Consider the following 72089-nt stretch of genomic DNA (forward strand, 5'->3'; position numbering starts at 1 on the left):
AGCCCAAAAACCCTAATCTAAAAAAAAAGCCACCCCAAAAAATAAAAAAAGCCTAAGACTAAGCCCCAAATAGGTACTCACCGTTCTTCTTCCAGGCGGCTCCATCATATTCTATCTTTATCCGGAGCTATGGCGGCACGGAGGGGAGGTGCGGAGCAGTCTTCCCTGATGCGCAGATCCGGAGCGGCAATCCTCAGCGCTGGTCTTCAGAGGCGGCGATCCTCAGTGGCCTGGAGACTCCTCTTCATCCAATCTCTGTTGTGCACTAAAAATTGAATGGAAGGTACAGCATTCAATTTGGGGTACCTTGCATTCCTATTGACATTTTGAAATCTATCCACTTTCATGAAATCACTGAGTTCTATGCAGTATAAGGTCGCCGTGTGGTAACATGAGCAGGATTATAAAAGTGGCAATTTAAAAATACAGTGTTCCCAGTGACTCCTCACCAAGTCCCTAAAATGTTTCTCGGTTTAAACGGCTTTCTCAAAGGTATCCCAAGCGTCGCGATATTGGCCTCTTTTTATGATGTTTGGATCTTGACCCCCACCTACATCCGTGACTTCGCCTTGTATTGTACTGATTGTGTATCAGGATTATATCACTGGCATCTTGCTAATTAGATGCGGTCTGAGGGTATAAATCTCTTATTCATTATGAGGATAATTTCTTCACATAGATATCGGCAATGTTTTGTTACTTGTTAGGTTATACTGAATAATATTTTCTACAATCTCTTTAATTATAGATATGAAAATAAAAGGACAGTAAAAGTGAAAAAATATATCAATTGAAAGCAATCCTTGGTATCAAGATTTGGAAGTTGATATTATTGATCAAATGATAGTTAATTATGTTTCATTTTTTAAAAGATATAAACATGTTATTGATTGAGTCTACTGAATAAAAGTTTTTAAACTTGATGGTGTTATTATTATGGTTTATCTATTAATTAGTGTATATAAATGTCCAATAGACATCAAAATATGTAGGTATTCCCAAAGATTGCAGGTAGGGGATGTCTGAGCCTATTGTCGTGAGGACTTGTTTAGTCTGGTGCCTTTTGTAATCGGGAGCTGGAAGTGTGGAGGTTAAATTTCACTGTCATTTGCACCTTACATAAGAATAAAGGAGTGCAGTCCATAGGGGTTAAGCACTTTACATTGGCTTAACAAATAGTTAGGTTGAAAAGTTGTTAGAGAGATGTAAGAGTCAAATGGGCTCTGCCGCAGGAGTTCGTTGTGGAGTCTGGCCACTCTGCGTTATTAGCGGGTTTGTGTGGGTGCTTCTATACAGTGTGTTGATATAATATGCAGGGGAGAGCCCCATGCACACCCGCTGTTACCTGTATGCCCCTGAATATGCTCTTGGGATCCCTGCATTTCACTGGCGTCCTCCAGGGGAAACTAGCAAACTCAAAGGTGCTTAGAATAAAATATTTATTTTTTTATATACATTTTTGTATTGAATTTATTCACTTGATCCAAGTTTTTATTCACTTGTTCGAAATTTAGCTTCAATCCTATTGGCTGATCCAATCAGCCAATAGGATTGAGCTTGCATTCTATTGGCTGTTCCAATTAGCCAATAGGATTTTTTCACCTTTAATTCCAACTGGCTGATAGAATTCTATCAGCCAATCGGAATTCAAGGGATGCCAGCTTGGATGACGTCACTTAAAGGAACCTTCATTCTGCAAAAAGACTTCGATTGAAGAGGATGCTCCGCGCCAGATGTCTTGAAGATGGAGCAACTCCGCGCCAGATGGATGAAGTTAGAAGATGCCGTCTGGATGAAGACTTCTGCGGGCTTGGATGAAGACTTCGGCCGGCTTCTATGAGGACTTCTGCCGCTTCTTGAGGATGGATGTCGGGTCTTCAAAAACTGTAAGTGGATCTTCGGGGGTTAGTGTTAGGCTTTTTTAAGGGTTTATTGGATGGGTTTTATTTTTAGATTATGGCTTTTTTGGCGGAAAAAGAGCTAAATGCCCTTTTAAGGGCAATGACCATCCAAATGCCCTTTTCAGGGCAATGGGGAGCTTAGGTTTTTTTAGTTAGGATTTTATTTGGGGGTTTGGTTGTGTGGGTGGTGGGTTTTACTGTTAGGGGGTAATTCATATTTTTTTTACAGGTAAAAGAGCTGATTTCTTTGGGGCAATGCCCCACAAAAGGCCCTTTTAAGGGCTATTGGTAGTTTAGTTTAGGCTAGGGTTTTTTTTATTTTGGGGGGGCTTTTTTATTTTGATAGGGCTATTAGATTAGGTGTAATTAGTTTAAATATCTGATAATTTCTTTTTTATTTTGTGTAATTTAGTTTTTGTTTGTTTTTTGTAATTTAGTTAATTTTATTTAATTTATGTAATGTATTCAATTGTAGTGTAAGGTTAGGTGTTAGTGTAAGACAGGTTAGGTTTTATTTTACAGGTACATTTGTATTTATTTTAGCTAGGTAGTTAGTAAATAGTTAATAACTATTTAGTAACTATTCTACCTAGTAAAAATAAATACAAACTTGCATGTGAAATAAAAATAAAACCTAAGCTAGCTACAATGTAACTATTAGTTATAGTGTAGCTAGCTTAGGGTTTATTTTATAGGTAAGTATTTAGTTTTAAATAGGAATTATTTAGGTAATGATAGTAATGATAGTAATTTTATTTAGATTTATTTTAATTATATTTAAGTTAGGGGGTGTTAGGGTTAGGGTTAGATTTAGGTTTAGGGGTTAATAAATTTAGTATAGTGGTGGCAACGTTGGGGGCGGCAGATAAGGGGTTAATAAATGTAGGTAGGTGGCGGCGATGTTAGGGTCGGCAGATTAGGGGTTAATAATATTTAACTAGTGTTTGCGATGCGGGAGTATGGCAGTTTAGGGATTAATTTGTTTATTATAGTGGCGGTGACGTTGGGGGCGGCAGATTAGTGGTTAATAAGTGTAGGTAGGTTGTGGCGACATTGGGGGCGGGAGATTAGGGGTTAATAAATATACTGTAGGTGTCGGCGATGTTGGGGGCAGCAGATTAGGGGTTAATAAGTATAATGTAGGTGTCAGCGATGTTGGGGGTGGCAGATAAGGGGTTAATAAATATAATGTAGGTGTCAGTGATGTCGGGGGCGGTAGATTAGGGGTTAATAAGTGTAAGATTAGGGGTGTTTAGACTCGGGGTTCATGTTAGGGTGTTAGGTGTAAACATAAATTTTATTTCCCCATAGGAATCAATGGGGCTGCGTTACGGAGCTTTACGCTGCTTTTTTGCAGGTGTTAGCCTTTTTTTCAGCCGGCTCTCCCCATTGATGTCTATGGGGAAATCGTGCACAAGCATGTAAAACCTGCTCACCGCAGCTTTCAGCAGTGCTGGTATCAGTGACGTGCAGTGAAATCAAAGGCTAGTGAGGCACTGGCTATGATAATCCTTAGAAACACACGAGAGAAAGAGATAGATAGATAGATATACAGTATATATATATATATATATATATATATATATATATATATATATATATATATATATATATATATATAGTGAAGCAGAGTGCATAGAGCTAATTTAAATAAAAGCTATTGCAATTTCTTTTTCCTCCCTTTCTAAATTTTTATGCAATATACTTCTAGTTCTTGGTCACCATTCATAACTTTTAACTTTCAGCATTATGAAACTGCCAAACAGGAGAAAAAGTGTTTTCATAGGGAAATTGTTTTGCTACTGCTCTTAAAGGGATAGGAAAGTCAACATTACACTTGCATGATTCAGATAGAGCATGTAATTTAAAGACATTTTTAAATTAACTTCTATTTTCAAATGTGCTTTGTTCTTTTGGCATCCCTTGTTAAAAAAGAATATGCACATATCTTACACTAGTGGGGATAGCTGGTGATTGGTGCCTACATATATTTTTCTTTTGTGATTTGCTAACTAGATTTGTTCAGCTAACTGTCTGTAGTGCAATGCTGTTCTTTCAGCAAAGGATAACAAGAGAATGAAGCAAGTTTGATAATATAAGTAAATTGGAAAGTTGTTTTTAACTATTCATGAACACAATAGTTTTAGGAGATTTAAAGGGACAGGAAACCTAAACATTTTCTTCCATGTTCTATCCAAATCATGGAAGAAAATGTTTGTTTCCTGTCCCTTTAAATCTCCTAAAACTATTGTGTTCATGAATAGTTAAACAATTCTGAGAAGGCAGTTAGTAATGGCTCTAAAACAACCCCCACCCCTTCCCCCTGCAATTTATTACTATGAAGTGTCTGTCCAGAGCTACACAGCAAGTCCACAGAGATGGACTGGGGGAGGAGTAAAAGTGTAACCAGCATAAAATAAAGTACTATAAATAAATGGCCACAGTCCCCAATATATAAAGTTAATCTTTATTTATAATTGTAAAACTGAAGAGCAGGTCACTACATTAGGGAAGAGATTTCATAATAATAAAACCTTAACCCACAGGTTGATCCTCTCATGCAAACACACATGCAATTATCATGTTCTTAAGAGCTCACCGAAAGGGCTCTGACACAAGCAACCTCCTCCCCCTGGAATTACTCTGAAGAGTCCGTCACTGAATAGTAAACACAGTTAGGAAGCTTTATGCTGTGTGATTTAGCTTCTGTCTAAATGCTGCCTGACAAGATGATAAGCAGAGCTAACTCACACAGCATAAAGCTTGGATTCCTCTGTGTAACAGTGCGGCAGGCTACAGAAGGGTGACTGGGGGAGGAGGCCAGTTACCTGCAGCTACGTTGTAATGTTGTTACAGGGATCCAGGCTGTATCTGCCGAGTGCTTGTTTTCCTGCTCCCCTTTATTGCTGGCTAACGTTGCATCTTTACACAGGAACAATTTTAATGAACTAGTAACTAAACCACCATGCTGCAGCTGCACTCAGAAACTTCCTAAATACAGATATGCTTTCTATATCATGCTCAGAGTCAGCACGGTTTGTAAAGCATATCTGTGTTTAGGAAGTTTCTGAGTGCAGCTGCAGCATGGTGGTTTAGTTACTAGTTCATTAAAATTGTTCCTGTGAAAAGATGTAACGTTAGCCAGCAATAAAGGGGAGCAGGAAAACAAGCTCTCGGCAGACACAGCCTGGATCACTAACGAGAAGAAGCAGCTGCACGCAGTGGTTAGGACATTACTAACAGCAGTAATAAAACTTGGGGCAAACATTTGAAAATTATTAAATGAACACTTCTTGAACATCCATCTCCTACCTTGTCATGCTCTTCCTTCCCGCTGGCGCTACTTGAGTCCTCTAGTGCAGCTGCTCCTCCTCTTCCTCCTCAGCCTGCAGTGCCCTCCAGTCCTGTGTGATTATGAGATAACTCCCCCTCTAAGAGGCCTCTTTGTGAGCGCCTCAAATGGGGTCTTAATGGCCGCGCTATGCCGCCCTCCACAACCCAGCAGGTGGCGCTGCTGTGCAAGTCTCATAGGCAAGCTGTGTTATAGAGAGAAGCTGTCCTGCTCACAGCCTCTCTCCATAGCTTAACATGGGGAAACAAAAAAATTAAGATTTTTTTTTATTTTTTTTTAAAGTGTTAATTTTTTTTTTCTCCCCATATGACAGGTGAGGCCCTGCCTCACCTGCCTCTAATGACTGCACGTCACTGGCTGGTATTGGAGTGCGGTATGGAGCTCAATTTTGCTCTACGCTCACTTCTTGCCTGCTAACGCCGGGTTTTTGTAAACCTGTAATACCAGCACTGTAGGGAAGTGAGCGGTGCAATAACTTGCAAGTTAGCACCGCACCCCTCATAACGCAAAACTCATAATCTAGCCGTCAGTTAGGGATAGCGTGCAAGTATAGGTGTTAGATTTCTTAAAAATTTACACGCTCCATTAAAGTCTATGGCGGGAATAGTAAACTCAGTTGCGATATTTGATGTCCAACTTTTTCGCACTTCGGGTTTTAGCTTGCGCAAAAATTTTTTACTTTCAACTTGTAATACAAGCAGGGATGTAAGCTTAAGATCTGGCCCATTTTTGGTTTAGCACCTTGTTAGTGTTTGCTGAATGGTGGCTAAATGTAGCGATAGATAGATAGATAGATAGATAGATAGATAGATAGATAGATGATAGAAATAACTATAATTATATACAGTATATATATAATACATTTTCTTCAGAGTAAAGAACAAAGCTATTTATTTATTTCTTTTTTAATAAAAGTGGTGTTAACAGTGTTTTAACATATGGGGGCCTATTTGACAAAGGTCTGTCGGACCTGATCCGACAGTGCGGATCAGGCCCAACAGACCTCGCTGAATGCGGAGAGCAATACGCTCTCCATATTCAGCATTGCACCAGCAGCTCTTGTGAGCTGCTAGTGTAACACCGCCCCCTGCAGATTCGCGGCCCATCGGCTGCCAGCAGGGGGGTGTCAATCAACCCGATCATATTCGATCGAGTTGAATTGTGGTGATCTCTGTCCGCCTTGCTCAGAGCAGACCGACAGGTTTTGGAGCAGCGGTCTTTAGGCTCACCAGAAACATCCATACGGAGCGTGATAGATATGCCCCATGATATCCCATCCTATCGTCCAATCTCATTACTAAACTCCGATTACAAACTATTCACTGCAATTTTGGCAGATAGACTGAAGTTAATTATGAGTCCATTAATACACCAAGATCAGGTTGGCTTTATGTCTAAGAGAAATTTGTCAGCAAACATACGCAAAATCTTTCTATTAATAGACTTCTTAGCAGATGTTAAAAATAAAAGTGAACAAAACTCCGCCATTCTTGCAGTTGACGCCCATAAAGCATTTGACTCTATTATCTGGGACCATTTATTCTGCTCTATGAAGAATTTTGGGTTCAAAGATCAGTTCCTTGAATGTATTCGTGCCTTATATTCCAATGCAACCTCTATTTTGATGGTTAATGGCTCAAACACTACATCCTTCCCTATTTTATCTGGAACATGACAGGGATGTCCAATTTCACCGCTTTTGTTTAATTTAGCAATTGAACCCCTTGCAGTTACCTTAAGAGATAATTTAGGGGGGATTAAGATAGGCAAAATCCCTGTTAAACTTCTACTTTACGCAGATGACTTGATTTTACTTTTAAAGGATGCCCAGACTGAAATTCCCAAAATTTTGGAAATTATAAAAAATTTTGGTTCTTTTTCAGGTTACACAATTAATATATCCAAATCAGAACTTCTCTGGTTGAGTAAGCATCACCAAAACCAATATACACCCCCTTTTAAAGTAGCCCCGCAATACATCACATATTTAGGAATCCAGATCAGTGCCAATCCAGATGACTGGTTTAATTTAAATTACCCACCTCTATTTGCGAAAATCAGATTTGAGATGATGAAATGGGATAATCTTCCACTCTCAATTACCGCAAGAATCAATGTAGTTAAGATGATCGTCTTACCTAAAATATTATACTTAATGCAAAATATCCCTCTAATCATACCAAAAAAATATCTTAGCAGGTTAGACCAACTAATGAGACGATTTATATGGGGGAGGGGTGCGAATCGAATATCACTATATAAACTGTCACAACTAAGGCAATATGGTGGATTGGCACTACCCAACTTTGCTATTTACAATAGTGTAAGTCTTGCAAAAATCGCAATGGACTGGATTACGGGCGGGAACTATATTGCATTTACAGAAGCAGAACAAAATTTAGTATACCCTCTCTCATTAAATGCGCTTCTGCACTGCCCTAAAAAAGTAATTCCAAAGAGTATTAAAAATAAACAATCATTATATCATATTATAATTGCATGGCAAGACATACGACGCAGAGTAGATAGTGACCCCCATTTTTCAGATCTACTTCCCATTAGAGGTGACCCACGCTTTCCGCCTGGTATTAGCAGTCAAGTATTTAGGAAATGGGCCACAGTAGGACTTATTTATTTAACACAACTTAGAGAACCTAATCTACAGAGTATAATGCCATTTGAGACTCTTAAAGAGTCTTATAATGTACAGAATGTGGATTTTTTTGCATACCTTCAAGTGAGACACTGGTTCTTTAAAGCTATGGAAGATAATAAGCTTCCATGGACCCATTCAGGAATGAAAATGGGGCTAGCATTATTTAAGGCAGGTAAACGCTCTATTAAATACTGGTATAATATGATCATTACTAAAACAGGGGAACTAAATATTGTACAGATCTGTTCAAAATGGCAAACAACGATTGTAGATCTAAAAAGGGAACAAGTAAAACAAAGTATAATTCTCTTGGACGAGGCCACACTCGCGGCAAGCTGGCGAGAAATGCATATAAAACTTTTACATAGAATATACTTTACGCCTGCTAAAATAAATAAATGGTCAACACAAGGTTTAAGGGTATGTCCACGTTGCTCTTTAGCCGATGCTGACTTAACCCATATGTTTTGGAGTTGCCCAAAAATTAACCAGTTTTGGAAACGGGTACAATTTTGGTTAAATAAGGTGACAGCTACAAATCACATATTAGAACTACAACACATAATTTTCCTACTAGATACATCAGACAGACTGGTAAATAGAGCTTTCTGTAATACGGTAATTCTGGGTGGAAGATATCTCATCCTTAAAAATTGGCACCAAAAAAACTCACCGACTATAAATAATTTAACATTTTTATTACAAAGACAATATACAATAGAACAATTTGATAACGCAATTAACTCTGAACAGCAACATAATAGATTTAATTTAAAGTGGTTAGATTTTGTTAAACACTACAAAAACATCAATTTACAGAACCAGTTACTATCACCATTAGAGAATATAAGTTAAGATGCAAACCTCTTTGTTCCCCTTTTTTTCCCCTTTTTTTTTCCCCCTTTTGTTTTTTTTTTGTTTTTTTTTTGTTTTTTTCCTCTCCCCCCCTCCTTTGCCCCCCCTAGAAAAATTTAAAAGCTAAAAACTTTTCCTTGAAGCCGGTCAGGAATTTGACAATTAATTTGTAGGTGGCTCCACCTTTCTTAATAATTTAAAGGTTGAAATTATTTAAAATTTACACTGGACTACCCGAATTTATCATTTATTACTGTAAAGACTTGTCTTTTTGTTTTTGTTTTTTTTCTTTGTTTTTTAATGCTTATAATAATGAAGTTAGGGTAAATCCCGTGTTAATGACTATTGTGATAAAGGAAGAAAAGTGAAATATTTAATATCTGAAAAGGTTATGATTTTATTTTCATGTATATCTTATCTGTATGTCTGCTCCATGTTTTCTGGTTCCAAATGACATAAGTGTACCATTGATTATGTAATTTTTTGTCTTTTCCTTTTCTTTCTTATTTCTGTATATTCTTTTTTTTGACCTTTAATAACAATAAAAACATTATATCTAAAGATATGCCCCATGATATATGATCAGGTTTTGGACTGGGAAGGGCTTGAGGGTGTATAATATTTATTTAAATAATAACCATATATATTCATTTACATATGTTAAAATGTTTTCATATGTTTTAATGTACTTTTATTCTAGACTTAACACTTTCCTTCAGGTCTCTAGCCCCACTAAATTTTTTAGCGCTCTCATGTGTTGCAATTGCACGCGACAAATAACTCGCAACTTGTAATCTGAGCAATATTTAGCGCAACTACACTATGCGGGCCTGTGATATTGATAGCTCAGCCTGCGCTATCATTATCTCGCCCCTTGTAATCTAAGCAAAAATGTTTAATAAGATGTAGTAAAAAAAAATTACAATAATCTCTCATTAATTATTTTATTTCATTTTCTGTAACTTAAAGGGACAGTAAACAACAAAAATGTTATTGTTTAAAAAGATAGATAATCCCTTTATTTACCATTCCCCAGTTTTGTATAACCAGCACTGTTATAGAAATATACATTTTACCTCTGTAATTACCTTGTATCTAAGCTTCTGCTGACTGCCTCCTTATTTCAGTTCTTTTGACACACTTGCATTTTAGGCAATTACAGTAGTGCTGACTCTTAAATAACTTCACCTGCATGAGCACAATGTTATCTATATGAAACAAATGAACTAATGCCCTCTAGCTGTGAAAAACTGTCAAATGAATTCAATTAGAGGCGGCCTTTAAGGGCTTAGAAATTAGGATATGAGCTAGTCTTCAACTAAGAATAGCAAGAAAACAAAGCAAATGTGATGATGTAAGTAAATTAGAAAGTTGTTTAAAATTGCATGCCCTATCTGAATCATGATAGTTTAATTTGGACTTTACTATCCTTTTAATTCTGAAAAACATGATGACATTAAACCTACAATAAGGGAAAATATTAATGAGGATATATGTAGAGAGTGGGTTGAGATAAAAAAATATTCAGCTAGATTACGAGTTTTGCATTATGAGTGAAAAAGCATTGTTATGCTTCACAAAGATTCTTTTTCCCTAACGCTGCTGCTACAAGTCTTGTCAGAATAGCTGTACCTCACACCTTTTTGGCTGTCACGCAACGTTAATACCGCACTTTTAAAAAGTCCTTTTTCAATGGGACTCCCATAGCGCCGGTATTAAAAGTTTTGCTGTGAGGCCAAAAAAGTGAGCGGTACACCCTAAAATGACAAGATTCGTACCGCCATCAAAAGTCAGTAGTTATGAGTTTTATGCTACAAAGCTGTACCATAAAACTCATAACTAAACTGTCACAAAGTACACTAACACCCATAAACTACCTATTAACCCCTAAACCGAGGTGCTCCCACATCGCAAATACTAAAAATGTTTTATTAACCCCTAATCTGCCACTCCGGACATCGCTGCCACTTAAAAAATTTATTAACCCCTCTTCCGCCGCTCCCCGACATCGTTGCCACTATAATAAACCTATTAACCCCTAAATCGCAAACACTATTTAAATATTATTAACCCATAATCTGCCGTCCACCAAACGTTTTAACCACTTAACCGCAAGACCCCCACAACGAAATATACTAAAATAAACTATTAACCCCTAAACCTCTGGCCTCCCACATCACTACATAAATATATTAACCCCTAAACCTAACCCTAACATAACCCTAAGCTTAACACCCTCTAACTTAAATATAATTAAAATAAATCTAAATTAAACTTACAATTATTACATAAATAATTCCTATTTAAACTAAATACTTACCTGTAAAATAAACCCTAAGCTAGCTACAATATAACTAATAGTTATATTGTAGCTAGCTTAGGTTTTATTTGTATATCACAGGTAAGTTTGTATTTATTTTAACTAGGTAGACTAGTTAGTAAATAGTTATTAACTATTTACTAACTACCTAGCTAAAATAAATACAAACGGCTAGATTTAGAGTTTTGTCGGTAACGACCCGCGTAGCTAACGCTGGCTTTTTTCTGGCCGCACCTTTAAAATAACTCTGGTATTGAGAGTCCACAGAAAGGCTGCGTTAGGCTCCAAAGAGGGAGCGTAGAGGCATATTTAACACCACTGCAACTCTCGATACCAGAGTTGCTTACGGACGCGGCCAGCCTCAAAAACGTGCTCGTGCACGATTCCCCCATAGGAAATCGTGAATAAAAACCTAACACCTGCAAAAAAGCCGCGTTCAGCTCCTAACGCAGCCCCATTGTTTGCTATGGGGAAACACTTCCTACGTCTGCACCTAACACTCTAACATGTACCCCGAGTCTAAACACCCCTAACCTTACACTTATTAACCCCTAATCTGCCTCCCCCGCTATCGCTGACCCCTGCATATTATTATTAACCCCTAATCTGCCGCTCCGTAAACTGCCGCTACTTACATTATCCCTATGTACCCCTAATCTGCTGTCCCTAACACCGCCGACCCCTATATTATATTTATTAACCCCTAATCTGCCGCCCACAACGTCGCCCCCACCTGCCTACACTTATTAACCCCTAATCTGCCGAGCGGAGCTCACCGCTATTCTAATAAATGTATTAACCCCTAAAGCTAAGTCTAACCCTAACACTAACACCCCCCTAAGTTAAATATAATTTTATTCTAACGAAATAAATTAACTCTTATTAAATAACTTATTCCTATTTAAAGTTAAATACTTACCTGTAAAATAAACCCTATTGGCTGATCGGAACAGCCAATAGAATGCGAGCTCAATCTGATTGGCTGATTGGATCAGCCAATCGGATTGAACTTGATTCTGATTGGCTGATTCCATCAGCCAATCAGAATATTCCTACCTTAATTCCGATTGGCTGATAGAATCCTATCAGCCAATCGGAATTCGAGGGACGCCATCTTGGATGACGTCATTTAAAGGAACCGTCATTCATCGTTCAGTCGTCGGCCAGGATGTATGTTCCGTGCCGGAGGTCTTTAGGATGCTGCCGCTCCGCTCCGGATGGATGACGATAGAAGATGCCGCTTGGATGAAGACTTCAATCGGATGGAAGACCTCTTCTGCCCCGCTTGGATGAAGACTTCTACCGGATCATGGACATCTTCAGCCCCCCGCTTGGGCTTGGATCAGGACATCGGAGGAGCTCTTCTGGACCGATCGGTGAACCTGGTATGGTGAAGATAAGGTAGGAAGATCTTCAAGGGCTTAGTGTTAGGTTTATTTAAGGGGGGTTTGGGTTAGATTAGGGGTATGTGGGTGGTGGGTTGTAATGTTGGGGGGGGGGTATTGTATGTTTTTTTTTACAGGCAAAAGAGCTGAACTTCTTGGGGCATGCCCCGCAAAGGGCCCTGTTCAGGGCTGGTAAGGTAAAAGAGCTTTGAACTTTAGTAATTTAGAATAGGGTAGGGCATTTTTTTATTTTGGGGGGCTTTGTTATTTTATTAGGGGGCTTAGAGTAGGTGTAATTAGTTTAAAATTGTTGTAAGATTTTTCTAATGTTTGTAAATATTTTTTTATTTTTTGTAACTTAGTTCTTTTTTATTTTTTGTACTTTAGTTAGTTTATTTCATTGTAGTTATTTGTAGATATTGTATTTAATTAATGTATTGATAGTGTAGTGTTAGGTTTAATTGTAGGTAATTGTAGATATTTTATTTAATTAATTTAATGATAGTGTAGTGTTAGGTTTAATTGTAACTTAGGTTAGGATTTATTTTACAGGTAATTTTGTTATTATTTTAGCTAGGTAACTATTAAATAGTTCTTAACTATTTAATAGCTATTGTACCTGGTTAAAATAATTACAAAGTTGCCTGTAAAATAAATATTAATCCTAAAATAGCTACAATGTAATTATAATTTATATTGTAGCTATATTAGGATTTATTTTACAGGTAAGTATTTAGCTTTAAATAAGAATAATTTATTTAATAAGAGTTAATTAATTTCGTTAGATTAAAATTATATTTAAGTTAGGGGGGTGTTAGTGTTAGGGTTAGACTTAGCTTTAGGGGTTAATACATTTATTAGAATAGCGGTGAGCTCCAGTCGGCAGATTAGGGGTTAATAATTGAAGTTAGGTGTCGGCGATGTTAGGGAGGGCAGATTAGGGGTTAATACTATTTATTATAGGGTTAGTGAGGCGGATTAGGGGTTAATAACTTTATTATAGTAGCGGTGCGGTCCGCTCGGCAGATTAGGGGTTAATAAGTGTAGGCAGGTGGAGGTGACGTTGAGGGGGCAGATTAGGGGTTAATAAATATAATTTAGGGGCCGGCGGTGTTAGGGGCAGCAGATTAGGGGTACATAAGGATAACTTAAGTAGCGGCGCTTTGCGGTCGGCAGATTAGGGGTTAATTATTGTAGGTAGTTGGCGGCGACGTTGTGGGGGGCAGATTAGGGGTTAATAAATATAATACAGGAGTCGGCGGTGTTAGGGGCAGCAGATTAGGGGTACATAAGTATAACGTAGGTGGCGGTCGGCAGATTAGGGGTTAAAAAATTTAATAGAGTGGCGGCGATGTGGGGGGACCTCAGTTTAGGGGTACATAGGTAGTTTATGGGTGTTAGTGTACTTTAGAGCACAGTAGTTAAGAGCTTTATGAACCGGCGTTAGCCCAAAAAGCTCTTAACTCCTGGTTTTTTTCTGCGGCTGGAGTTTTGTCGTTAGATTTCTAACGCTCACTTCAGCCACGACTCTAAATACCGGAGTTAGAAAGATCCCATTGAAAAGATAGGATACGCAATTTACGTAAGGGGATCTGCGGTATGGAAAAGTCGCGGCTGAAAAGTGAGCGTTAGACCCTTTTTTGACTGACTCCAAATACCGGATGTAGCCTAAAACCAGCGTTAGGAGCCTCTAACGCTGGTTTTCACGGCTACCGCCAAACTCCAAATCTAGGCCAAAGTTACCTGTGAAATAAAACCTAACCTGCCTTACACTAATAACTAACATTACAATAAAATAAAATAAATTAAATTAATAAAATACAATTATCTAAATTACAAAAAAATAAACACTAAATTACACAAAATAAAAAACAAAATTATCAAAAATAAAAAAGAAATACACCTAATCTAATAGCATTATAAAAAAAAACAATAAAAAAAAAACCCTAGCCTACTAAACTACCAATGACCCTTAAAAGGGCCTTTTGCGGGCATTGCCCCAAAGAAATCAGCTCTTTTACCTGTTAAAAAAAATACAAACAACCCCCCAACAGTAAAACCCACCACCCACACAACCAAACCCCCCAAATAAAAACCTACCTAACCTAAGCTAACCATTGCCCTTAAAAGGGCATTTAGCTCTTTTACATTGCCCAAAGTCCCTATAAAAATAAAACCCAACCAATAAACCCTTAAAAAAACCTAACACTAACCCCCGACGATCCACTTACAGTTTTCAAAGACCTGACATCCATCCTCATCCAGGAAGCAGAAGTCTTCAAGCGGGCAGAAGTCCTCATCGAAACCGGTAGAAGTCTTCATCCAAGCAGGCAGAAGTCTTCATCCAGACGGCATCTTCTATCTTCATCCATCCGGCGCGGAGTGGGTCCATCTTCAAGACATCCGGTTGCGGAGCATCCTCTTCTTACAATGATCGCTGTAGAATGATGTTTCCCTTTAAGTGACATCTTCCAAGATGGCGTCCCTTACATTCCGATTGGGTGATAGAATTCTATCAGCCAATAGGAATTAAAGGGATACTATACCCAAACATTTTCTTTTATGATTAAGGTAGAGAATACAGTTTTAAACAACATTCCAATTTACTTCTATTACCTAATTTGCTTCATTCTTTAGATATACTTTAATGAAGAAATAGCAATGCACACGGTGAACCAATCACAGGAGGCATCTATGTGCAGCTACCAATCAGCAGCTACTAAGCATATCTAGATATGCTTTTCAGCCAAGAATATCAGGAGAATGAAGCAAATTAGATAATAGAAGTAAATTAGAAAGTTGTTTATAATTGTATGCTCTTTCTAAATCATGAAAGAAAAAAATTGGGTTTCATGTCCCATTAAAGGGGAAAAAATCCTATTGGCTGTTGCAATCAGTCAATAGGATTGAGCTTTCATCCTATTGGCTGATCCAATCAGCCAATAGAATGCGAGCTTAATCCTATTGGCTGATTGGATCAGCCAATAGGATGAAAGCTCAATCCTATTGGCTGAATTCTATCAGCCAATCGGAATGTAAGGGACACCATCTTAGATGACGTCACTTAAAGGGATACTTCATTCTACAGCGACCATCGTAAGAAGAGGATGCTCCGCGCGGCTGCGCCGGATGTCTTGAAGATGGACCCGCTCCGCACAGTGCCGGTATTACGAGTTTGCCTGTCCGGCCAAAAAGTTAGCGGTACAGCCCTAACTACAAGATCCGTACCGTAAACTGAAAGTCAGTAGTTATGGGTTTTATGTTACAAAGCTGCACCATAAAACTCATAACTAAAGTGTTACAAAGTACACTAACACCCATAAACTACCTATTAACCCCTAAACCGAGGCCCTCCCACATCACAAATACTAAAATAAACTTATTAACCCCTAATCTGCTACACCAGACATCGCCGCCACTATAATAAACATATTAACCCCTAAACCACCGCACTCCCGCATCGTAAACCCTAGTTAAATATTATTAACCCCTAATCTGTTGTCCCTAACATCGCCGCAACCTATATTACTATTATTAACCCCTAATCTGCTGCCCCCAAAATCGCTGCCACCTAACTACACTTATTAACCACTAATCTGCTGCCCCCAATGTCGCCGCCACTATACTAAAGTTATTAACCTATAAACTTCTGGCCTCCCACATCACTAACACTAAAAAATATATTAACCCCTAAACCTAACCCTAAGTCTAACCCTAACCCTAACACCCCTAACTTTAATATAATTAAAATAAATCTAAATACAAATTACTATTATTAACTAAATAATTCCTATTTAAGACTAAATACCTATAAAATAAACCCTAAACTAGCTACAATATTACTAATAGTTACATTGTAGCTATCTTAGGTTGTATTTTTATTTTACAGGCAAGTTTGTATTTATTTTAACTAGGTAGACTAGTTAGTAAATAATTATTAATGATTTACTAGCTACCTAGTTAAAATAAATACAAATTTACCTGTAAAATAAAACCTAACCTGTCTTACACTAAAACCTAACATTACACTAAAATTAAATAAATTAAATTAACAAAATATCTAAATTATAAAAAATAATAAACAATAAATTGCACAAAATAAAAAAGAAATGATCAAATATTTAAACTAATTACACCTAATCTAATAGCCCTATCAAAATAAAAAAGCCCCCCGAAATAAAAAAACACCTAGCCTACACTAAACTGCCAATGGCCCTTAAAAGGGCCTTTTGCGTTGCATTGCCCCAAAGAAATCAGCTCTTTTACCTGTAAAAAAAATACAAACAACCCCCCAACAGTAAAACCCACCACCCACACAACCAACCCCCCCAAAAAATACCTACCTAAAAGACCTAAGCTCCCCATTGCCCTGAAAAGGGCATTTGGATGGGCATTGCCCTTAAAAAGGCATTTAGATCTTTTATGTTGCCCAAAGTCCCTAATCTAAAAATAAAACCCACCCAATAAACTCTTAAAAAACCTAACACTAACCCCTGAAGATCCACTTATAGGTTTTGAAGACCGGACATCCATCCTCATCCATCCGGGAGAAGTCTTCATCCAAGGGGCAAGAAGTCCTTAATTAAGCCGGGAGAAGTCTTCATCCAAGCGGCAAGAAGTCGTCCTCCAGGCGGCCAGAAGTCTTCATTCAGACGGCATCTTCTAGCTTCATCCTTCCGACGCGGAGCAGCTCCATCTTCAAGACATCCGGCACGGAGCATCCTCTTCTTTTGATGGTTCTTGAAGAATGAAGTTTCCTATAAATTATGTCATTGAAGATGGCGTCCCTTGAATTCTGATTGGCTGATAGAATTCTATCAGCCAATCGTAATTAAAGGGTAAAAAATATTATTGGCTGATGCAATCAGCCAATAGGATTAAGCTTGCATTCTATTGGCTGTTCCTCAGAAGTTCAATCCGCAATCAGCCAATAGGATTTTGTCCCCTTTAATTCTATCATTCAATAGGAATTCAAGGGACGCCCTCTTAGATGACGTCATTTAAATGAAACTTCATTCTTCAAGACCCATCGAAAGAAGAGGATGCTCCGCGATGGATGTATTGAAGATAGAGCCGCTCCGTGTCGGAAGGATGAAGATAGAAGATGCCGTCTGGATGAAGACTTCTTCCCGCCTTGAGGACGACTTCTTGTCGCTTGGATGAAGACTTCTCCCGGCTGGATGAGGATGGATGTCCGGTCTTCAAAAACTGTAAGTGGATCTTCGGGGGTTAGTGTTAGGTTTTTTTAAGGGTTTATTGGGTGGGTTTTATTTTTAGATTAGGGACTTTGGGCAACGTAAAAGAGCTAAATGTCCTTTTAAGGGCAATGTCCATCCAAATGCCCTTTTCAGGGCAATGGGGAGCTTAGGTTTTTTGAGTAGTTTTTTTGGGGGGGTTGGTTGTGTGGGTAATGGGTTTTATTGTTGGGGGTTGTTTGTATTGTTTTTTTACAGGTAAAAGAGCTTATTTCTTTGGGGCAATGCCCCGCAAAAAGCCCTTTTAAGGGCCATAGGCAGTTTAGTGTAGGCTAGGGTTTTTTTTTATTTTGGGGGGCTTTTTTATTTTTATAGGGCTATTAGATTAGCTGTAATTAGTTTAAATATTTGATCATTTCTTTTTTATTTTGTGTAATTTAGTGTTTATTATTTTTTGTAATTTAGATAAATGTATTTTGTTAATTTAATTTATTTAATTTTAGTGTAATGTTAGGTTTAACGTAAGGCAGGTTAGGTTTTATTTTACAGGTAACTTTGTATTTATTTTAACAAGGTAGCTAGTAAATAGTTAATAACTATTTACTAACTAGTCTACCTAGTTAAAATAAATACAAACTTACCCGTAAAATAAAAATAAAACCTAAGATAGCTACAATGTAACTATTAGTAATATTGTAGCTAGCTTAGGGTTTATTTTACAGGTATTTAGTCTTAAATAGGAATTATTTAGGTAATAATAATAATTTGTATTTCGATTTATTTTAATTATATAAAAGTTAAGGGTGTTAGGGTTAGACTTAGGGTTAGGTTTGGGGTTAATATATTTATTTAGTGTTAGGGATGTGGGAGGCCAGAGGTTTAGGGGTTAATAACTTTAGTGACGGCGGTGACGGCGGGGGTGGCAGATTAGGGGTTAATAAGTGTAGGTGGGTGGCGGCGACATTGGGGGCGGCAGATTATGGGTTAATAAGTGTAATGTAGGTGGCGGCGATTTTGAGGGTGGCAGATTAGGGGTTAATAAGTGTAATGTAGGTGTCAGCGATGTCGGGGGCGGCAGATTAGGTGTGTTTAGACTCAGGGTTTATGTTATTGTGTTAGGTTTAAACATACATTTTCTTTCCCCATAGGAATCAATGGGGCTGCGTTACGGAGCTTTACGCTCCATTATTGCAGGTGTTAGGCTTTTTTTTAGCCGGCTCTCCCCATTGATGCCTATGGGGAAATCGTGCAGGAGCACGTAAAACCGGCTCAAAGCAGCGCTGGTATTTGTCTGCGTTATGGAGCTCAACGCTGCCATATTGCCCACAAATGTCGTTTTTTTGCAAACCTGTTATAGCAGCGCTATTAAAGGTGAGCTGTGGAAATAACTTGCAAGTTATTACCGAGCCACTCATAACGCATAATCTGGCCGTAAACTAGCTAAAATGCAACTATTAGTTATTTTGAAGCTAGCTTAGGTTTTATTTTATAGGTATTTAGTTTTAAATAGGAATTATTTAGTTATTAATTGAAGGTGTAATTTAGATTTATTTTAATTATATTTAAGATAGGGGGGTTAGGGTTAGATTTAGGTTTAGGGTTACATTAGGCTTAGGGTTATGCTTAGGGTTAGGTTTAGGGGTTAATATGTTTATTTAGTGCTAGTGATTTTGGAGGCCAGACTTTTAGGGGTTAATAACTTTAGTATAGTGGCGGCGACACTGGAGCGGCAGATTAGCGGTTAATAACTGTAATGTAGGTGGCGGCGATGTTAAGGGCGGCAGATTATGGGTTAATAACATATGTAGGTTGCGGCGATGTTAGGGGCAGCAGATTAGGGGTTAATAACATTATATAGGTTGCTGCGATGTCAGGGGCAGCAGATTAGGGGTGTTTAGACGTGGGGTTTATTTTAAGGTGTTAGGTTTAAACATAACTTTTTCTTTCCCCATAGACATCAATGGGGCTGTGTTACGGAGCTTTTGTTTCCGCAATCGCAGTGTTGTAATTATGGCAGATTTTAAAGGGGCATGATACCCAAATATTGAAGCACATGAAAGTGATGCAGCATAGCTGCAAAAAGCTGCTAGCAAATATTGGCTGAAAATATACAATATATGTTAAAAAGGAAAACAATTTCCATCAAAATTTCCTCAGTAGCTACATCTAATTGTAAAAGGACTTTAAGCAGCCAATAGGGATGCTAGTTCCAGGGCTTGCAAGGGAGTGTGCATCTGGCATGTGCAAGCACAGTCATGATATTAGGGCCGCCATCAGGGGGTGAAAGGGGTGACTCCTGTCAGGGGCCCACTGAGCTAGGGGCCAAATGAAGCAAGCACAACTATTATAAAAAAAAAAATTGGCAGCCACCAGAGTGCGCTACAGCAGAGTGCTATTGAGTGTGGGAAATGTCATTACAAGTAAAAAAGCATTAGCATTTGAGAGGATTTCTGATTATGCACTAAACCACTATGCACAGTGTGAGACAAACTTGGCACTTTAGTTTGTACAGTGTGTGCCTGAATCAGACAGCAGATCACTTTAATTTGAAGAGGAGGTAGGACTTACTTAGTAAATGTTTATATTTCTTTGTTAAATTTCGAATTGTAACTTCAGTGTGGTAGTTGTATGTTGGGGCCAGGGGTCCATAAAACACTTTTTTTTGTAATATGCAGCAGTGTATTTATGATTATTTGACAATGTTGTAGAAATTCTATATTTAAAACCATGCAGAAATGTTTCCTCCTCAATACACAAATGGCAGGTGCCCTTTTGGCAGATATGATTTTTTAAATTTATATATATATTTTTTAATTATATTCCAGTTTACCGCCCCTTTATGCAAGAACATTCCAGATGCCAGGAGGCCTTTTATCAAATATTTTTACATCTGCATAAAATGTTATACTCTCAGGCTAAGATTGCTCAGTGTTTGAAATGAGACAGGTTAACTTAACACTGTTCAGTTTACACTACAGCTGACTTCATTTTGAAATACATACAAACAATCTTAAATCCTGCATTTAACCAGATCAAATGGTATGAGACTGAGTGCCACAGCTTATGGTTCAACTAAGACTATATAGAGTATAGAATTTTACAAATCCATATGTACAGCTGACATATGGGAACTTTTGTACACCAGATTTGAAGTGATGCTCTTGGTTGGGAAAAACCCCAAACATATATCAACCTTTCAAAAGTACTTTTCTTCATCTACCCATTCTGACAGATCATAATGTACAATTTTGAATTCACAGAAGTATTTTTGTTTGCTCATTTACAAATATGATTCTTTAAAAAGTGATCTCTTAATTTCTGCTATTTGTTTCTATCATGCATGTCACACACTGTTGATTTAGGGTATTGCAATACGCAGACATTTTACCTCCTGTGAGTATTTCTGTGGGTGTCTGTGTTTATGTCTTTGTGCTTTTGTTGGTGTCTCTATAATGTGTGTATGTATTTTTTTCTGTTAGTCTCTCTGTGAGGGTGTGTGTGTATGTCTTTGTGCATTTTCTGTGGATGTCTCTGTGAGGGTGTGTGCGTATGTCTTTGTACATTTTCTGTGGGTGTTTCTGTGAGGGTGTGTGTATGTCTTTGTGTATTTTCTGTGGATGTCTCTGTGAAGGTGTTTGTATATGTCTTTGTGCATTTTTGTGGGTGTCTCTGTGAGGGTGTGTGTATGTCTTTGTGTGTTTTCTGTGGATGACTCTGTGAGAGTGTGTGCATTTGTGTATTTTTATGTGGGTGTCTCTTTAAGGGTGTGTGTATGCGTGTATGTCTTTGTGAATTTTCTGTGGATGTCTCTGTGAGGGTGTGTGTGTATTTCTTTGTGTATTTTCTGGGGGTGTCTCTGTGAGGGTGTGTGTGTGTGTGTGTTTGTATGTCTGTGTATTTTCTGTGGATGCCTCGGTGAGGTTGGGTGTGTATGTGTGAAAGACTGCTTACATTAGTGTAATACAGCATGTGTGGGAACCTCTACTAAACATATCGCCCATACTGGAGCTACACCTTAAGACTTTGTTCGTGTAGACCAGTGCCATTTCGAGCCTGTGCTAACTGCCAGTTGACAGAGTCGTGTGAAAAGGGGATAGCTATCTGGACAGCTACAAAAGGTCCAGCAAGCGATTGTAGCACTTCTCAAGAGCTCTATACTCTGCAGCCCCAGATAACTTGCTGACTTGTAACGTTCCTGTGGGTGGACACCCAAACAGCCGAAATAGTGACTACAGCTGGCCGCAGAGAGTTCCAGAGAAGGCGAGGGACAGTCAGCTAAAGTGCTCAGCCTGCCAGTTGACAGAGTCGTGTGAAAAGGGGATAGCTATCTGGACAGCTACAAAAGGTCCAGCAAGCGATTGTAGCACTTCTCAAGAGCTCTATACTCTGCAGCCCCAGATAACTTGCTGACTTGTAACGTTCCTGTGGGTGGACACCCAAACAGCCGAAATAGTGACTACAGCTGGCCGCAGAGAGTTCCAGAGAAGGCGAGGGACAGTCAGCTAAAGTGCTCAGCCTGCCAGTTGACAGAGTCGTGTGAAAAGGGGATAGCTATCTGGACAGCTACAAAAGGTCCAGCAAGCGATTGTAGCACTTCTCAAGAGCTCTATACTCTGCAGCCCCAGATAACTTGCTGACTTGTAACGTTCCTGTGGGTGGACACCCAAACAGCCGAAATAGTGACTACAGCTGGCCGCAGAGAGTTCCAGAGAAGGCGAGGGACAGTCAGCTAAAGTGCTCTCTATCTCGTAAGTAGATAATAGTCTAAGAGGGGCCAAGTGGGTGATACCATTGATGCGGCACTATTGTTGTGCTATCTCTCTCTTGCATTTTTCCATGCTTTGTGGACACTGAGACGGCACCACTTGCTATTCCTGTATATCGCTGGAGACCAACAGACAATATCTTGCTGTGGGGACTTCTGAAAGAGACGGAGGATAGTCAGCTGTACGACTATTAAGTACAGTCTGCGCTTGTGGCACTTATCAAGTGCTATATTTTTTGTAAGTAGAACCGAGTGAAATTTTGGGGAAAGTGCATGATACCATTGATGCTGCACTATTGTGGCGCCTTCTTTTTTTCTTTATGTCTTTGTGTGTTTTCTGTGGATGTCTCTGTGAGGGTGTGTGTATGTATGTCTGTGTTTCTGCAGATGCCTCTGTGAGGGTGGGTGTGTATGTCTTTGTATGTTTTCTGTGGATGTCTCTGTGAGGGGGTGTGTGTATGTATGTCTGTGTTTTCTGTGGATGTCTCTGTGAGGGTGTGTGCGTATGTCTTTGTGCATTTTCTGTGGATGTCTCTGTGAGGGTGTGTGTGTATTTCTTTGTGCATTTTCTGTGGGTGTCTCTTTGAGGGTGTGTGTGTGTGTGTGTTTATATGTCTGTGTATTTTCTGGGGATGCCTCGGTGAAGTTGGGTGTGTATGTCTTTGTGTGTTTTCTGTGGATGTCTCTGTGAGGATGTGTGTGTATGTATGTCTGTGTTTCTGCGGATGCCTCTGTGAGGGTATGTGCATATGTCTTTGTGCATTTTCTGTGGGTGTCTCTGTGAGAAGGGTGTGTGTGTGTGTGTGTATGTATATCTGTGTGTTTTCTGTGGATGTTTCTGTGAGGGTGTGTGCATATGTCTGTGTGTTTTCTGTGGGTGTCTCTGTGAGGGTGTGTGCATATGTCTGTGTGTTTTCTGTGGGTGTCTGTGTGATGGTGTGTGCATATGTCTGTGTATTTCCTGTGGGTGTCTCTGTGAGGGTGTGTGCATATGACTGTGTGTTTTCTGTGGGTGTATCTGTGAGGGTGTGTGTGTGTGTATGGCTTTGTGCATTTTCTGTGGGTGTCTCTGTGAGAGTCTGTGTGTGTATGTCTGTGTGTTTTATGTGGATTTCTCAGTGAGGATTTGTGTGTGTATTTCTTTGTGTGTTTTCTGTGGATGTCTCAGTGAGGGTGTATGTGTGTGTGTATGTCTTTGTATGTTTTCTGTGGATGTCTCAGTGAAGGTGTGAATTTATGTATGTCTTTGTGTGTTTTATGTGGGTGTCTCTCTGTGTGTGTATGTCTTAGTGTGTTTTCTGTGGGTGTCTCTGTGAGGGTGTGTGTCTGTGTGTATGTCTGTTTGTTTTCTGTGGGTGTCTCTCTGTGTGTGTGTATGTGGTTGTGTCTTTTCTGTGGGTGTCTGTGTGTGTGTGTGTGTGTGTTTTTGTGTGTTTTCTGAGGCTGTTTCCTTGGGTGTATATGCAAGTGTGTGTTTGAGTTTGTGTGTGTGCACGTGTGTGTCCATTGTCTGTTCCTTTTTAGGACATTTTGACCTTACTACTGATTATTCACATCTTTCTACTATCTATCTATAGGGTTTTTGTAAAGCGCAGCTACTAACCCATAAGGGTCTCAAGGCACTTGGGGTTGCTGCAGTTCAGTCGAAGAGCCAGGTCTTGAGGTCCTTTCTGAACTTAGTTAGGGAGGTAGCTTGTCTGAGGTGCAGCGGATGAGTGTTCCATGTCTTGGCTGCCAGGTGAGAGAAGGATCTGCCTCCTGCTGTGGTCTTCCTGATATGGGGGATGACTGTGAGGGCTTGGTCAGCTGATCGAAGCTGTCTGGCGGGGGTGTAGAAGGTGACGCAGTGGTCAACGTATCCGGGACTGATGTTGTGGAGGGCCTTGAACGCGTGGGTGAGAAGCTTGAACGTGATTCTTTTGTTGATGGGTAGCCAGTGCAGGTCTCGCAGGTGTTTGGTGATGCGTCATTGGCGAGGGAAGTCGAGGATGAGTCTGGCCGAGGCGTACTGGATGCGCTGGAGTCTGTTTTGGAGCTTGGTGGTGGAGCCAGCATAGAGTGCGTTGCCGTAGTCAAGTCGGCTGCTGACGAGGGCGTGGGTGACTGTCTTCCTGGTCTCGGTTGGGATCCACTTGAAGATCCTTCACAGCAGGTGGAGTATGTGGAAGCATGAAAAGGAGATGGCGTTGACTTGTCGGTCCATGGAGAGCGATGAGTCCAGGATGACGCCTAGGTTTTGTGCGTGGTCGGTGGGGGTAGGCAGGTGTCCAAGAGCTGTGGGCCACCAGGAGTTATCCCAGGCAGATGTGGTGGGTCCGAGGAGGAGGAGGACTTTGGTCTTCTCTGTGTTCAGCGTGAGGCAGCTGTCTCTCATCCAGGTGGCGACTGCTGTCATCCCTTCGTGGACGTTTTTCTTGTCAGTGGTGGGGTCTCTGGTGAGTGAGAGGACTAATGAGACTAATGAGATCTTTCCAGAAGGCACCAATCCACAACTTAACCTTTAAATTAGTTTAGTTTAGGCAGTTGAGGACCCTTCCTTTCAGTCACTGCATGCTGTTGTCATCATATAGTTGTCATCTTCCTTGACAAAAAGATAATCAGAACTCCATATTTTGTCTTGCAAATCTCCTTTTTTGACAAAACTGTAGTCTACCTCATTACTTGTCAGGTCAATGTAAAAAAGTGCTGAGTGTCTGTGTGGGTGTCTGTGTCTGAGTGTGTTTCTTTGTGTGTCTGCTAGAGTATCTATATGTGAATCCTTATGTGTGAGTGTGTTTTTCAGTGTATGAGTGTGTCTGTGTTTGTGTGTTACTATCCTTACAACATTTCCAAGTTTGACTACACTTAAAAATAAAGTGCATATACGTTTTAGTCACTTGGTAAAAAATTGTACATGTCAAGGGGGGGGCTGATCAATGGTTAAGTAAGGGGCCCCAAAATTTCAAGTGGCGGCCCTGCGCGTTATTTCCCTCCTCCGTTTAATGAAGTTTACTATGAAATCTCACAAGATTTAAGGGATCTTATGAGATTACAGTAAAGCAAAGTGTGACATCACCACTGATGACGCTGATTGGCTGTTGGTGTTTTGTTTTATTTTTCCAATATGCAGCTGACAGTAGCTACAGCATAACTGTTAACACAACATTTATTATTGTGAGTTGAAGAAATTTTGAGGTAAAATATCTACCTTTTTAAATAGAGATGTTCAGTTGATATTTTCTTTACAGATATGCTGCATCTTTAAAGTGATTTCAGCACATGTGTATTATGTCCCTTTACTGAGATAAATTGGGCCAATGAAACTAGCAATATAACTAAGAGGGATAGACTTTTAAATATGCTAAAAGATAGCTTCATGTCACATTTTAAAAAGAAGCCAACTAGAAATAAAGCTATACTGGATTTAGTGCTATCAAATAATTCAAAAATAATACCAACCATAGAAGTGATAGAACATTAAGGTAACAGTGATCATAACATGGTCACATTTGAAATAACTTTCCATAAGTTATGTTACAAGGGTTTAACCAAGACTTGTCATTTTTAGAAAGCAAACTTCAATGATTTAAAGGGACACTAAACCCCATTTTTTTCTTTAATGATTCAGACAGAGCAGCAATTTTAAGCAACTTTCTAATTTATTCCTATTATCAATTGTTCTTCATTCTCTTGCAATCTTTATTTAAAAAGCATCAATTTAAAGGTTAAGAGCCGGCCCATTTTTGGTGCAGACCTGGGTTATGCTTGCTTATTAGCTACCAATAAGCAATAGCTATCCAGGGTGCTGAACCTAAATTGGGCTGGCATCTAAGCTTTAAATTCCTGTTTTTAAATACAGATAGCAAGAGAACGAAGAAAAATTGATAGTAGGAGTAAATTAGAAAGTTGCTTAAAATTGCATGCTCTGGCATCTATTTATCAAAGCGTCAACTTTCTAGCATTCAACGGCACCAATACGCTCGCCTAAGATCGCCTAACATCGCTGCCGCAGACCTGAATACGCTCTCCAAAGTTACCAAAAAAGCTGTCAAAAAGCTGTGCACCAAGTACGGTGTGATGAGCAGTGGACTGTTGTTAACTAGCAGTCATTGATCTCGCTGCTCTTCGGCTGTTTTTCAGCTTTCTTGGTACCCTGTCACTAAACACCCACACTATACTATACTGTTTTACACCCTAAACCGCCGCTCCTGGAGCCCACCGCCACCTATATTATACATATTAACCCCTAATCTTCCGCCCCCTATACCGCCGCCACCTACATAAAGTTATTAACCCCTATCCTGCCGCTCCTGGACCCCACCGCAACTAAATGAAGTGTTTAACCCCTAAACCGCCGCTCCCGGAGCCCACCGCCACCTACATTATATTTATTAACCCCTAATCTGCCCCCCCTACACCGTCACCACCTACATTATATTCATTAACCCCTAATCTGCCCCTCCTATACCGCCGCCACCTACATTATATTTATAAACCCCTAATCTGCCCACCCCTACACCGCCGCCACTATATTAAATGTATTAACCCCTAAACCTAAGTCTAACCCTAACCCTAACACCCACTAACAAATATAATTTAAATAAATCAAAATAAATTATTCCTCTTTAAAACTAAATACTTACCTATAAAATAAACCATAAGATAGCTACAATATAACTAATAGTTACATTGTAGCTATCTTAGGGTTTATTTTATTTTACAGGCAACTTTGTATTTATTTTAAATAGCTACAATAGGTATTAAATAGTTATTAACTATTTAATAACTACCTAGTTAAAATAAATACAAAAGTTCCTGTAAAATAAAACCTAACCTAAATTACAATTACACCTAACACTACACTATAATTCAATTAATTACCTACATTAACTACAATTAACTACAAATAAATAAAATTATCTAAAAAACAAAAAACCCCCACTAAATTACAGAAAATAATAAAATAATTACAAGATTTTTAAACTAATTATACCTAATCTAATCCCCCTAACAAAATAAAAAAAAGCCCTACCCTACACTAAATTACAAATAGCCCTTAAAAGGGCTTTTTGCGGGGCATTGCCCCATAGTATTCAGCTCTTTTACCTGAAAAAAGTACAATACCCCCTCAACCCTACTCTAAAACCCACCAAATACCCCCTTAATAAAACCTAACCCCTTGAATATCACCCTACCTTGAGAAGTCTTCACCCAACCGGGCCGAAGTCCTCAACGAAGCCAGGCAAAGTGGTCCTCCAGACGGGCAGAAGTTTTCATCCAAGCCGGGCAGAAGAGGTCCTCCAGACGGGCAGAAGTCTTCATCCAGGCAGCATCTTCTATCTTCATCCATCCAGTACTGAGCGGGTCCATCTTCAAGACATCCGACACGGAGCATCCTCTTCAATCAAGGTCGACTGTAGAATGAAGGTTCCTTTAAATGACGTCATCCAAGATGGCATCCCTTCAATTCCGATTGGCTGATAGAATTCTATCAGCCAATCGGAATTAAGGTAGGAAAAATCCTATTGGTTGATGCAATCAGCCAATAGGATTGAGCTCGCATTCTGTTGGCTGTTCCAATCAGCCAATAGAATGCAAGCTTAATCCTATTAGCTGATTGGATCAGCCAATAGGATTGAACTTCAATCCTATTGGCTGATTGCATCAACCAATAAGATTTTTCCTACCTTAATTCCGATTGACTGATAGGATTCTATCAGCCAATCGGAATTGAAGAGACACCATCTTGGATGACGTCATTTAAAGGAACCTTCATTCTACAGTCGACGTCGATGGAATAGGATGCTCCGTGTCGGATGTCTTGAAGATGGACCGGCTCCACACCGGATGGATAAAGATAGAAGATGCCGCCTGGATGAAGACTTCTGCCTGTCTGGAGGACCTCTTCTGTCCGACTTGGATGAAGACTTCTGCCCGTCTGGAGGACCACTTTGCCCGGCTTCATTGAGGACTTCGGCCCGGTTGGGTGAAGACGTCTCAAGGTAGGGTGATCTTCAAGGGGAAAGTAGAAAAGAATGCGAGGAGCACAGGTATAAGTGTGTTGCAAGTAAAAATGTTTTATTAAACAAACATGTCACGTTTAAGCGCAAATGAGTGAAATAACACACAAAGCGGTACGTTTATAACAAACCAAAAAACAACAGTGTGAGAGGGGGAAAAAATAATAACCACCCCGGGGTTAAGACTGAACAGAAAAAATCTACTGTAGTTTACAGACTGCAAATAGACAGGTATACGCGTTTCAGCAGATTGCCTTACTCATTACCTGATTAAAACATTTGTGCGTGCTCCTTAAAAAGCAAGCAGTCCGCTTCCCATTGGCTAGAAGGGGCCCACCCTTTTACTAAAAGCACCAATGGGAACAGATTTCAAAATGGTGCACAGAGATTTCTGTTAAACATACAGTATTGAATAATTACTCCTAATGCACAAATGATACATAAACATAAACATCAAAAATTATATAGTGATGATAATAGAAATATCAAAATTCATCAACAACCAAAGTGTATACAAATGAAATAGTATTGTTGTCGCTACTACAAATTATAACAGTCTTGCTATAGCTTGAATTTCTTGAAAAGTACTCTGATCTTCGATTTCCTGCAGCTCAAAATAGGACTTCTGCATCCATACACTCTGAAACATAACATAATGATAAAATAAATAAGGCATACTATAGAAATGATTATTTCAACAGAGTAAGCAAAAATAGATAAATAAGTGAAATACTATGCATAAACAAAATGTACACACATCATACAAATTATGGATAAAAATGTACACTGCTCGTGTCTTGTAATGTGTGAACTAACCTATACATTATCTCTCCGTACTCCACGGGGCTGGCAGTCCCTCACTAAGTACAAAAGTGGTAGTGTAATAATGAGAAGTACACTAACCATATGCTAGGCCCCTATTGAGGCTACACTTAAGCCACGCACTAGTGATTAAGAACTGCAGCTACATGTTAAATGCTGTCGGATAAAGCTAACTAATGATAACATCAATAGGTAAAGAATATATAAGTATAAATAAGAAGGCTGAGTTATGACTGTATGAACATGAAGGGTCACTGGTCCAAGCAATTGGAACTTATCACTACTTATATTATAGGAATAGTGTGACCTCAAGGACCCAATAAATAGGAAATTATAGAGGCTAAGTTATGTAACTACAAGGTCACAGGTGCTTACTACTGGAAATTGATCATTATTAACCCCATCAGTGTATTGTGACCTCAGGGACCATAAAGACTATATGCTCAATTCTGAGCTGTCATAGTTAGGGAGGAGGAGGAGAAGAGGAACCCAGGCCAGCGGAGAGTGGTGGCTCATTACAAAGTGAGAGAACAGAGGGTCACCAAAAGTTGATCAAATCAAATTCAGAGTTAAGACCCTCTGGGACCCTTGTCCTCAATTTAAAAATCCAAAAAACCTCTCTCTCCCCCAGCCTGCGGTTCCTGTCCTGTCCTCCCCTAAGTGGGGGAACTCTCTCTATGATGGTCCAAGAGAAGGATTCTGTATATTTAGAGTGTATGCCTGAAAAATGCTGTATAAGTGGTGTAGTTAGTACTCCAGCCCTAATGTCGGCAAGGAGTTCCTTGGTTCGGACCCTAGCCTCTCTGGTGGTGAGACCCACATACTGAAGAAAACAAATCTTACAGCTGATGACATATACCACATAAGTGGATCTACAGTTCAGACATGAATCAATCTCAAATACCTGACCTGTTATCAGTGAGCTGAACTGTCTTCCCGTTGCCACCTTTTCGCAGGCCACACAAGTCCGGTGGTGGCAGCGAAAAGTACCCTTGCAACTCAACCATGAGGAGATTTGCTGACCTGGCTTTCTCAGCCTGGTAGGTGCTATCATATTACCTATAGATTTGTTCTTCTTGTAAGAGACTCTCAGACCTTTCTCTACCACCTCCTGCAATTTGTCATCTGCAGACAACATGCCAAAAAATTTTCTTAATATTTGACAAATGTCATCATATTGTTTGGAATATTCCGTAAGAAAAGTAATTTTGTCATCTTTCATGCTTAATAGGTTAGAACCCCTTTTTCGGGTCCTAGAGGGTTCAAGGAGTCTATCCCTAGGTATGCTTTTAATGACATTCCTGGCCTTAGAGATAACTGAGCTCTTATAGCCTCTTTCCTTAAGCCTTCTCTCTAGGTCATCCACCTGTTTGCTATAAACTGCTGCATTGCTACAATTTCTTTTCAGGCGGATGAACTGTCCTTTTGCAACCCCCTTGAACACCCCCTGTGGATGACAACTCTCTGCATGTAGAAGGGAGTTGCCTGAAATTGGCTTACGATAGGTTTCTGATGCTATAACCTGTCCATGTTTGCCTGTCAATGACACATCAAGAAAATTGATGGTATCACTCTGCACTTCATGGGTAAAATGAATGCCCATGTCCTCATCGTCCAGACTCTCCAAAAAGGTCTGCAAGTCAGATCTACTGCCCCCCCATATGAACAGGAGATCATCTATAAAACGGCCGTACCAGATGATACCTTCTTTGAGGGGATTCCTGTCTCCAAAGATGTGGGACACCTCCCACCAACCCATAAACAGGTTGGCATAGGAGGGGGCAAACTTCGCCCCCATAGCTGTCCCACACCTCTGGAGAAAGAAATCCCCTTTAAATTCGAAATAATTGTGGCTAAGTAGGAAGTGGGTGACCTCCACTAAATAGTCCACAAAAGGTGAATCTGGTCCAAACTGCCTTTCCATGAAGAAACGTATGGCCTCCAATCCCCTCTCGTGTGAGATGGAGGTGTACAATGACTTAACATCAGCAGTTACCCATACAAAATTCTCACCCCACTCCACACGCGAGAGGAGATTGAGAACATGCTTAGTGTCCGAAAGAAAGCTCCACAGGGAACTCACCAAGGGCTGCAGTACCTGATCAAGCCACTCTGACAGGTGCTCCAAGAGGGAGCCAATGCCGCTGACAATTGGCCTCCCCTGCACATTGTCAACAGACTTGTGGACCTTGGGCAGATGATTAAATGTTGGTATAGCTGGGTTAGACACCATCAGGTAGTCCCGTGTGTTATCATCTATGAAACCCAGTTCCACTCCATCATCTACAAGGGAGGCCAACTGCCGCTGATACAACCTTGTAGGATCACCTGCCAGAGTGGCATAATCATCAGGATTGCCCAACTGTCTATATGCCTCCTCCCTGAAGCTGTCTGCATTGAGCACCACTATAGTGCCACCCTTATCGGCAGCTCTCACTGCAATGTTATCATTATTGGCCAGGCTGTCCAGAGCCCTCTTGTGGTTGATAGAGATGTTACATCTTTGTCCTCTCTCTGAACTATAATACAACTTGGTGAGATCTTGCTCTACTCTCTGCTGAAATTTCTCTAAAATTGATCCTCTATTTTGTAAAGGGTAAAAGGATGACTTGCATTTGAAGGACGGAATATGTACCGTCCCTCCAACAATCTGATCTCCCCCTTCCCCTAGTGTTTCTAGGGCTCTGATGTCACAATACTCTTGGAAATCAAGTCCCTCCCCACCCCCTAATCCCCTTACTTCTAGGGGCCTATTCATAGGAATGGAAGCGTGACTCTCACACTCTCCACCCTGTTGGGAATGGTAGAACTTTTTTAGCGTCAGTCTTCAAATTTTCTTGTTAACATCAAGTAAAGTTCTCAATAAGTTAAAGTCCGCAGAAGGTGTAAATGACAGTCCCAGACTAAGTACCTCCTGCTCATATTCACTTAACACATGGTTTGAAAGGTTTAAAACATTCTGTAGTTGCCCCTTCGTCGTCCCCTTCTCTGGGGGTACCTCCTTTGGTCCTTGAACTGTGTATTTGGCTCCAGTGTTTCTCCTCCCCCCCCCCCCGTCTGGTAATCTTTGGGGGACCCGAAAAACCTGTTCCAGTTGGGCATTCTCTGTCTCCCTGGTATCTCTCGAGGAGGCCCCTACACATCCTGGTTCTTCTCTATAGTGTGAGTGTGATTGAGTTGCCTGGGTCTTTAGTATGGGAGGTGGGAGTAATATTGTTGTTGAGCTCTCCTTAGGTCTTGTCGCCTGTTCCCTAGGTGGTAGTTCTTCCCCACCTGATCCAGAGCCCTCGTCATATGACTCCCCCTCACTCTCATAGAAGTTGACCCTTCTTCCTCTATTCCGCCTTTGCTTGTTTCTTCCCCTCTGTTGATTGGGAAAATAAGTGTTTTTATTTTGATCCTTTTTTAGCATATATCTGTCCCTCTTATTCCAGACATATACCCGATTCAGATCATAGTCCGATTGGTCTCGCAGATATTTGTTGTGTTTCACTTCAAGTAATAAGGTCTTAGCTTCTGCTACAATTTGTTGTAATGTAGTATCAAATTTGATGTAGCTTGTCTCCTTGCTCCTGTTATTCAGTTCCCTCTGAACTTCCTTTATTTTAATTGCTAGCTCATCCAGGGACTTCTTTTTAAACTCACAGATCAAGTTCATTAATTTTAGTGAACAAGTGGTTAAGTGGCCATTCCAAAGATCAATGAACACCTTATCATCAGTGATAAACGTGGGGAATTTATTAAGCCGTAGGCCCCTGGGTATAATACCCAATTCTTGATATTTGATCAGGGTTTTTATGTCCCAGCTCAGCTTGTTTTCTTTTAACAGAAGGAACTCTAGTTCTTCAAACAGAGCAACCAGACTATAGTGAGATTTGTCCGTGGAAAAAACTTTGTTGTAATCCACTTGGATAGTATCTCTTTCCTGTGCATTCCTCAGAGAAAATAACAATACTGGAATATCATCAGAACTAACCCCTTCACTCATACCTGACCGCTAAAGCCGCTATAAATGTAACAAAAAGATTATTGGAAAAAGTGCAGAGACTAAGGTAACTCTCCCAGGGCCCGGCCTCGACCCTTCACAAAATGAGTAATGATAAACAAAAGTAAGGAAAATAATTCTAGGGAGAGTAGCTTCTGGCGCGGCGTGCTCCGCAGGGCAATTTATAACCCGCTGTGGTTAAGTTTGCAGCTCGCATATATACACAGTGCTCTCAAAACAAGTCCTGAGCACTGGTTACTGAGGAGTAAGGTCCCGTCCGTTTTCCTTCCCAAACAGGTCCCAAACACTATTAGCCCACCGCTATATCTATGTAAGTCCCAAGAGGTGTGAGACAGAAAAACTGTACAATGTTCAGGGCTAAGCAGGCACGTACCTCCGATCCATGTGACACTCACCAGGAATCGTCCTGTGTGTACCGATCACCGCCGTGTGGCTAGTGTCTCCATCCGTGGCTGGGTACTGTGCGGCTCCCAGACAACCTCCGTAGTCGGTGCAGTATGTAGCTCCTCCTCTCCAGGTGTCTCTGACAACGAGCTAGCTTTGCGGTCAGGATATTGTGCACACCCCACACCTGTGCTCACTCAAGGATGGCTATACATAGCAAGTAGAAAAGAATGCGAGGAGCACAGGTATAAGTGTGTTGCAAGTAAAAATATTTTATTAAACAAACATGTCACGTTTAAGCGCAAATGAGTGAAATAACACACAAAGCGGTACGTATATAACGAACCAAAAACCAACAGTGTGAGGGGGGGGGAAAATAATAACCATCCCGGGGTTAAGACTGAACAGAAAAAAATCTACTGTAGTTTACAGACTGCAAATAGACAGGTATCTTCAAGGGGTTAGTGTTAGGTTTTTTTAAGGGGGGATTGGGTGGGTTTTAGAGTAGGGTTGGGTGTGTGGGTGGTGGGTTTTAATGTTGGGGGGTATTGTACTTTTTTTTTTCAAGTAAAAGAGCTGATTACTTTGGGGCAATGCCCCGCAAAAAGCCCTTTTAAGGGCTATAGAGCTTTTTTTTATTTTGGTGGGCTTTTTTATTTTGTTAGGGGGATTAGATTAGGTGTAATTAGTTTAAAAATCTTGTAATTATTATTTTATTTTTTTATTTATAGAGAAAATTAAGTTAAAAACAAAATAAAACAAGTTATCACGCAGGGATGTATATATAATGGAACCATCAGATTTCAATGATAAACCCTGAGCAAGAACAATTGACAACAATCACAACATGCAAAATGATGGATACATATCAAATAAACATGAAATGCAATCATTAATAAGCACCAGTGAGAAGAGACATAGAACTTATTCTAATAGAGGATGCTCAAGGGTATTGGAATGATTTCTCAGTTTATATTATAGTGCCTTATAGAACTGCGTTTCCTGTAGCTTTGAGGGGGAGGGGAAGGGGGATAGGGGAAGATGGGAAGGGAGGGGGATAGGGTAAAGCTACGAGATTAGCAGGCCAGAAAAAGAAAGTTATCAAAGAGTTATGAATTGCAATAGTGGGGGGATATTCAGTGTGCAAGAGCCGCTCAGAAGTAGGGGAGGGGTCAGTGGGGGGGGGGGGTAGGAGCTGCAAATATATTATGGAAAATAAAGGACTGAAGAGCACACTGAAGACTTAGTCTGTGGTGGGAACCAAGGACTTTTTCTCCCAGGAGTCACAGAAGGGTCAATAGAGTAAATCTAAAGGAACCTTCTAATATGAGAGTAGTTGTAACTATAAAAAAAAGGAATATAATATAAATGGGTTAAGTTGACTGATGGCTGAGAAGGATGGAGGGAGGGGTGCCAGGGGTAGGGGGTATAGGGAGTATCCACCTGGGGCAAGAAAAGGGAAGGTGCAGAGGGCCACAATAGGGAGGGGACATAACCACAAGTATTAACACACATGGTAAGGTTCATTAGAAGGAAGAATTCTACATAAATATGACATAAATTGTATACATAACAGGTAATAGCAATATTTATACATGAAGAATGTGCAAAAACAGAGTAACCATATATATGCACAAGCGTAAAATTAAAAAAGTGGTACCAGCCCATGTATATGGAAACAAGACGGTCAAGGGGTAGTGTGAGATATTAGGTAGAAAGGTGAATGAGGTATCTGGCAGAGAGGTAAGTCCAAGAGAGTATTATGAGTCTAAGCTAATGTTCAGGAAGGTCTAAGGTATAGTCTCTGGGGTCCAAGGAAGGAAGGGTATAACAACGAGGTGATAGATAATGTTCCATGAGAAAGGGGATGGGGTGTGTGGATATGCTAGTATATAGTCACTAAATAATAGTCATCCAAGTCCACTTAAGGTGGGTACATAATGTGTAATCTGGATTGAATACTATAGGAATAGTCCCTCAGGTAATAAAGTGGTGCGGGACTGGGCCAAAGGAATGAGTTAGAAAACTCTCATAGGTTGATACCTGTATATCTGTGTAGTGTGAGGGTCATAGCTGAGTGTCCTAGAAAGAAGGTTTGTGAGGAAAAAGGATAAAAAAAAAAACACACATATCAAATAGATGTTCAAGGATTGACCATGAGATGTTCAATAATATCAAAAAGAACCTTATTTGTGACCACTAATCTCCCACATGTGGTGTCACCACTAACCTAAAAGTACCTAGCGGGGTTGGTAAAAAAGACCACTCATCCCCAGTGTATAAATGTGTAGCGGCATAGTAATGAATGGTGAGGCTAACTACATGGACCTAAGTGGAAAGCACCAACGTATGGTTAAGTAAGGAACCTCTAAATTAAAAAGGGTATGTTTTTAAGTGTATTGGTCAAGGCATATAAGGAAATGAACCAAGGACAAACATATACACACAATAGGAACAAAGATAACTCTAGAAACCATTAACTGACAAAGAAAAAATCAAACCATATTACCAGATATCTTATCGTTCTGACCACATTACGGGATAGCTTTCAGAGTTCTGAAGAGTCCATGCACAAGAGGGACTCAAAAAAGCTAACCTTTTGAGTGAGTGTGAGTGTCTAGAGATCGAAATGGATGACCTCTGAGCTATATGGCTATCAAGGTGTAAAGTCAAGGATCTTCACTAGAGGGAAGAATTTCTTTCCTTTTGGGTTGGTAAGTGAACCTCTGTGGTAAAGGGCGTCATGCTGGAGTAGTAGGGTTGAGGGATCTGTTATTTTCAGTGGTGTCCTTAGACGATGTTGAAGGCTGAAGCAGGCCTAAAGAAAGTAGGAGTTTGATGCCCTGCTCAGTTGTAGAAATGGAATAGGATTGTTCCTTAACTTGGAAGAACAGCTTAACTGGGAAGCCCCATCTATATTTAATTATGTTCTGGCGTAGACATTGAGTGACCTGTTGAAGTGAGCGTCTTCTGGATAAGGTGTGCGAGGACAGATCTGGGAAGATCTAAATAACTTGAGAGGGTTCTTTCAAATTTTTATTCTGAAAAGATGCTCTTAGCATTCTTTCTTTGAAAGTGTAATAGTGCAAGCGAATAATTACATCTCTCGGGGATCCTGCAGGAGAATTTCTCAGTCTGAGTGCCTGATGGGCCCTGTTGATAAGAGCCTCCTGGTCTGTTATGGGACCAAGTAGTTCCCTGAAGAAGTCTAACAGGTATTTAGAAAGGTCCGGTGTTCCAATCTCTTCAGGTATGCCACGCACCCTGATATTATTTTGGCGAGACCTGTCTTCCAGGTCTGCCAACTTGGACTCTAGATCCGAAATCATTTCAGAGAGGGATTGCGTGTAGGCAAGTAGATTAGAATGGTTCGTATGTAGGTCTTCCTGTCTTCTTTCAAGTATTTGCATTCTTTCTCCCAGTGAGGAGATATCTCTTTTCAGTTCGGATACTGACATTTTGAGTTCTTGCTTAATAGATGAGTGGTGAGAGTCCATTTTATCTGAGAGCTCTTTGAAAGAAACTAGTATGGAAGAGTTTGCATCTCCTGATCGCTCCATAAGGTGACCTCTGACTCTATGGGATCCTCTAGTAGAGGTTAATGAGTCTCTGGAGTCATCATCAGACATATCTTGTTCATAGATATTTTTGTTAATAAAGTGATCTGAGAGGGTTCTCTTTGGGGGATTGTCGTGTTTTGGTTTCTTTTTTTGAGAATGTGACATGGTGTAGGGAGGTGGCACGCCTAGTTGATGAATAAGTGATGAATGCTCAGAGTATGTAGACTTTCTTAGTTATGGACAGGTAGAATAAATAGGACTGGCACCCCTCACAACCAGGCGATTAGCACACTATTTTAATTTGAGGTATGTAGATGAAAGGATAGTGCCAATTGTTGAGTGTGGTAATCAGGCTTATTGTATATGGTGGGGTCCTGAGAGTGGTTAGTGATCTGCCTCTCTCCTGGGGACAATGCTTCCACTGAGCAAGTACGGAGAGGGTAAGTAGCATATGACCCGTGGGCAAAAAGGGCCAATGGGAAAGGGAGGAGAGAGAACAGTCAGTGTAACATATTAGATTTAGATCCCAGTTATGAAAGTGAGGATTTAGTATCAGGCTCCGATGTGAGTGCTGTAGACTGAGGGAGTGGAGACACAATTATTATCTGAGCGTAATATGTGGGCTTAGTAGTAAAGCCAACGTCACTTAGAACAATGGTGGTAAGATTCTTCCCTCCAGAATGGGCATAAAGCAGGGGTATGGTGCAGCCAAGTGCTCTAATACTCAGTTAGCCAGCAGCAATAAAGGTGGGTTTAGGAAGAAAACATAGACTGTTCACAAGTTTCCTTATCCTCCACTACCCCTGTATAGAGAGCTTTATGTAAAGTCAAAGATCTATGTCTTATGCAAGTACCACAACAATCTTGTTCATAGGCTGCTTGTGTATGTTAGCTTAAGAAAGACCTAAGTCGTGATGTGTTCAAAGTTTAGGGTAGTGGGCAATACTACAGTGTATGGATCCCTGCTGTGATCAGAGATAGAAATATTTTAACCCTCCATACCTATCAGGCAGCATCAGAAGGAGAATGCAGGCATCCAAGCCGATAAGTATGGCTGTGCTTGAGCCACGTGTACACCTCCTCAGAGATCCTATTGCGGCAGTAAGAGAATCCCCAGTCTGCAGGCTTGAAGAGGGTCGGATCCGTTACCGACCGTTGTCTTTCTGCTGGCACGCTGCGTTCAGCTTCAGACCAGGCTGAATCTCAGTGACTGGGATACCGTGATAATTTGGTAGTAAGAGGGAGCCCCCATAGGCCCGGGTGTGATCCGGTATGTGCAACCTGAGAGATCAGGGTTTCGCTGCTCCCCAACTTAAACTTTTTCCTGCTATGGGAGGTGTGAGTGGATAAAGGAAGGTTGGAAGTATAAAATAATAAAATATATGCCCCAAAAAAGATAGTTTTTAATGGTCTTAGGTCCCGGAGCTGAATGGATGTGCGTCCACTCTGTTAGATGGCAAGCTCCGCCCCCCCAAAATCTTGTAATTATTTTATTATTTTCTGTAATTTAGTGTTTGTTTGTTTTTTCTACTTTAGATCATTTTATTTAATTTTATTTAATTGTAGTTAATGTAGGTAATTAATTTAATTATAGTGTAGTGTTAGGTGTAATTGTAACTTAGGTTAGGTTTTATTTTACAGGTACTTTTGTATTTATTTTAACTAGGTAGTTATTAAATAGTTAATAACTATTTAATAACTATTGTAGCTAGTTAAAATAAATACAAAGTGCCTGTAAAATAAAAATAAATCCTAAGATAGCTACAATATAACTATTAGTTATATTGTAGCTATCTTATGGTTTATTTTATAGGTAAGTATTTAGTTTTAAATAGGAATAATTTATTTCGATTTATTTAAATTATATTTAAGTTAGGGGGTGTTAGGGTTAGTGTTAGACTTAGGTTTAGGGGTTAATACATTTAATATAGTGGTGGCGGTGTAGGGAGGTGCAGATTAGGGGTTAATAAATATAATGTAGGTGGCGACGGTGTAGGGGGGGCAGATTAGGGGTTAATAAATATAATGTAGGTGGCAGTGGGCTCCGGGAGCGGCGGTTTAGGGGTTAAACACTTTATTTAGTTGTGGCGGGGTCCGGGAGCGGCGGTTTAGGGGTTAATAAGTATAATGTAGGTGTAGGGGGGGCAGATTAGGGATGTTTAGACTCGGGGTACATGTTAGGGTGTTAGGTTTAGACATTACCATAGGAATCAATGGAATATCGGGCAGCAGCAAACATAAGCTCTCGCTTTCAGCTCCCATTGATTCCTATGGCATCCGCAGCCTCCAGGGCGGCGGATTGAAAACCAGGTACGCTGGGTCGGAAAAGTGCCGAGCGTACCTGCTAGTTATTTGATATCTAGCAAAAGTAGTCAAATAGTGCCGAACTTGCATTCGGAACATCTGTAGTGATGTAAGCATCGATCTGTGTCGGATTGAGTCCAGCGGATAGTATGTTATCTCACTAAATTCTACTTTTGCCGGTCTGTAGGGTTTGATAACTAAGGCGAATCAGGCTCGCCACAAATACGCTGCGGAATTCCAGCGTATTTGCAGTTGACGGCTTGATAAGTACATGCCTCTATCTGAATCATGAAAGAAAAAATGTGGGTTTAGTGTCCCTTTAAGGAAATTGTTAAATAGCACAAATTGGGGAAAAATATTCTCAAATAAGAGGATAAATGGGGAAAATGTAAAGTGTTGCTAACGCTAAGTAAATATACACATCAACACATTCCACATGGTTATGAAAGTAAAAGAAATAAATCCAAGCCAATGTGGCTAAATACAAATGTGTTAAGAAAAATTAAAAAATATATAGGGCATATAAATTATTTAAACAAAATAGTACATACTCATCATTCCAAATATATAAGGAATGTAACAAATAGGGATGGGCGAATGTGTAAATTTCGAATTTCGAATGTAGAACGAATGTTATTACCGAAATTCGAATTCTAAATCCGAATGTCGATAAGAACGAATATTCTTAAAAATTCGAAAATCGAATGTTATTTACAGTTTTCGAATGTCACTTTCGAATTCGAATGTTTATAATTATATTGAATGTCCACATTCGAAATTTCGAATTTAACATTCTATTTAACAAATACTATTCAGAAGTTCAATAGTTCATGTGGTAGGGCGGGAATCTAGTAAATTGATACATAATAGATACAAATATTTCATTTTGAATGTTTCCATATAGAATATTGCATAATTCGAATATTACATTTAAAGAAAGCCTTAGAAATACTATAACAAACATATAAATTCGAATTTTTCTAATTGGAATATAAATTCGAATTTTTCGAATTCGAATATTGCATAATTCGAATATTACATTTAAAGAAAAAGCATTAGAAATACTATTACAATCTAAATTCGAATTTTTCGAATTCGAATACATGTATTGCATAATTCGAATATTACATTTAAAGAAAAAGCATTAGAAATACTATTACAATCTACAATCTAAATTCGAATTTTTCGAATTCGAATATTTCATAATTCGAATATTACATTTAAAGAAAAAGCATTAGAAATACTATTACAATCTAAATTCGAATTTTTCGAATTCGAATATTGCATAATTCGAATATTACATTTAAAGAAAAAGCATTAGAAATACTATTACAATCTACAATCTAAATTCGAATTTTTCGAATTAGAATATTGCATAATTCGAATATTACATTTAAAGAAAAAGCATTAGAAATACTATTACAATCTAAATTTGAATTTTTCAAAAAGAATATTTTCGAATGTAATAGTAAAATTCGAAACCGAACATTCGAAAATCGAATGTTAGAATGTTATGTAAACATTCAAAATTCGATTTGAACGAACGAATGTGTTAAAATTCATGCCGTTTTTCGAATGTTGCGAAACATTCGCCCATCCCTAGTAACAAAGCATGTCAAAAGTAATCAAATTAGCCAAATAAAGAAGTGTGGCATTAATAGCCCCTTTACTACCAGGACTTTCAGAGAAAACCACATAATTTTTAGCATTTTTGCTTTCACTCCATTTAAACAGAAATAGAGCCTTGGTTATTTTATTTACCTGATCTAGGACCATTTTGGTATATTTCATGCCACCATTTCACCGCCAAATGCGATCAAATAAAAAAATTTTTTATTTTTTTCACACTGATATTCTCACTGATATTATTTACATACTGCTTGTGCAATCATGGCACAAGTGGTTGTAAAAGCAGCTGTCTGCCAGTACCTATAAAAAGTTTTTTTGTTTTTTTTAATTATTTTTTATTTTATTTTTATTTTTTTATTATTTTCATAGTGTAGTGGCCCCCCTCCCCCTCCTGCTATCATTATTTAGGGCCCCCCACACCACCAAACCCCTTTATCTGTTGTGTAGCTGACCCATACCTCCCTGTCCCTTTATTATTTTTTTGTAGTGTATCACTACTGGAGTCTGTTCTTTTAAATATTTTTTTATAAATGACTTGAAGGATTAAATAGCAACACCTCTACAGTATATCTGCAGATAATACAAAGCTGTATAAGGTGACTAGGTCAGTGCAGAATGTAATTGCTTTGCAAGGGGATTTTTAAAAAAAATGGAGGAATGGGCTGTAAAATGTAAGGTTCTACATTAATACGCAGGCTTCATTTTTTTTTTTTACAAGGGACTAGACTTAGAAAAACAGAGGAGGAAAAGGATTAATGCGTATTTTTAGATAGCAAGCTAAAAATGAGTGTGCAAGATACTAGCATGTATTTAAAGAGGCATAAGAGGGGAAAGCATAATTCTGACACTGTATAAATCCCTTGTAAGACCTCTCCTTGAGTATGAAGTGCAGTTCTGGGAATTAATAGAGGAACTGAGTAATCCAGTAACATAAACATGTATTTTTACAGTAAGAGCAATCAAATTGTGGAACACTTTGCCTAAGGAGGTTAAAAAAATATATTAGCTTAGATACATTCCTGGCTAAAAACAGAATTCAGGGATATGATTGCTTGTGTTATATGGGTCAGCTTTCTTAGGCCTAGATTTAGAGTTCGGCGGTAGCCGTCAAAACCAGCGTTAGAGGCTCCTAACGCGGGTTTTTTACGCACTCCGGTATTTAGAGTTTATTTACCGCGACTCAAAATACACCTAACGCTCAACTTTCTACCGCCACCTCAGACCCAGTAGTAAACATATACCGCACAAAAAAACATCCACGAATCACAAAACAAATATTACACAAAGTACACTTACACTCATACAAACACAACACTATCTTTATTTTTCGTATTTTTTATTTTTTCTTTAAAATACAAAGGATTAAAGTTGCGAGATCTCGGGTGTTTGAAAAAAATCCACACAAATCCATTTTCCCATTGACTTACATGGACATACGGGAAAAGACCCTCATATACCTACATCTAACGAATAACATTATCACAAACATACACTCATCGATGCATACAAACAATATACACCACATTACATACACAAAATATTTATTTATTACAAAAAGAACACGATTTAGTTACTTTTTCACACAAGCTCATGACGTCACTCACTTTACGAGGAAAACCAGTCTTAGAAAAAAAAAAATAGAAATCTTTGGAGCCTCCATTGACTTCTATTGGGAAGACGTGCTCGTGCACGCGAAACCCTCATTTCCCTAACGCACGCAAATAGCGTAGACTGAAAAACTCCAAATACCAGCGCTAGAAAATACATGATTTCATGCGTTAGACCCAGCTATGATAAATAGATCAAGAAATGACTATTTCCCTATGGTGGACTTATGTTTTTTAATATTAAATATTCACCACACCATAAATATTTTTAACACTTTTAGATTACATCAACTACAAATCCCCATCACTAGTAACACATTATTATTTCAATAAAATTACATTTACAATTAAAATAAAATTCAATACACATTTCTGGATTCACAAACACTACACAATGGGAAACATCTCTCATTTACCTTTATTATTGCATTTCTGTTATTCAACTCATATGCTTGCAGCAACTGCATATCTACATAGGCTTAACACATGATCACTCATGGATGCACATACATTACTTTTAACATTCAATCATACATGTGCATTCAAATGATGGGGGAAAAACACATTACATTCTCTCGAGGAATCACAAAACACAACATATGGATTTTACTGTACTTTTAACATCATGATTCCATCACCAGAAACCATTAGGAATTACGTACAACAAGAACATCATTACACCAGATTACAGATGTCACTTTATGGGAAGGAACAACAATGCCAGACCGCTATATAGAAGTCAGCATATGTGGGACACAATCACAATATATACGTACATGTACATAACACGCATCACCCATCACGCAACCACAAAGCACACATTTAGATTTTATTCAGCACACAATAACAATGTAGCACAATACAACAACACAATGAGGATTTCACAACTACATAGGCAGGTTAATAATATCATGACGTCATTAGAAGATTCAACCATACACATCACAGATTCACCACTGTACCGCCCCTTTCGGAACTTTAACACTCAATACTACAATACAACATATACGTAAAACACACTTTTGAACAGCATTATTATGGAGATTTCAATGGGACAATTAAGAAATATTGTCAGATCGCACATCAATTATATATATAATACTACAGATGACAGCCTGAAGTTATTCAGTATTCGTGCAATTTTTATGGGACGCATACAATATCGTCAGATCGAAAATCACTTATATATACAATACTACAGATGACAGCCGGAAGTTATTCAGTATTAGTGCGATTTGAAAGGGACGCATACAATATTGACATCTCGGCAATCACTTATATATACAATACTACAGATGACAGCCGGAAGTTCTTCAGTATTATTGCGATTTTACAGGGACGCATACAATATTGACATCTCGGCAATCACTTATATATACAATACTACAGATGGCAGACGGGAAGTTATTCAGTATTAGTGCGATTTGAAAGGGACGCATACAATATTGACAGCTCGGAAATCACTTATATATACAATACTACAGATGGCAGACGGGAAGTTATTCAGTATTAGTGCGATTTGAAAGGGACGCATACAATATTGACAGCTCGGCAATCACTTATATATACAATACTACAGATGGCAGACGGGAAGTTCGGAATTATTATTGCGATTTGAAAGGGACGCGTACAATATTGACAGCTCGGCAATCACTTATATATACAATACTACAGATGGCAGACGGGAAGTTCGGAATTATTATTGCGATTTTAAAGGGACGCATACAATATTGACTGCTCGGCAATCACTTATATATACAATACTACAGATGGCAGACGGGAAGTTCGGAATTATTATTGCGATTTTAAAGGGACGCGTACAATATTGACAGCTCGGCAATCACTTATATATACAATACTACAGATGGCAGCTGTTACTTTATCGTTTACAAACAATATTGCAGCAACATTGATCGATCACATTCGATGCACATTATACACAACTATGCACTTTCATTCATGTTAGCCTGGACGTGTGCTTGTTACTATAAGATCGCGTTTAGGAAATATTGATTACGCATATGATCAAACATTACAAACATGCACTGTATGTGTGATATTTGACACTTTCACATTGAGAATCATTGTTTGAAACTAACATTTCAGCAAACAACAAATAAACGCCCACTGTGAAAGCATTCGCGCCGCTCACATACAAACAAGTGAATCCAATTAGCAATCATTACAAACTCACTACCATTGGACTAATTGTACTATAAATCCCCCAAACAACATGGCCAATGCATCACTTGTGATCCACATCAGATCAAGTGCATACCTTGTTACGCTGTTTTGAAAGATGGATGACGATGACATGGTAGACGCTGCTGGTGCTGCTATTGGCGAACTAGCTGTTGGTCGAATCAGGCAGCCTCGGCGGCTCAGACCGAGACGAAGGGGTCGTCTGGTTCGAGGTCCTCGTGTCTACAGGGTGAGACCCACCTTGGAAAACATGAGTGACTTTGAGGTTTTTGATAAGTATCGGCTCGATCGCGAACAGCTCATTGGCCTTTACGATCTTCTTAAACCTCATTTGGAGCCACGTATACAAATAAGGACTGCTGTTCCCCCCATGAGTAAGATGCTAAGCTGTCTATACGTCCTGGCCTCCGGGAGTTTTCAATCAGGAGAACTGTACATGCATGGCCTGGCTCAAGGTACATTCTCTGTGGTGTTTGATAACTTTCTGGACGCCATGGTACGTATCAGTAAGCAATACATAGGATTCCCACAGAATGATGGTGATTGGAGGCGCCTGAAGCGGGAATTCTTTGATATTGCTCAATTGCCCAATGTCTTGGGAGCCATTGATTGTACCCACATTGCGCTGCGTGCTCCAATTGATGACTTGCCCTTCAGAAATCGCAAACATTTTCATAGCCTCAACGTGCAGTATGTTTGTGACGCACGGATGAGGATTATGCATGTGTATGCGAATTTTGGAGGTGCTTGTCATGATGCCCGCATCCTCTCTCTGTCGTCCCTGTGGAGACAGTTTGAGGAAAGACAAATGCCCCCTGGTTATCTCGTTGGTGAGTATTTGTGCACAACATGGTTAATTATTTTGACAATTGCCCCTGTATTTTTTAACTGTTAGCGTCATGTTCAGCTATAGGATTAAATTTAACCATTTGTTATTTACCGACGCTAATGTCTAGTTTTATTGAAATGCAGATATGTAGCATGTCTTACCTTAAGTGTTCAGATAGAGAATGCAATGTAAACATGTAGTTAGCATTTTACACAAGGTTTGGTTTAGGAGAAATACGCATATGTAGCATGTCTTAGATGAAATGGCAAGATATTATCTCATGCAATTTAACCCTGTCATTGTCTTTTTCTGCTAATGTCTAGTTTTATTGAAATGCAGATATGTAGCATGTCTTACCTTAAGTGTTCAGATAGAGAATGCAATGTAAACATGTAGTTAGCATTTTACACAAGGTTTGGTTTAGGAGAAATACGCATATGTAGCATGTCTTAGATGAAATGGCAAGATATTATCTCATGCAATTTAACCCTGTCATTGTCTTTTTCTGCTAATGTCTAGTTTTATTGAAATGCAGATATGTAGCATGTCTTACCTTAAGTGTTCAGATAGAGAATGCAATGTAAACATGTATTTAGCATTTTACACAAGGTTTGGTTTAGGAGAAATACGCATATGTAGCATGTCTTAGATGAAATGGCAAGATATTATCTCATGCAATTTAACCCTGTCATTGTCTATTTCTGCTAATGTCTAGTTTTATTGAAATGCAGATATGTAGCATGTCTTACCTTAAGTGTTCATATAGAGAATGCAATGTAAACATGTAGTTAGCATTTTACACAAGGTTTGGTTTAGGAGAAATACGCATATGTAGCATGTCTTAGATGAAATGGCTAGATACAGATTTATATATAAATTTTTTTTTTTTTTTTATGTTTCTGACAACTTTTAATATGGATTATGGTTTTTAAAAAATATATTTATACAACAATATACTAGTTTAAGTATTCTGTTTGAATTATGTTCTGTTCTAAATTTATAGGTGATTCTGGGTACATGAGCCGGCCTTGGCTCATTACCCCCTTGCGTAGCCCAACTGATGTGTCTGAGGAGCGCTACAATAGGGCTCATAAGAGAACCAGGGCGGTGGTTGAAAGGATGTTCGGGCTCCTGAAGATGAGATTCAGGTGCCTGGACCGTTCTGGAGGAGCACTCCAGTACAACCCAAAGAAGGTGGCTAAGATCGTTGTAGCCTGTAGCGTCCTGCATAATATTGCACAGCGGGCTGGGATGCTGCAGGCCGTCCCGGTGGACAGAGACCTCCTCAGAGATGAGGAGGATGATCCTGTTCTAGAGGGGGAATTCCAGGACGAGGGACTTGATGTCAGAGCAGACGTCATCAACCGCCACTTTAGACGGTAAATAATAGAAGTTACACTGGAGTATTTTCAATAGATGTGAACTCTAGGGAAATGACAAGTAGAGAATTGTGCAAACATGTTAGTATTGATCAAATGTTATAATAATATTTATTTCTCATAATATAGGTGATGCTCTGGGCATTGGGTCCTATAGCGAGTCTTTGCCACCTGGTTTTTATAGAGGACATCAGATGGTAAGTAGAAATGTATGGACTGTTGCTGGCATGATTTGTACACAAATACATCATATGGCATACATTTTTAAAAATATAACTTTGTTTACACATTACTTATGTACATAATCAGAAAGGGATACTCTAGAATGACTATGGTTCAATGTCACACAGAGGTTTGTTCTGCTCAATATGACTCATCTTCACACTTGATAGAAAATAACACAGGTTCATACACAGGCTTAGTAAGCTAGTGATAGATATTTATTATGAAATGGGGGGTGGGAGAGGGGTACAGAACTGATTCACACACTTGTATGAAATCTTTATATATAATTTCTTACATTAGGGAGATGACTTAATATAAAGACTGAAAGGGAACAATTTGAAGCCTGACAGTGAAGATTTCCAAGACTGACAGTGGGGAAAAAGCCAAGATTGAAATTGAAGTATACCAATGGGATCATGTCTGGCATATTTAAATTCTGCTGACCTTGAAAACCATACAAAGACATGTTCACATGGTAAGTGCAAACTATTTGATAGAATAAGGCTGTGGAGACATCCTATTGGAGACACTTAGATGATTTTCTATTTTGTAGATGGTATTTCCCAGTCCTCTATTTAATGAACTGATGAATAAGACACCTATTGAAGATCAACTGTTTACCCCTGAATTGACATTCAAAGACCATGCATTGTCCAGGTTGGTGTACCAATGCATGCTAGTGAAGACTGTAGAATATTAGTAGCTTACATACATTAGTCATATTTAGTTCTTAATTAGATATTTAGGGATCACAATCAGACACTTAGATGATTTTACTTTTTTAGATGGTATTTCCCAGTCCTCTATTTAATGAACTGATGAATAAGACACCTATTGAAGATCAACTGTTTACCCCTGAATTGACTTTCAAAGACCATGCATTGTCCAGGTTGGTGTACCAATGCATGCTAGTGAAGACTGTAGAATATTAGTAGCTTACATACATTAGTCATATTTAGTTCTTAATTAGATATTTAGGGATCACAATCAGACACTTAGATGATTTTACTTTTTTAGATGGTATTTCCCAGTCCTCTATTTAATGAACTGATGAATAAGACACCTATTGAAGATCAACTGTTTACCCCTGAATTGACTTTCAAAGACCATGCATTGTCCAGGTTGGTGTACCAATGCATGCTAGTGAAGACTGTAGAATATTAGTAGCTTACATACATTAGTCATATTTAGTTCTTAATTAGATATTTAGGGATCACAATCAGACACTTAGATGATTTTACTTTTTTAGATGGTATTTCCCAGTCCTCTATTTAATGAACTGATGAATAAGACACCTATTGAAGATCAACTGTTTACCCCTGAATTGACTTTCAAAGACCATGCATTGTCCAGGTTGGTGTACCAATGCATGCTAGTGAAGACTGTAGAATATTAGTAGCTTACATACATTAGTCATATTTAGTTCTTAATTAGATATTTAGGGATCACAATCAGAAAAAGGAATACATATTATAGTTGATATAGAGGTATTTGAATGGACATGAAATATTACATTTATGTTCAGCATACATATATTGTTTACATGTGATATACATTATTATGTATAAATTTAATTTTTGAAATTTAAATATTATTTTTAATCAACAATATAATGGTGTATGTATTTCATTAATTTAAAATGAATGTAATGATTATCTTTAAAAAATGTTGATCAAAGTTAGAGCATAGACACCATATGATTTTAAATGTATTTTATGAATATTTTACAACGTGTGTATTAACTTTGTTCCATTTTTATTATTTGTCATTTCAGATTGGCATCTGATGACTTCATGGAATATTTAATTATTTTCTATTAAATATATGTTTTTTTTTAGCAGATTCTAATATATATCAATATAATCTGTAAATAAATAAAACTTGGACTCCCATGACTGGTAGTTGGCTATTTGACAAGCACATGCATAAGAGAAAATAATGCATTAATAGTAGAAAATAAAATTCTTCAGAGAATATTAAAAGATATCTTTTAACATTAATTGGGGAGTCATATTCTTCAATGCTTTTATATTGAAAAAGTATATATTAAAAATATTTAGGATATGTATTAATATTATGATTGTTTTAACATTTAATAAGGTGAAGTGGTTCAATTACATGAAAGTGACAGTGTTGTTGAATGTAAAAAGAATTGTATAAGATCATGTATCTTCCTTAGGTATCTCAAAACATTATTAGAAAATATTTTACAATTATTACATTTATAAATGGTAGGTCATTTAACTTTATAATTTTTAATAATTAGTTATTGGATGCCAGGTTAATCTATGTAATTTTCTAGTGGAGTCATTTAACTATACTTAGTAATATTATGTATTTATTACAATCTTACCTCTTGGGTTAGACATCAAATATCTATATAGAATGTAATTTCCCCTTTAGTTTATTTTGTCAATGTTAAATCAAAATACAATATGTTTGGGTCCTTAAAGGGGTCATTCAAAATGTATATTTTGTATACATTGTTACAAATATCATACAAGAATTTAAACATATTTAGAATGTACTATAGAATTACATTCAGTCTTTAAATATACTTGTTAAAATAAAAATAAATGCACATATCTTAGTGAATGATATAAGGCATCTATATGCAAACAACAATCAGCATCAAAATAGCCTATGTAGAGATGTATTTAATCCACGAATATATATAATTACAATATAATGATTGAATAACAAAACATATTAAGTTGGTCAAATATAAGATTATGATACAAAATGCATACATAACATATAGCTTAATGTCCCTCTACGCTGAAGGCTAAAAAAGACCTCATTTAATAAATATATTTCAGTCAGTGTGTAAAACAATCTAGAAGTTAATCTAAATTAGCTTTACTCATATGTTAGACTCATTTAGCAAAAGGAAGGTGCCTAGGTTTATGATATATTAAGCATTATTGTGAAATGTTTATTTAAAGGGACATGAACTCAAAATATACTTAAAGGTAGCCATTTAAAAAAACAATGATTTATACATTCTGAATGAGTATTCTATTTTAATCAACTTTAAAACTTGTCTCATATTATGAATGCTCATTGTGATGTTGCTATCATTACTTTAGAAATAAGGCAGTAAATAGCTAATTTATTTGCTTCAGTACTCTGGACAGAACTTGATTGTTTGGAATAATTGATGCAACAATCGTCAAGGACAACCCAGGTTTTTATTAAACAATTGTCCGTAATATAAAATATCATTATTGATTTTCAAAGAAACATAACAAGATAACTTAACATTTGATAATCGTATTAAATAATAAAGTTGATTAACATTTCATGCTCAATCACCAATGGTAAATTTGTTTGGACAGTGTCCCTTTAAGAGCTTGAAATAGTGTATTTACTTCTCTTCCTATCTTGACATACTTTGCTTGAAAAGCATATCGAGATAGGCTCAGTAGATGAAGATTGGTGGATGCACAGAGATGCCTTATGTGATTGGCTCAACCATGTGCATTTAAATTTCTTATGTTGAGGATATATAAATACTAAGATAAAATGATTTACATTTTAAAGTCTAAACAATCTTCTATCTCTACAGATCATTTGATACAATTGTTTGTTTGTAATGTCTCTTTAAAACTAAAGACGCCATTGCACAATAACATATATGAGCACTTCAGAGAAATACAAGCTCGAGGTTTATTTGCGAATAACAAAGCTGTAGTTTAACATTTATAAACAGATTATCAAAGTTACTGACATTCTTCCCGGAATTTTAACATTAATAAATATTGCGTGGGAAACGCATCTTCAAACACCAGATTAGCATATTTAAACATTAGTGTAATGTCACGCAATAGCACACAATCAATGTGCATTATAAATACATTTAATAGAGCAATGTCAATACTTCACAATAAATTTATTTAAAGAACAATAAAGACATACAATATTAAATGTGTATTTGTATTAAAGAAACAGACCGTTATTAAACCGAGAAATGTCTACAACATTAATAATGTGACAGGATTAGATTTTAAAGAGTATTTAATCATTAATATTTCACGGATCACGGATATTAAATATGCGTCACACATATCCGCATGACAGGCCCATGAGTTACAAATAAGTCTACATGAAAAATGAAGTTACAGCACCACCATGAGGTATGTGTAAGGAAGTTACTAAGATATGAAACATTAAGGAACGGCCAATCAGAGTTCATCACACAAACACAACTTGAGTCAGGATGGTCTCACAGACATTATAACAATATTTCAAACTTTTATCCAATCAGATGTACAGATAAATTGTCCCATGGTGCATCTCATGTTTACTTCACCATATAAAAGTCCATTACACGTTGCCATCTTTGTCAGTTCTCTAATGCCTGCAGGCAGTTTATATTATTATAATATATTTATTGTACAACCCAGCAGGCATGTCAGTTCCCAGGTTCACCAAGGAGGAGAGCGCTGCACTGGTCCACGCCGTCAAGGACTTTTATCCCCAGCTGTTTGGGAACAAGAGGAGCTCGACAGATGCGCCTGTTAAGAAGGCCCTCTGGGAGTCTATCACCAATGCGGTTAGATTGGTGTGTGACGTCCAGAGGACCCAGGATCAGATCATGAGGAGATTCGGAGATATGAGGTTGCGTTTATCGAAAAAAGTCAACCTCATAAGGGACTGGGTACAAGCCCGTAAAAGAGGGGGCCAAAGAAAGGCCCCGCGGAAACTGTACCTACTCCCTTATGAGGTGACTTTATGCGAGCTCCTCAATCTCCGGGTCCCCAAAAGATTTAGATCCTCGCCATCCTCGGCCTCCTCTTCTTCCCTCCCAGCTGCGGGATCTGAAAGTCCTGACGCGGGGGACAGGGCAGATGCTTCTCCGTCCGGTGGCCTGGGAGGACCCGATAGAGAATCTGAACCAGGTAATTATCCAACTTCATATAATATTTATAATGTTAAAAATCCAAAATGTGTATTTAGTCAGATACTAAACCTATACAGATCTCACAACATACACTACATATGATGTTTAGATATCTGATTTTACATTAGTGATACATGAAATTGGAATAATGTTTCTTGCGCTCTACAGAATATGCGTCACAGAGCGGAAATGTAATTTCGCATCCACGTTAACATGGGTTTGCGGAAAGTGGCATTGCTTTATACATGTTGTTCAAATGACGGATGCGTAATTCCGCTTGGAATCATTGCGCAATGATCGCGAAAATGGCATTTCTCATCCATGTTAACATGGGTTTGCGGAAAGTGGCATTGCTTTATACATGTTGTTAAAAATTAAATGGAAAATCTTAGATTAGTGAAGAATACAGTATTCTTATTTTAAATATTATATCTAATAAAAAACGAATAATACTAATAAATTATAACATATGGCCATCAATTGATGATTATGTAATAACAAGCATATATTCTTAAAGATACAGTAAACAACACAACTGATTGAAAATAAGAGTCCAGGATATATTTATCATTCATTTAATTGCGGAAACTATTAACTCATGGGACTACCAAAGGATTAATATTTTTCTATTGATTTGTTATTAATGTAAATATTTTAAACATGGCATGATTAGTATTAATGATATGCAATCCTCATTTAATATATTACAGATATTGATGTGGCTGCTGGATCCTCAAGCCAGGGCTTGTCACAGTATGGTATGTCTCATTTTAATTGACATTTGTCTTAGAAACATGGAATGAACATTACATACTAAATACACATTGTTCAATATTTATATGTAATGTCTATTTAATAGATGAAAATTATATAATTATTCGGATATACTTAAATAACATATTTGATTTTAATTGCATGCTCAATACCATTCATTACATCAACATATGGAGTAGATAATTCATTAACAAACAACAACATTGTGGAATCTATTTAATTTTAGATTAAAGGGATACTGAACTACAATTATTAATATTGTCTTTCACATACAGTATGCAATATTAATAAACATAAAATATAATACTATCATCATATGTGACATATTCTATTGCTAAATGTATTTTAAAATAAAGAAAGTACGTTTATGTGCATCTAAATATTTGTTGACCAACCTGGGTTTATATTGATGATTGGTGGATACCTTCAACAAACAATATTTATTGAATCCAATATTCCTTATCTGCCTTTAAGATTAATATCGAACAACATTCGAATTATAATAGGAGTCAATGTTAAATCATTTTTTACAGTTTGAACATAGAAATCAATTATTTAAATTAATCATGTCAGTGTCCCTTTAAGACAAAATAGATTCATTCATCATTACATTATTTTTATTAAAAACTATTGATATATAAATCTAATTATCTGTTGGAGTTACTTTATATATATCTGCATACTCTAACAGCACCATGATTACATATTTGTAATAATAAAGTTTGTTATGTATTGTGATAAATATGTGTTGTGTCCTAAACAAGATTACTGTACATTGAAAAAATGGGTCGATGTGACACATGTTTGTTTAGATTTGTCAACAGATGCTCCTCAATATGTGGTTTGTGTGTATTCTTGTAACTTCTTAAGGACATATGACGGAATTATTCCGTCATAAAACAATTGAGCTAAGTGAAAGCTGTGTCCTTAAAGGGTTAAGAACATTGATCATTGGGTATATTTAGATATGCAATAGCAGCATCTGAGATGAATTTGATGTCTAATGTAGTCTGACATTAAACATATGTTGAATACAGATATGTTTACAGAATCCCCTTGATTCAATCAAGCATTTTCTGGTGTAATGACTGCTCTATTCTTCACATTTTAAAGTTGATTAATGTTAAAATTCTAGACAGATGTGATTTAGTGATATCCAAAATGTGTTTAATAATATATATCTATATCATTCATAGAGAGAGTTGGTGTGGGAAGCCCACAGGAATCCAGCAGTGACATAGAGCCGCCTTTGCGGACTCCTGGTAAGTCCATTGACTCATTTATATGTAATTGAAGGTGTATTGCTAATCAATATTATGATCATGATTCCGATGAAGCATAACATTATAAAAAATCATAGAATTTATCTTCTGATTATATATTTATTTTTTATATTGAGCGATTAATAATTTCTACTTTATTATTCTACACATTTGTTATTCATAAGATGTCTAACATATGTTTTTTTCATTTTTTTTTTTTTTTAACAACAGTCATCAAGTGATACACACATGAGAAATCTTAAATGTTCTATGTACTATGCTTTTATGAATTTAACATTAAGACAAACAATACATTAATATTCTGATTTATTGACAATAACAAATCTATTGTCATTTGTATGCTCCATCAAAATGATGTAAATCATAACTTTGTGTGTGTATATCTTTAATGCAACATTGATGTGCGTATTTGAGCAACAGTAACATATGTTATAATATCTGATCTTAAGGTGTACACAACATGTTATGTTTTACAGAGATTGATGTCACATGTGGGATGGAGGAGGAAGAGGCTGCCTTGGAGTCTGATGGTATGTGAAATATATCTATCATGTTTCCAACATGTTTCTTTTTTTTAAATCATTTTATTGAAGACATTCAAAGTCTACAGCTTTTTCCCTTTAAAAAGGAATATTATTTGTCTGTTCAAATACACTACTGCCCCCTTTCTATATCAGGCAGCATGAAAATCTGCTTGTATATATTTTTTTAAGAATATATAATTCATGCCATCATTATGTCACATGCATATTCCATGCCAAAACACAATAATAAGTTTCACATTGTACAGACAGTCATTGAGATTCATCTGAGTGCCTATATAGATACCATATCCTCATTTCAGAATAGTTTACAGATTCAAACACACTTCGAGGTATATTGAAAACATAATCAATTTTAAATGCGTTGATTTGATGTCAGGATGTATGAGATGTTAATATATTTCTTTTACATTTTCAGATGGATCCACCACTTCTGGTCATCTGGATTCCGCCCCTGCCCAGTCACAGACCCCTCCCCGTGCACACACCCCTGACCATGGCCACACCTCTGCACACACCCAGAGCCCTTCCCATCACCAAACCCATGACCATGCCCCGACCACTGCCAGCCCTTCCCATATTTCATATCCTGTCCCTCCAAAAAAACGCACATACACCCCCCTTCGCCGCTCTCCCCGTATTCTGGCCCGTACAGCTGCCCAGACCCAAACTCCCCACTCCCCAGCTGTACGGCCTACCCTGGAGCAGCAGCTCACCACTCCCCAAGCCATTCCCATCCCTCCCCGAGCCAATCCCATCCCTCCCCAAGCCAATCCCATCCCTCCCCCCTGTTTAAACCTTCATTGTCCTGGGTGTCAGATTGTCCTTCCCAGGCACAGCTGTAAGTATCATTCTAAATACACTTTATAAGATACTTAAAGGTACAGTGAAGTTAAATTGGTTAAATTGTGATTCAAATCCAGCATGCAATGTTAAGCCAATGTATAATAGAATACTCTTATGAATTATTCGTCATTCTCTTGATATATTTATTGAAAACAACTTATTCCTATAATTAGTTTAAACAATAAAATAAATGTGGCCATCATTTCTTTATTGTTGGATGAATGTATCCATCAACCAGCATGCACAAACAAGGTTCATCAACAAATATTGGCTTCCATAAAAACCAACATTCTTGCATTCAAAATATAGCTTGACAATTAAAACATATAATGAATATGTGTAATTTCTAAAGATTTGTCATGTCATGCTCTATCTGAATCAGTCCATTAAATATTTAGGTTCAGTGTCCCTTTAATTGGATATCACTACATATACCAAACACCACTACTTGGATCCAAAATTTTATGTCCAAATGTGGATACATTATCTCTTGTCTAACCCAGTGGGAATGTAATTTCTTCTGGTTGCTATGTTTACACAGCTTGTCCTCAATGCCAAAATGTTTAAGGATAGGTGTGCCTACCACAGTCTAAATTGAATTTTTAAATTGCTGATGTAAGTACAATGTAAATCCTTTAACAAGATTTGATACACTCAAGCTGTATAAGTGGATCATCTAAAACCAATTAAAGGGTTCAACATGTTTGAGTAACATGAGCCTTTAATGATTTCTGTCTGTCTGAATAACCTAATTCATGTGTAAAGAATATATGAAAAATAATTGATGTAAATAATTATTTGTCTTTATGATGACAATGTATGCATTAAAATCTTTTATTCTGTTGTGTAATTATCCTTAATATTAATTTTTATTTTATTTTAGGCTGTGACTCAGCATGGCTCATGCTAGAAGGGATAGCAAGAGTAGAGCAGGCCGTGTTGAGGAACGCAGCTGTCCTGAGAGGGATGAACGACACCATGCAGGCCCAGCTCCGGGTTCAGGACTTGACTCTGCGTGAAATTATGCAATTACGTTCAAGGCCTGAATCTGGAGCTGGACATGCACAGGACAATGAAGAGGATGACCAGTAAGTGGAGGATCTGGATATGCTCCATGGTGGCAGATAATAATCCTCCGTCCACATGTTGAATTTGTATTTATATTGTTGCCATTTGGCCTTTTTATCAGTTTTTTGTTGTGCCTGTTGCACTCTTTTACCTTGTCATGTGTCTCCAATGAGGCTATGCTGGCCCTTGGCAACTCTCTTCATGGACTGTGATGCACTGTGTTACCTTGCCATGTGTCTCCAATGAGGCTATGCTGGCCCTTGGCAACTCTCTTCATGGACTGTGATGCACTGTGTTACCTTGTCATGTGTCTCCAATGAGGCTATGCTGGCCCTTGGCAACTCTCTTCATGGACTGTGATGCACTGTGTTACCTTGTCATGTGTCTCCAATGGGGCTATGCTGGCCCTTGGCAACTCTCTTCATGGACTGTGATGCACTGTGTTACCTTGCCATGTGTCTCCAATGGGGCTATGCTGGCCCTTGGCAACTCTCTTCATGGACTGTGATGCACTGTGTTACCTTGTCATGTGTCTCCAATGAGGCTATGCTGGCCCTTGGCAACTCTCTTCATGGACTGTGATGCACTGTGTTACCTTGTCATATGGCTCATATATTCCTTATTTTTACAAGATTATTTATAAACGTTGTGTATGTTTTCTTACATACTAATAAAATACATTTTATTTCACAAATCTTTGTCCTCATTCTTCCTGTTATTTTTTGCAAGCTCTAGTTTATGTTGTTTATCCTTAAAGGGACCTAACAAATCTATTTGTTATAATGAAATCATATATGTAAGACAATAGTAAATGACTTTAAGATTAACATCTCCAATGTAATCTTATTATTTGTGTTTATATTATTTTCTCTTAGCTCTATCATTGCCTGATTATGATTAGCAGAGTAATTTCTTTATATATGTATATATATTTTTGTATTTGTGTATATATGTATATTTAAATGTTCATATCCATGTGTGTATTTATAAACTCTGCATGAATTGATGCACCTTTACCAAATGATCTGAGTATTGATACAATGATATAATCCCTGTAAAGTGTTCATTTTATTTAAATAGTATTGACTATGTGTATGCTCTTTTTAAAAACAAAATAATGTCCCTTTAAGTGATGTTGATCACTATTGTAAATGAATGTATTTCCATTTGTAAAGCGTTTTTGTCCTTTTTACAAGAACAAGGACATATAATTTTATTAATAAACAATCTTATTGTAATGTTGACAGCACCTGTATTTCATTTTCAAATCTATATTATTGTCAAAGTGTAACCAAATCAATCTCTGTGTGTAATACAAATAATGTAGATGATGAATATTAGTTAACTAATATGTTAACAAAATACATCTCCTCCCATATATGGCTATAGGTAGGCTGACCATAATTAAACTTGAATAAATGACACGTTTAATCAATACATGTATAACTATTGTTATTCAACAACAATCCAAACATATCTTAAAACATCAATGGCATATGTATTTCTCATGTGTATCTTTTAAATGTTAAAGATATACACCATAGCTATAGTTCAAGGGACAGTCAAGTCCGAAAAGATGATTCATGATTTGGTGACATTCCTAGATAGCAATCTACACACATACTAGTTCCTAAAATATAAATACGTTTCTTAATGATATGCCAAGATGTCACTGAGTCCTTGTATTGTCTGCGGTTTTTCAGCGATCTCGGATGCGCCATGTTGCTTAAGACGTCACCTGCCAGGCTGTCCAATGATTCCTTGTATTGACTGACGTTCTTACGTGATCAGGAATATGCCTTTTATTGGATTGCGTTTTGACGCGATCAAGGATGCGCCTTTTTTTTTTGGGCGTTCTTACGTGATCAATAATGTGCCTTTCATTGGATGGCGTTCTTACGTGATCAAGGAAGCGCCATGTTAAGACGGCACATGTAAAGTTAAAAAAACGTGTGATTGGATTGCGTAGTCCCGCAATATTTGTGCACGTTAAAAACGTTTGTTACTGCATGCAATTTTAAAAAGCTTGCGAATATGTATTATTTGCATCATGTTACATTGTTGACCCGTAGCTGATAAAGACCAACACATTCTCTTTTGCTGGATGTCTGGTTGAATCAACGAACGAAAGCAAAATGTTTTCATGCATAGGATATTTCTAGGCAAGTGCAAATCTCTACAGTCCATGTTTAATATGTTTGTCAACAATGTTCCTTTTTCTTAAAAATTAATGTTGTGTTTAATGTTGAACATATCTAATTAATAAATATGCGCTATTGTGTTTGAATAAAGTAATCAATATGCATTTATCATATGCTAAATATATGATGCCGACTTCTTCTAAATGTAATTTCGTTGTATATTTTATGAAAGGTTCATTAGACACTCACATTATAAATAAAAATATTTGATTTTGTCTCTAGTTAGATAGTCCATTGTTTAACCAATAGGTTTATTTTGTCTTGTGTTGTAAGAAAATGTAAGTAATTTTCTTACTCCTCGCAAAGCCAATGAGTTTCATGTGAGTACCATCTCCAGCTTTGTCCAGTTTGTGTAAAGGTTCTTTTCATATGTTAATGATGGGGTATTGTGTTTTACGGTTGTAATGGTGGTTCATCTATATTTAAAATATAGCTAACCCTATTTTATTTGCAAGTGTTTGAAGCTTTTTAATATTGCTATCAGTATATGTTAATCTTGTTGTTTGTAGTAGTGTCTATTACATACAGTTATGTAAAAAATATAGGATACTGTCCCTTGAATGCAAATGTTGTTTTTTTGTATCATGTATGAGATCCACATAGTTTAATCTTCAAATATATTTTTGTTAGCATATTTCACCCCCCCACTCCTAAAAGGACTTTAAACCATATTCATTGTTAAAATAAAAATAGTTACAATAAAATATTAACACAATAATGTCTCTTAAAGAAAATAGACTTTATTTAACACGTCAATATAAATGTCATTTTCACATTTTTTTTTTGACAAAGTACATGTAGATATAGCAACAAGCTTAAAATATGTGTTAGCATATGTAATGTTGTTAAAGGGACAGTTTCGAAAAAAAAATTTTTAACATTATTCGAAAAGTCAATTCTGTAATAACAAGGATATCAAATGTTTCTCAACAATTGAACATTTGTCTGGGTTTATTTAAATTTGCTATCTAAACCTATGAGGTTGGTGTGCTCATTTCTTAAATCTTGAAGAGTGCTTGTAATCATTATACAATTTGAGCACTAGAGGGCATTTGGATAGCATTTGTATATGTAAAACCTTGTGCTCATACAGCATATTATTGACCATGTATTGATCATTGATATCTAAAATGTTGTTATGTCAGAACAACAAATAAGTGGTCATTTTTCATAGTCATAGATACAAGGGTAAGCACATAAGTCACACATGTATTTCTCCATGTTTTGTTGTTTCAAACTTTATAATGCGTAATACAGTGTTTTCTTTGTAATCAATAATTTTCTGACTGTCCCTTTAAGCTGTGTTATTGGCATTCAAACAGTAATATGCCATCATGGATAATTGTTATGGTAATTTAGTTAGCGATTCGGGAAACAGTTTGGACATCACATCACAGAAACCAATCAATATCATGAACAAGGATAGGTATGTGATGATGTGGTTTTCACACACTTATAACCCACACTCTGCAAAGAATCTTCCTCCATGGACCCGGTCCCATAGAAGTCGATTATATACAGAGTGTGGTCCACAAGTGTATGAAAACCACATCATCACATACCTATCCATTACCCAAAAAAAAAAATTTAAGATGGAAAAAAATACTTACTTCCTCTTCCTTCCCCTCTTCCCACGGGGCTGAGGCTCTGGGAGAGGCAACTGCCGACTCCGAAGAGTCCTCCTTGGAGCTGTTGTGGGAGGAGTGGAAGGAAGAGTACTGGGACGACCAAGGTGAGGAGTAGATGGCTGAGGAGGAGGAGAAGATGGATGAGGAGGAGAAGATGGCTGAGGAGGAGGAGGAGTAGATGGCTGAGGAGGAGGATGAGATGGGCCGGCAGGAGGAGATGGCCCAGCAGCAAGAGGCCCAGCAACAAGAGGCCCAGCAACAGGAGGTAGACCAGCATGCGCCTCCCGGAAAAATGTGAACATTTCCTGATGAAGATTGAACATTCTTGTTTGTCCTTCTTGTATTCTATTCAGTATACTGATTATTTCATTTTGGCCTTGAATTATTTGATTCTGCCCATCAAGTATTCTGCGTCGTCCTTCTATGTTTTCTATCCGGGAGGTACGCATCTGGTCTATGTACTCCAGTAGAACCCGCACCTCCGCTATTTCTTCTTGTTGTGCCTGTTGAACCCGTGCACGGCGGGGTGCCCGTGCACGGCGGAGTGCGGGTCTTTGAGGGACCTCGGGTTCCGCGGGTTCAGCGGGATCCTCCTGTGCTTCCGGGGCCTCTTGATCATCTCCCGTGCGCTGTTCGTCACGGGGGGCCTCTTCCCTCCGAAGTGGGAATTCCTCACCACCACTCTCATCCCGGGGAGATGCAGGAGGCTGTGCTGCCTCGTCCCCAGACTCTGTATATAAATAAAGAAAACAAAAAATATATATATATTAGCATATTTGCAAATCAAGGTTTAAATGACTTAGCTTACGATACAATTACAAATGCAGAATCATTAATCCACTTTGAAATCTAACAAACAATCAATTCTATTTCCGCTTTTTCTAAACAGTGTTTGTGATATCTGGTCAATGTGAATGTTTTTGCGTTTGTTTTCAGTCTGTTTAAATGCACACCTAACCTATAGCCTAGATACTGATGTAACCGCTAAGTAATAGAATGCGTGTAAACAGCGTAATAGCATTAATCTGATCCTTAACACATGAAACCCAATGTTTTATCTTTCATGATTTATAAGCATACATTTAGTATCAACTTTCGAATGTACTTTTGTTATCTAATTAGCTTCATTCTCTGGATATTCTTTGCTGAAAAGCATATCTAAATATGTTTATAAGATTCTGATTGTTAGCTGAATATAGCTGCCTCCTGTGATTGTTTCACCGTGTGCATGGCTATTTCTTCATTAAAATATATCTCAAGAATGAATCAAATTATGTAATATAAGTACATTTGAATGTTTTGTCAAATTGCATTCGCTACCTCAATCATGAAAGTAAATGTTTGCGTATAGTGTCCATTGAAATACATTCGTATGTGAAATTATTGTTCAATGAGCTTACCGTCAGATGAGAGTGGCAGGTTCCCGGTATCGATTCCTCCGATACCGACTACTTCCACCTCGGAGATGCTGGGCCGCAACATTTCCTCCCATCTGCAGTACTCCATTTCAAGGGCAGGGCCGCCACCGGTCCCTGCGGCATGTCGGGCCTCCAGGCTTAACTTTTTTTTAAGTTCAAGTTTACAGTCCCGGTACCGATGTTTGATGGAATCCATATCCCGGTTCCGGCCACCCACTGCATTGACTGCATTCCGAATCTCGTTCCAGAGCCTCCTCCTGTCAGTCGGGGTAGTCTTCTGGTGCTGCAGCATCCTATGCCTGGCCATATAGGCCTCTACGAGGGCCTCCTTCTCCTCCATCGTAAACCTCGCCTCCCTAGTCGCCTTGGCCTTCCCCTGTGACGATGCCCTCTGTTTCCCGGACTGTGAAGCCCTACTCTGACCGCCACTGGGCCCAGCCACTTGGTCATCTTGAACCAAGTGGCTGGGTCCACCCACCGCTTCCACCCCCGCTTCCTGCCCCCCTTCCTGCCCCCCTTCCTGCCCTGTTCCTCTCCCCCTCCCTCTACTCCCCCCTCTACCTGTCCCCTGCCTGGCCTCCATCTCCTCCCTAAACTAAACCCCAAATAATAAAAAAAAAGTGAGTGTGATGAAATGAAAGGGGGTCAAAATAAAGAACTAAAAAGACAAAAAAGGTGCTTAAAGTGTGAGGGATGTAAAAAAAAAAAGAGGGTAAGGAGTATTTAAATAAACGAAAAGAATAAGACTAAAAGGAGGATATGTAAACTAAATGTAACTAGGGGATGGGTATGGGATGGGTATGGGGTATGGGATAAGAGTAAATGGGATGAAAGGGAATGGGACTACAAGGAATGGGGTATGGAGTGTAGTATGAGGGGGTAGGGGGTATGGAGTGTATGTAGTGTTATTGATAAGTGTATGTATGTATTGAATGTGTTTGCGTGTAAATGTGTTAAGTGTACAGATAAATCACTCGCTCGCTAACTAACACTACTTCTAATTCTCAATAACAAACACTCCCACTAACGCTCACTAACTACCACTAACTGACGCTCACACTAACAACTATCACTAATAACTCCCACTAACTCACTCACGCTCCCACTAACAGACTCTCTCCCACTCCCGCTAACTCCCACTAACTCACTCACTCTCTCACGCTAACACTACCAACTGACTATCTCACGCTAACACTACCAACTGACTATCTCACGCTAACACTACCAACTGACTCTCTCACGCTAACACTACCAACTGACTCTCTCACACTAACACTAACTCACTCTCAAAAATTCGCAAAATCTCTATTCTTAAATCTCCAAAGACCCACCAGCAACACAGTCAAAGAAGCCCTGCTTGTGTGGTGCTTATATACCCTGTGTAAATGTTTAATGATGTCCCAATTTCCATTGTAATTAGTGTTCAGGTGTGCTTTATTAGCAATTAATATTATTGCAATGTGTATTAGGTGTGTTAATTTGCGCATGCTCATTTTGAGTTGGTATTTGTGGAATGTGTAGAATGCGATGATGTCATAGTGGTCGTTTTCTCTAACATTGTCCAATAGTATTCTTTTTAAATGTGAATTTGCGATGGTGTGTTCTTCGTGAAGTGTTGTATATGTATGTTTTTCATAATATATAATGATATTGAATGCGATTTTTTTTTTAGTGTATGTATATATTTTTTAATCCTTGTTGTTATTGTGCGATTTTCCGCATCTTAAAGTATATGCGTATTCCCCGTATAAATAGTATTAAAACTTCCCCCGCTTGTGAATGTGTAATGCTTGTGTGCTTTGTTGATTGATTGATGTTGTGACATTTGCGGCGTGTTATTGTTGTGCATGATGTGGTATGCGTCATATGACCGAGCTGTGCGTATTCTCGCGAGATCGAGTGTTAGGTGAAAAAAGCTATTTTTTGCCTTTCCCATTGATCTCTATGGGAGACTGTCTAACGCGGGCAGGATTACGCGTGTGACATACACGCGTTAGGAGCATCGTTAGATGGTCTTATATTAACTCTAAATACCGGAGTCAAACAATGACGTGCGTTAGACATAAAACACGCGTGGCGTTAACAGCCCATCTACCGCCGAACTCTAAATCTAGCCGTTATTGTTTAATGTTATTTCAATTGGCAGCTTCTTTAGTATAAATCAGGTAGGAACTGCATAGACTGAACTCAATGAACTTCTGTTTTCTTTCAACCTCCAGAATTAAAACTCAATGGACTTCTGTTTTCTTTCAACCTCCAGAATTAAAACTCTATCTAACCCCAAAAGTGTTACTCACATTTGATGGGAACTCAGGCTCCTCTTAATCTGACGTTGGGCCCACTTTAATCTAAGGTCCAGGCACCGGGGGTCCATCATTGTGGCGACGGAGACAGATTTTCGCGGCCTCTTCTGCTGCCTCCACTATGCGTTTTCTTTTCTTCAGTCGCTCAATATATAGGGGTACCACTTAATTTCGATTGGCTGATTTCAAATCAGTCAATCCCTAAGATCTTTTCTAAATTTACATTCTAACCATCCAATGGAAAAGGATAATTATAATTTAAATTTTAAAAAAAGTTCTTACTATTGGCTAATTCAAATCAGACAATAGGGATGGACTGATTTGAAATCATCCAATCTTAATTGAGTCTTACCCCTATATATTGTGATTCCATGCTTGCTGGATTTCAGTGTGCGGTGGTGACCGCACAAGGAGGAGGGCTACCTGAAGAGAGCTGACGAACATAAGATGCAAAGCCCCCGGCGCCTGGACCTAGGATGAAGATGGGCCCAACATCAGATGAAGAGGAGATCAAGTTCTCATCAGATGTAACACTTTTGGGGTTAGAGTTTTTTTGAGGTGGGATTTTTATTTTTAAAAGCAGGTTTGGTTATTTTAAATTTTATTTTTTAGGCTAGGTTTTTACAGTTAGTTTTATTTTATTTTGGAGGTGGGAGGTAACTTTAATGTAGGTGGGGGTTTTTGTAACTTTTTTATTTTTATGCAAAAGAGCTGAGATTACTTTAGGGCAATGCCCTACAAAGGCACTTTTAAGGGCTATTTTAATTTAGTTAGGGTTTATGATTTTTTTATTTTTTTTATGGGTCATGTAGTTTAGTGTTCGGTATCATGATTTTTTATTTTGGATGATGGAGTTTTATTTTTTGTAACAGCTTTTTTTTATATTTTGTAACAGATTTTTTTTATTTTTGGTAACTTAGTGGGGTTAGTTTAGAGGGGAGTTAGGTGTTAGATTTCCTTTTTTCAGTTTAGGTTTTTTAAAATATTAAAATCTGAACTTTTTAAAAAATATTTTTAACTAGGGTGTTAATTTAAAGGGAGTTAGATGTTAGGTAGAGTAGGGTTAGATGTTGTTAGATTTTTTTTGTTTAGGTTTTTTAATTCCATTTTTTTACTTAGATTTTTTTAAAAATATTTTTAACTTAGTGGCTTTAGTTTAGAGGGGTGTTAAGTGTTAGGTTAGTTTGCATTTGGGGTTTATGGCAGAATAAGGTATAATGGTTAGATAGTAGTGTTGGGTATGTGGCTGCATAGGGGGTTAATAGATAGTACTTGCAGTGGATATGTGGTGGCATAGGGGTTTAAAGTTAGAGACATAGGAGTTTATAGTTAGTTTATTCCGCTCGGTATGTGGCGGTTTAGATGCTAAAAGTTAGCGACTTGCGGTGGGTATCTGGTGGTATAAGGGTTAATAGTTAGCTACTTGCAGTGGGTATGTGGCCATTTAGATGCTTATTAGTTAAGTTTTAGTTTGCAATCGTGGGGTACTTCGGTTTAGGGGTATTAGGATTAGCGGTTAGGCAGACAGCAGTTTTATTCTAGGGATCCTTTACAATACATGGCCAAAAAGGTCAGCTATGCTGGGTGTTGACTAAGCCAGCATCGCAGATCAATGGTTTTTATAGTAAACGCTGTTAGGCGATAAGGCTATTTCTGGAGCTTGGAATATTCCGACAAGCTCGCTCAACATAGCGGTGGATCCTCAAAGGCACTTTAGATCATCGTGGCATTGGTCTTTATTTTTCAATTACATGTGGCTGGTCATAGGTAATGGTTATTTTGCAACCTGAAGACACTATTGGCTTAGATGAAGAGAATCATGGTATTAAATACAACCTATGGTACACACCCCACTATTACCACAAAGTGTTACATGGATTTCCATAGATAGGAGAAAACAATTAACACTGCTGTCTCCTAAAAAGCAATGAGGATACAGTTTCAGAGGTAGCGAGTGGGGAGGAGGACACTCTTCAATATCAGTCAAACAGTTATAATCTGTAGTATAGACCTGTACATCAGGTTATTAAAACAGGTAAGTTGCACCAGATACACTGCCAAGTATGTTTTGTCCTAGAGACAGCAGAGCAGGGAAACATATATCAGAGTGTATGTCTTTTCATCAGAAAAATCAAAATGTATTTTACTTTCATATTGGTGATAATACTCCACGATCCATTAATCCTTGGAACTACCTTTCTTGACACTAGAAGGAGGCAAATATTCCCAAACCTCGGAACTCTATATAAACCCTCCCACCTCTATAGTAATCAGTCTTGTCTTTGCCTCCGCTGGAGGTAGGTGAAGAATGAAGATGAGCAAAATTGTTTGTTATTTTATTTTAGGGTTTCCTGGTTAGGACCCTGGAGTTCCCTTCTACAGTAATTACTTTGTCATGAGGGACATATTTGGAGTGTTAGGCATTATAGCTTATCATTATCATTTAAAGGGATAAGGATTTTCCTTTCTGACATTTAGCGCAGGGAACTTCCTTTGCACTTGTCTTTTATTCTTACTCCAAGACATGCTTATACCTTTTACTGATAACATAAGGTAGGTTTATGTTTTAGCAATTAGGAAAGCCCTTGACCAGCTAATTAGTTCTTGCTTTAATAGCACACATACTTTTATGATTATATAGGCATCCAGGATGCTGCGTTCGCTACTTTTAGTAACGGTTGGGTCTATGTTAGGCACTGGTTTCTTCTAAGAGTACAGTGCTTGCCAGAGGGATGTATTTGGTGTATGGTTTATGATTCTATGGTTTCGCGTCATGGGAGATCTTTAATAAACCCTCTGTAATCGGTTGCATGGACGTGTCTTTTGCCTACAATATACTCCTATTTTCATAACCTCTTCTAATATGTTTCAGCACTGGTTTAACTGTTTTCCCCTGTATATAATTCAGTGTTTATAAAATTCTGAATAGCTCAGTAGGTATTATACTGAACTATGGACCAGGAGACCAGTGAAGGCTCCTCCATTTAAGCACACTCGCACGTGCCCCCCACAGCATCCCAGAAGAAAAAGAAAAAAATATATAATTTTTCCAATAGCCCCCTATTGAAAAAATTATATATTTTTTTACCCCCAGAAAAAAATACAATATAAACTTATTTTCTTTTTTTTTCATTTATTTAATGATCTGATGTAGTAAAAGGTCCAGTCTAATTAATATTATTTTCCACAATCACAAATACAGTATTACATAGATACAGCCTGTAGCCTGCCTGGCCCCTGTACTAAATTTGAATCTATCTAAGCCCTAACCGCACGTGCGATAGCCTAAGCTATGGCACTGTGCTTTGCTCATTCTAAAATTGCCTGCTGCACAGCTCCCAGCCTCCCCATCCCCATAGTAAGCTGTTCGCACACTTCAGCCTGTGCGAGGGGTGGGAGGTGTTAGTGAGAGACAGGCAGCAGGCCAGCAGCAGCCAGTGACAGAGAAGAGCGTCATCAGTCACGTGATGACGCTCAACAAGCTCCTAGAAGAAAGTAAGTGCGTGACATGAAGTTCAGGTTGCACTCACAGGATATCGAGCCTCTCTGGCTGGCAGCTGACTAAGTAATGCAGGAGAGGAAAGGGGATTTCCAAGAGAGGAAGCTCTAAGAGGTACTTTCCAGGCCGGGCGGTAGTGCTGCTGCAGCTGCAAATCAAAATGGGGACGGGGGATTTTCGGGTGTGCGCATCCCCTGCCAGCTTTGTGAGGTATTCCATGTCCCTAACAGCAGGCCAGAGCCAGACTCTAGTAAGTACCCCAAGACTTGTCCTATAATCAACCCGCAGGCCATGCCGCTGACCCCATTTGTAACGTTCCTGCCTTGTACTGTCCTGTGCTCAAAGAGGAAGTGTCTTAGTTTGCTGCCCAGTTCTTTCTTTGTACTTTTAGTACTTTTACATGTTCTTTTTAATTCATCTGCTTGATTATTTGTTGTGTTGATTTGCTTATACTATTGCTATGACAGCTAATGGGTTGTTATGCGAAGGATGGCATTGCTGGTTGGCATGCCCGCTCTGACAGATAAGTGGTTAGTACAGAGGGCTGTGTAGGTTGGCACAGAACATAGGTTGATCAAAATATACATAAACATGTTTTTAAAGGTAATTTCTGCATGATTAACTAAACTATAATGTTCTTTATTATACACTATTGTAATATGTCTACCATGCAAATAATTTAAATCACTAGTTGAATCTTGCACTTCAAGCTATGTGTTTCCAGAAGACCTTGAAACTAAACCTAACCTAGTAACTTCTGAGCACCTCATATCTTCATGCTTTTGCAAAATTCTGAGTGCCTAGGGCAGCACAAAACCTAAATACGCCACTGCATCCTGCTGTATGTTGTCAGAGATAAGTCAGTGTAGGCTTGTCATGGATATTCAGAGTGGCTAAGCAAGAACTTTGTTTTGATGTGCCAGACTGCCAGGTCATGGATTTATTTTATTGGGGGTCAATGAACTCTCAGGAGATGCAGGGTCTCAGCAGCTGTTAGTGCCGTTTCTCATGGTTTTGTGATTTCAAGTTGTATAATAACACCCATCTTTATTTAAAAGTGCATTGCCTTTCTGTAATATTTTTGTCTTATTTTCCAGTGTCTCTGTTAATGTGTTAGCGTCTGTGTGTGTGTCTCTTTGTTTGTATGTGTGCTGTGTATCTCTATGCTTATATCTTTGTGTGTCTGTGAGTGTGTGTATGTGTCAGTCTGTGTATCTGTACAGAGACATAAGTAATAATTTCTGAAGGGAGTGAAAGCCAAAGAACAGAGATAAGGGAGCCAGGGTTTTATTTAACCCTTTTGCTCCTACATGTTATGAGCAAACTTAAATTTTCTCATAACTTGTAGGAGCAAATGTCAGGTAACATTTGTGTGTAAAAATGTGTCATACAGCTTCCTAATCACACACACACACACACACACATATATATATATCATACTTTTTTACTTTTATATGTGTATATATATATATATATATATATATATATATATATATACTGGGTACAAGAGTCCTGTTACTGGGGCAGTATATATATATATATATATATATATATATATATATACACAATAAAATGGGCGGAGCCATCTGAGGGGCGGGGCTAGTGCTCCCCCATCTTCAAAAGTCACCATCCGCCACTGCAGGAGACGCACGTTCTAATGAAGCGCAGAAACTCTGCTCAGCAATCTCAGACATAAATACAACAACAAGAGGGTTTGGTTAAGCACACAAAAAAAAAAAAACCTTTTTATATCTTAGCACACATATTGTGGGAGTGCTATCAAAGTGGCCAAAATAATTACAAAACAACAAAAAGTATTGGTGCACATCCAACCACTTAAGTCCACATATTTATAGCATATTTATATATACTTTTGTCTGCTAAATATTCTTAAAATAGTTAAACTAATTGTTGTTGTATTTCTTGAATAGGGAGCTGACCAAATCCCTTTGGTTAAAGCACACCAACCAGCCCAGCTGTGTTCCAGACAATGTGATTGTGGTATACATATAAAGCTAGGGAGTTTCATTCTGTGCAGACATGATTTGAGGCATAGTACTGCAGTGTGGGAATTCTGTATTTGAATATTAGAATCGAATGATTCAGCCCAGCAAAGCTAAACTGATTAGTGTTAGGACCAGTCTATTGTGGGACACCTTGTAAGTGGTTACTGGCTTAGCAGAATATGGCCATATTGTGTGACTAAGATCTCATCTTTATTTAAAATTTAAAAGCATATTTAACAGGCAAAAACTTTTTGCAGCATAAATATATGTTAATACTATTGTGAGATATTGATCCCAATTTTATTTTAAATATTTTAAGAATATTTAGGAGACAAAAGTATATATAAATATGCTAAATGTAGAGAAAATAACTCATTGTGTAAACCATTTACAAATCTAAACAAGTTATCAAGATCTGTCGGACCTGATCCGACAGTGTGGATCAGGTCCGACAGACCTCGCTAAATACGGCAAGCAATACGCTCGCCGTATTCAGCATTGCACCAGCAGCTCACAAGAGCTGCTGGTGCAACGCGGCACCCTGCAGACTCGCGGCCAATAGGCCACCAGCAGGGGGGTGTCAATCAACCCGATCGTACTCGATCGGGTTGAATTGCGGCGATGTCTGTCCACCTGCTCAGAGCAGGTTATGGAGCAGCGGTCTTTGTGACCGCTGCATCATAACTGCTCTTTCTGGTGAGCCTGCAGGCAAAAATCAGGCAAAAAGTGAGCGTAGAGCAAAATTGAGCTCCATACCGCACTCCAATACCAGCACTGCTGAAAGCTGCGGTGAGCTGTTTTTACGTGCTCGTGCACGATTTCCCCATAGTCATCAATGTGGAGAGCCGGCTGAAAAAAAGTCTAACACCTGCAAAAAAGCAGCGTAAAGCTCAGTAACGCAGCCAAATTGATTCCTATGGGGAAACAAAATTTATGTTTACACCTAACACCCTAACATGAACCCCGAGTCTGAACACCCCTAATCTTACACTTATTAACCCCTAATCTGCCGCTATTGGTAGTTTAGTTTAGGCTAGGAGTTTTTTTTATTATGGGGGGGCTTTTTTATTTTGATAGGGCTTATTAAGTGTAATTAGTTTAAATATCTGATCATTTCTTTTTGTATTTTGTGTAATTAGTGTTGTTGTTTTTTGTAATTTAGGTAATTGTATTTAATTTAGGTCATTTATTTAATTGCAGTGTAAGGTTAGGTGTTAGTGTAACTCAGGTTAGGTTTTATTTTACAGGTAAATTTGTATTTATTTTAGCTAGGTAGTTAGTAAATAGTTAATAACTATTTAGTAACTATTCTACCTAGTTAAAATAAATACAAACTTATCTATAAAATAAAAATAAACCCTAAGCTAGCTACAATGTAACTATTAGTTATATTGTAGCTATCTTAGGATTTATTTTATAGGTAAGTATTTAGTTTTAAATAGGAATTATTTAGTTATTAATAGTAGGTTTTATTTAGATTTATTTTAATTATATTTAAGTTAGGGGGTGTTAGGGTTAGGGTTAGACAGGTTTAGGGGTTAATAAATTTAGTATAGGGCGGCGACATTGGGGGCAGCAGATTAAGGGTTAATAAATGTAGATAGGTGGTGGCGATGTTAGGGGCGGCAGATTAGGGGTTAATAATATTTAAATAGTGTTTTCAATGCGGGAGTGCAGCGGTTTAGGGGTTAATATGTTTATTATAGTGGTGGCGATGTCGGGAGCGGCAGATTAGGGGTTAATAATTTTATTTTAGTGTTTTCAATGCGGGAGGGCCTCGGTTTAGGGGTTAATAGGTAGTTTATGGGTGTTAGTGTACTTTTTAACACTTTAGTTATGAGTTTTATGCTACTGCTTTGTAGTGTAAAACTCATAACTATTGACTTTAGATTGCGTTACGAATCTTGCAGTATAGGCTGTACTGCTCACTTTTTGGCCTCCCAGAAAAAGCTTGTAATATCGGCGCTATGGAAATCCCATTGAAAAAAGACTTTACGCAAATTGCGTAAGTTAATTTGCGTTACGGCCAAAAAAGTGTGCGATACAGCTTTTTTGACAAGACTCGTAATAGCAGCGGTAGTGAAAAAGCAGCGTTATAACCCATAACACTGCTTTTTCACTCATAACGCAAAACTCGTAATCTAGCCGTAATTGATTGTGTGAAAGATGGTATCAGGTGCTCCTACAAGAGAAATAAATCTTTGGGTAACTATCTATCCCCTACAGTGTTACCTAAGAAACTA

This window comes from Bombina bombina, chromosome 4 (assembly GCF_027579735.1).
Source record: "Bombina bombina isolate aBomBom1 chromosome 4, aBomBom1.pri, whole genome shotgun sequence".
Taxonomy (NCBI): domain Eukaryota; kingdom Metazoa; phylum Chordata; class Amphibia; order Anura; family Bombinatoridae; genus Bombina; species Bombina bombina.